At 38.0% G+C, this 72,089-nt stretch overlaps 1 protein-coding gene and 1 long non-coding RNA gene across 2 annotated transcripts; one reads left to right on the top strand and one right to left on the bottom strand.

Annotated features, from left to right (window-relative positions):
* Positions 1-28,511: 28,511 nt before the first annotated feature.
* LOC114287674 (uncharacterized) lies at positions 28,512-59,331 on the bottom strand. The gene is made up of 4 exons (XR_014365843.1): positions 58,969-59,331; positions 58,775-58,856; positions 29,405-29,439; positions 28,512-28,966 (listed from the first exon to the last, which is right to left on the bottom strand). It is a non-coding gene; the product is annotated as an uncharacterized LOC114287674 (long non-coding RNA).
* LOC114287672 (cytosolic sulfotransferase 5) lies at positions 32,136-34,083 on the top strand. Its single transcript, XM_028231103.2, has 2 exons — positions 32,136-32,613; positions 33,207-34,083. The coding sequence occupies exons 1-2, from the start codon at positions 32,211-32,213 to the stop codon at positions 33,797-33,799; spliced, it is 996 nt and encodes a 331-aa protein (XP_028086904.2). The 5' UTR covers positions 32,136-32,210; the 3' UTR covers positions 33,800-34,083.
* Positions 59,332-72,089: the final 12,758 nt, after the last annotated feature.

The following is a 72,089-nucleotide window of genomic DNA, read 5'->3' as shown; positions in this document are numbered from 1 at the left end:
ACTTTTCTGTTTGAAGCTCCCTTTTTGCTCTTTGTGTTTAAACCTCTCTTTAGGCCTTATTTTGCATAGTATTTTAAGCTTGCATGTGCACTGTTTTGGGTTTGGTCACTAATTGTAAAATACCATGTTTTGAGCCCCTCTTCAACTTTGTTGAAGGGCTCTTGGCCATTTAGGGCCAGAAGCTTCAACTTGCTTCATTATCTCTCTTTTGGGGCCCTTTTTGCATGTTAACTTAGCCCTATTTGTGTTCACTTTTTGGCCTTGCTTAAAACTGTAAATATGCTTGTTTTGGGCCTGTCTTGATTCTGTCTTCACACTTCATGTTCGAATAATGCATGCTTTGCATAGCCATAGGTCATTCCATGTACCTAATTTCATGTTTCGGGTCTCATTCCATGTTTCGGGTGCCATGTTTCTATGTTCTGGGGCCGTTTTCCATCATATTTTGCTATTGAAATTTGCATGCTAGTATGCCATATTCCATGCCTTGCCATGTCTTGTTAGAGTGGCATTTTGTACCTTAGGTTCAGTCCTCGGTTTGCGTGCACGTGTGCACGCATCTTGAGTGTCTCATTTTCATCCAATGGCCACTAATGTGAGTGTGGCTGAGGTCCACTCATGTTGGTGTAAGTCCATTGTGCATTGAGTATGCCATTTCATTTTATAGCATTGCGTATGCTAGGTTGTATGTTAGAGCATTGCGTACGCCTTGTTACATCGTGCATTGTGTATGCCATCTCATAGCATTGTGCATGCTAGGTTGTATATTAGTTGCATTCATGCATGTCATGCATATTGCATTATGCTTGGGATAGGAGTTAGCCCGAGCACGGGAAACGAGGGACGTTTCGTACTCTGAGTGACGGAACGTGTCTTAATTCCTCGGTCGCCGGCACTCCGGATTATCCATGATGGAGTCTAGGCCTTGTTGTGTCCATATGTGCATTCATTTCATATTGAGTCGTGCAATTCGACTCCTCGGCCATCATGCATCGAGATGCGTGATTGGTGGCACAAGGATCGAGGACTACACTCCCTGAAGGGTAGTCATGCATACATATGTGAAAATACTTTGTCATGCCCCTTTCTTGCTCTCTGTTACAACAAATCAAGAATCAGCAGCCTTCCGAAGCTTGGCACGCATCCCGAGAATAATTGCAAGCAGAGGTTAATTGGGGCATCGCAGTGGATTTCCGCACAAGGCAACTCAAGCATGCATCATCCATCATCCGGAGCAGAGTTGAGGCAGTCCCTGGCTTGCATACCAATTTATTGCTTTCCTAATTTAATTTGTTAATTAATTAGGGTTTTGTAATTATTTGGACTGTAATTATTCATTTGGGACTGTATATTATTTATTCAGACCCTCTGCGCGAGGGCACAATTATAATAAGTGTGCGTGTGTTTGATGTATGTCTTCCAACCCCACGTCTTTCTCACTTTTATTTACCTACTTATGATGGTTAAATTAGGGCATGTTTCAATTAGCATACAGTATGATAGCATGTTTGCATTCATTCATCTGTTTTGCATGCACCGGGCTCGGCGCATCATACTAACTGCATTGTATTTTCAATTCCAAGTTGAATACATGTTAGCTGTAGCATTTCATATGCCATGTTTAGAATAGCCGAGCCTGCTATAGTTGCATTTTTGCATGTGTTGCATTAGTCATTTCCGTATAATTAGGATCATGCATGGATTTCTAATTAGCTTCTGTTTTGGCTTGGAGTACTCGGTAAGTTTTATGCTTTAGCATCCTTGCATGCGTGTGAGTGACTGCCATGAATAGCATGCTTACCATGAGGCTATATGCTTATGTGATATAACTGCCTGAATGCCTGTGGGTGAAGGTTGGGTTATTTGAATTGGAACAATTCATCAAATGTGTGTTTTAAGCCCACTAGATAGTGGCAAAATCATGTTTTTCTAAGCCCACCCGAAGGTGGCAAATCCACGTCTTAGCCTACTTGCGAGTAGCACCATCAAACCATTTTCAAACAAACAAACATAAAATGTTTTGTTCCAATTCAGGCGATCCAGTCTATACTTGTATGCTGTGCGCATCACATAGTAAATCTAGGCTAATAACCGGAATAAGAACGCATAATGTTTTCAAAAATAGATATCCTGGTTAGTAGAGGCCAATCTTTGATCGGGCGAGCGGGGGTGCTCACGAAGTGACCTTCCCCGATCGTACCCAAGTTCCCGAGCCGAGGCCACTTTGGTGATGACGGACACGTGGCCTTAGGAAAACGAGTCAGGGTTTCCTAAATTTTTCCAAAATAAAATATTTAGGTAGCGACTCTGTATCTGGCAAAGCAGTCCATGTTTGGCACTTCTTTCAAAATCTGTTTTCTCAAAACGATTTGCCGGATTTGGACTCTTTGGTTCAGATTAAGAACCGTGACAAATTTGAGAGTCCGAACTGTAGTGAGCCCAATATCGAATGAAACAGGGGACTCATCCCTCCCGGGGCATTCGGGGACGTCTACAGTTTCTGGCGACTCTGCTGGGGAGTTAGAGAACTTGACTCGAACTCATGATATCTGGTTTTAACTACACTTATGTGTTTCTTTGCATTGCATTTGCATTGGTGCGCCTAGGACACCGTGTTTGCCATCTGCTATTCCTAAACGGTTTGCCGGAGGCTTGTCTTGTCAAGACATGACCATAAGGCTGATCGGTTGTGGGCTCTGCCAGTATGGGAACACAAACCCCGGTTTTACCGGGGCACCTTTTTGACCTTTCGACCTAGTGCATATTCGGAATCCATAGTGACCATTCCAAACTAGGACAGGTTGCTTACCTGATTGTAGGTTGTTTGAAACCGCTGCGTGTGTAGTGAAACCCTAGCTCTTGACAAAATAGGACAGGGAAACCCTACCCCAACATAGGGGTGTTTTGGCTGTCACTTGTCTGCTATGTGCTTTTAGAGTGCGTCTTTATAGGAATGCATGTATCAGTCTACAAGTTTGGGCATCAGGCCTGCGGGCACCAGTTTAGTAGTTTGGGCATCAGGCCTGCGGGCATCAGTATCTGGGAATCAGTTTTACCTGAGGGTATCAGTTCACCGGTAGAATTTTGGGCATAATTTAGTAGAGAGCACACTCATTCAATTATGCTCATATCTGTTCAGGTGAAATCAGGCTGAGATGCTGCGTGTTTTCTCTTTTGCTAGGGGGATAGTCTTGGAACCATAGCTTCAGAAGGCTCCGATATCCCCCAAGGTTCATCGGACTTGTGCTGATAGACTTTGTCAGGTCAGAAATTCAGTTCAAGGACAAATCAGTGTTCCTCCGCCAGAGGCAGGGTAAAAGGGGTCAGTTAGGCACAGATCACCGGTTCAGCAGTTACCAGATCAGTGGTCCTTATCCACCCCACCAATGAATAGCCAGGCTGAGGCCTCAGTTTTTATCAGTTTTTAGTCACCCCACCAGTCGGTCAGCCGAAACAGCAGAACATGGCAGGGATGAAGGAAATGATGCGTCAACTCCAAGAAAGTATGAAACTCATGTAGCAAGACGCTGCTCGGCAGACGGAATTTGCCAAACAGCAGGCTGCGATCATGGCCCAGCAGGCTGAGCTAATCACTAGGCTGCAACAGCAAAATTGAGCATCTGCTTCGCACCAAGCCCCTCCCCCACTAGGAGTTCCAGCACCCGAGGAGGCACCAAATGTCCAGGGAGATATGAACATTCCGACAGGACCGGCTCCGCCCCCAATCTTACCCCAGCTGTCTAAAGCACCGATCAACCTACCGGATTCACCCTTTGAGTTCGAGTTAGACCCTACAGAGCTGAAGGTGAGCAAGCTAGAAAAGATGTTCAAGAAATCTTAGGGAGTAAAATCCATTCCGGACATTGAGGACGGGTATACTGACTCAGCTGTGACACTGCCGGACAGATTTAAGATGCCGCATATCGACCGATTTGATGGATCTGGCGATCCCATAGTGCACCTCCGGTTGTTTTCGGACATACTAAGGCCGATGGGCCTCACCAGGCTGCAGAAACTTTCATTATTCGGCCGGACCCTATCGGGTGTGGCCGCTATCTGGTATGTAAAATTAGAAGACAATGTCAAACGGAACTGAGATGAGATGGCCGAGGCCTTCGTTGCGCAGTACTCCTATAACACGCAAATCGAGATTACGACCCGTGATCTTGAGACGACGAGGCAGGAGCCTAAGGAGAGCTTCTTAGAATTCGTGGCTCGCTGGAGGGCCAAGGCCCCAATGATGACCATTAGGCCAACGGATAAGGATCAAATACGGATGGTTGTGCGCAACCTCCAGCCCAAACTAATGCAGAAAATGATCGTGCTCCCCTTCCCTACCTTTTCAGATTTGCATGAGATGGGAGTACAGATCGAGGATGCTATGAAGCAGGGCCTCATTGACCAGGAGAAGGAGCAGCCCAGGAGGGCGTTTACCCGTAGTTCGAATGCGATCACCACGGTGACGCAGCTGTAAGATCTTCCGAAGTGGGCATGGTCGCCACCACCACACCAAGAGAAGCCACCCCCTTTGTTGGTGCATCCACTTCAAACCCCCGAACTTCAGACTATCTACCCCAAGGCAAGAGGGTTTTCACCCCACTCTATATGTCTTTTTCTAAAGCCCTGGGGGTCCTACTCAAGAAAGGACATCTGAAACCGTTAGAGCAACGGCCTCTACCTGATCCTCTCCCTCCAAAACATGACCCAACTAAGTACTGTGCTTTCCATCAACAAACCAGTCATGACACCGACAGCTGCGTCCGTCTCCGCCACGAGATATAAAATTTGATTGACAACGGGGTCATCCCTGCACCAGGTCCTGTAAAGTCTATCGGCACTTGATCAGTGAACTTGTAGGGGATAATGTGATGTGATCGAGGGATGAACCACCTGCGGGCGGCGTTCAGTTTATTTTAGATATAGTGTATGGCACGCACTGTTTTGAGCATTTGTGAATACTGGTTTTTGTACATTCTGACTTAGGTATTGGGTCAATCTTGTTGTTTTGTTTTTGAGTCTGTCTTTTGTTTTGAGTCAGTCTCTTTTGTTTTGGGTTTGTCTTGTTGTATCGAGTCAGTCCTGTTGTATAGGAGTCGGGTGATTCCGGGGGGTGTTACCTAGGGCGTCATCATTTTATTTTGTGTTTATCTTTTCGTTTTGTTTTGAGTCTGTTTCTGCCAGGGAACCAGTTATGCCGACAGATTTTGAATGAAACAGTAGTGATTTTCACGCTCTCGTATTTGCTTCTGCCTTGTGCCAGTTATGCCGGAAGTTCTGAATGAGATGGCAGTATTTGACTAAGAACTCTGCCTTTTCTGTGCCTTGAAGTCATTGTAATGACCTGAGGTTTTCAAAACTTTTTGAACATTGCGATGAAAACAAAGAGGGAGGAATTCCTCGGGATTTGCAAAACTTTGATCAAACTGAGAGAAAGAGAGGCGTGCTAAGCCTTTAATGAATGAAATCATGCTTGTTAGTGTGAGTACTGAGAAGGACCCTAGCTTTGATCCAGATTGGTTCCACACTATCTTCGACGCGAGCGATTTGTCGCTTTCTTAAAAACTTTCAAAAACAAAATGTTTTGCGCAGTCTTGTGAAGACTTGTGTGGAATCGCTCTTGAGATTGTGCAGCCTAGGATCGCTCTTAGCCTCAAGATTCAATCCATTTGTTTTCGAACCTTGGACCCATTCAGAACGTTCAACGGTCAACCGCCATGTAAGGCCTGTGTGGCCAGATTTGAAGCAGCCCTCGAACAAGAGGCACCCAAAGTCAGGTCAAGAAGATTTGATCTCATCAGAAAAAGCTTGCGAAGCTAGAACAGCAGCCATTCTCCTGGATTCAGATAATTTCAGGATCTCAAAACCATTTGGCATGGACTTGTTATACTTTTACCCCTTGAGAGGCTCGCTGGGCCGAAAACCCGGAAGGGCGACCCAGGCAGAAGTTAGAGCATGAAAAAGAAAAAAAAGAACAAAAAAAGAAAAGAAAAATGCAAAGAATGAAAAAAAAAGAAAATGAAGAAAAATGAAGAAAATGAAAGAAGAAAAAGAAGCAAAAGAAAAAAAAGATGAAAAGAAATGAAAAGAAGAACAAAGCTCGCAAGGTCGAAAACCCGCAACGGGCGCCTTGGCAAAAGTTAGAGCCTAAAAAGTGAAGGTTAAAATACCCGAGTGTACCTTAACCCCGAACTACGTAAGGCTTGATTCCCATCTTTGGGATACGTAGGCAACTTCATTCTGAAGTCCAGCCGTAAAACACTTCAAATTCGATTGTGTCCATGCGATGGTTTTGGTCATCTTTGTCTTCTCTATATCTGAGAGTCTGGTTATGTTCGTCGCTTTGAAGATTGACTACAATGCGCTGCGGTGCTATCCAAACAAGAGGCAACTTTCCGTTGCCATTCAAAACGCCGCAGTGTCATTTCAAACAAGGGGCAACTTTCCGTTGCCATGCAATGTCCTTCAGACAAGGGGCAATTTTCCATTGCTATGGGTCCGAGGTTGTGCATCTCAAGAGTAGGTTCCGTGCTCGTTGAGCAGTGGTCGTTTGCAAAAATAGTTTTTGAGAATTTTTGCTGAGGTTGACTAATCTTCTCGAAAAGTACTCCATTTTTCAAAACTGGACCATTTCTTGGACCCAAACAAGGAAAATTTCCAGTGCTCATAGCCTGACTTGCATGATTTTAAATTAGAAAATTGAACAAGCATGTCAATCTAACTCTCATTTTGGTCAAAATTGTTTTAGTAGAAAGCCAAAAACAAAAATGGTCGAAATGATGAACTAGGGGCATATTTGAGTCAGGTGTTCTGTCTTTTCCCCATTGTCAACATACTTGCCAGAAAGGGCACCATACTTGCCAAGAATGGCACCATACCTGCCAGAAAAGGGCACCACTAAAGCTATCCGCAAAAGGGCAGAAAGCTCTCGCATCCTCCAAGCAACGAGGTGTCAAGACAAGTGCGAAGCACGAACTGGAATAGATCAAGATATTCCACTCCCTCATCTAGACAGATCTGATCACGTCCAAACTCCCCAGCAGGGCATCGTCAACCGATGTCAACTGCAGATTTGCTACACACCCAGTTGTAGCACAGCCCCTCTGTGGGAGAAACTCACTAGCTGCGCACAGAAGAAGAAGAATCTAGCGGAATGCTAGGGGCAAGAGTCCACAACTTTCTGTTTATCCATCAACCGCCCAGGGGAGGGATTTAAAATGAGAGATTGAAGAATAGAGAGGTGTGCGCTGAGAGAAAAAGTGAGAAAAGGGTTTTTTCAGAAAAACAGAGCTTGAGGGCCGAGTGATGTGAGAATCACAAATGAGAAATGGTGGGAAATAATACCTGGAGAAACTGGCTCCTCGCGTATGAGAGGTCTCTCGTCTTTGTAACATGTCTGTGTGTCATGTCTCTCGTTTTGTTTGCCTCGATTCTTGCTTTGAGTCGTTCCGAGCGTGTCTCGATGTGTTTAGGTTGTTTTACCTTGTTTTTCCATTGTTGAGTGGTGTTTAGGTTGTGTGCCTTTTATTTCCGTGTTGAGTTGTCTTACTGTGTTCAGTCGTAGGCTCAATACCTGGTCGAAAACTCATCTCTCAATTTCAAAAATAAAATAGTTTTGTACTCAAAGTGCTGTGCCATTCTTCACGTTTGTGCAAGACAAGATTCGTTCTTTCATAAAACCGCACGGTTCAACCCAGGTCATGTGAGAACAGTAAAACCAGGACCTATCTGAAGCTATATGGGTTCCAGACTGCAAAGCAAAAGAAAAGAGGGAAAATCGAAGCATCTGAGTGTGTTTCACCTTCAGCAAATTCCGTGATTATACTCCGGATGTACCTCCTCAGGCCTTGTCACTACTCTGAAGCATGAGTGTATCTCGGCCGCAAGCTTAAGCCTATTCCAAGTCAGAATGGCAATTAAAGCAGCAGCAGATATTATCTCTCTCTGGTATGAACAGGGTGTGCCCGTTTTTTTGAGCTGAGTGTGTTGCAAACCCCTCCGAAAGGTAAATCAGAGGTCGCGTTTGAATTTGGTCTCGTTAAGGCTTGTATTCCCTTATTCGGCATTTTGTTTTAAATATGCGTCGTCATGCACGTTCCATTTGCATCGTGATGCATGTTCCAATTGTATTGTTATGCACCCACTTCACTTGCATCGTGATGCACGTTCCAATTGCATTGTTATGCACCCACTTCACTTGCATCGTGATGCACGTTCCAATTGCATTGTTATGCACCCACTTCACTAGCATTGTTATACCTATTCATTGCATTGATTATGCACATCTATCTCGCATTGTTATGCTCATTCATTGCATTGTTATGCACCAATTCACTTGCAATTATCATTCTTTCTCCTCGCGCGTGCGACGGCTTAGACCTCCTTTGGTTTAGAGCATTTGGAACACGTTACAATGCTCGCATCTTTTATTCTGAAACACCGGGATACGTCCCTACATTTCTCCTTCCTTTCGAAACAATGGGATACGTCCCTATGTTTTTCCCTTCTTTCTGAAACAACGGGATACGTCCCTACGTTTCTCTCCCTTTCCGAAACACCGGGATACGTCCCTATGTTTCTCCCTTTATTCTGAAACAATGGGATACGTCCCTATGTTTCTCATTCCTTGCGGAACACCGGGATACGTCCCTATGTTTCTCCCTCTTCGGTTAAAAGTGTTCGGAATACGTTCCAATACTCACGCCATTCTGAAACACGGGGATACGTCCCTATGTTTCTCCCTTTTCGGTTAAAAGTGTTCGGAATACGTTCCAATAATCACGTCATTCTGGAACACCGAGATACGTCCCTATGTTTCTCCCTCTTCGGTTAAAAGTGTTCGGAATAGTTCCAATACTCACACTATTCTGAAACACCGGGATACGTCCCTATGTTTCTCCCTCTTCGGTTAAAAGTGTTCGGAATACGTTCCAATGCTCACACCATTCCGAAACACCGGGATACGTCCCTAGGTTTCTCCCTCTTCGGTTAAAAGTGTTCAGAATACGTTCCAATGCTCACACCATTCTGAAACACCGGGATACGTCCCTATATTTCTCCCCCTTCGGTTAAAAGCGTTCGGAATACGTTCCAATGCTTATACCATTCCGAAACACTGGGATAAGTCCCTATGTTTCTCTCTTTGTCCCCTTCCTCACACGATTTCAGCGTGTCTGGAATTTATCTTAGGATGCATGGAGTGCACTCCTGATTAATTTTCTTTATTCTTCCTCCACTCACGAGTCCAACGTGGTTGGAGTATGTCACCATTTTGCATCTATTGTACTCTCTGTTGCATCGCATCTATCAACTATTACATCCATTGCACCATATCTGTTTTATCGTCTGGTCCAAGGAGACCTTAAATCCTGCATCATCATTCACGCTGTTTTGCGCATCGTACTTGCATTTTACTTGCATTTCTTCGCACTCTCTTGTGCACTCCCAGTCTAAGAGACCTTAAATCCTCTAAAGGTGCAATTCCTTTGGTGTTTGTCATGCCTGAACGACTTTCGATGGTCTGGTATAGCCACCAGCCTGTGTTAGTAGTGAGTTCCTAAGAGACCAACTGAGACGGTAGAAACTAGAGTTCGAATGGCTCATGCCTAGAACACAAAGGTTCGGGATTTCCGAGACTAAAGTCTGGTTTAAATACCCAGGGGTATATCCTCGGCTTGAAATCTGTATGGCAGCCCCATAGATTGAGATAGCATATGTATGCGCCTCAATTCTGGATACTGAACCAACCTAGTCTGTCACCCTGTTGGAGAATAGGGAAAGCTGCGACCATAGTCAGGGAGAAAAGTAGTACCTATGGCTCAATCAAGAAGAAGCGAGAGATCCCCAGCAGCGTGAGGCACGATATTGCATGTACGGTTCATTCGAAGCTGGTGCAACCAGACGAATCGCGTAGGTATTGTATCTTCTCCGTGTGAAACGTGGCAAGAATCGAACAATTCTCTGCATTCTTAACTGCATGAATTGTAGTTGTTGCTTTGCATTCTTGTTTAAAACTGTTGCATCTATTGTGAATATGTGCTTCGTTACAGCTTGCTACATTTGTATGATCATTAAGATACCTTCGGCTTCTTGCATTGTCGGTTGCATTTTGCCCCTGCCTGCGGGCATGCCTGTGGGCACATCTCTGTTTGTCTTGCCTGTTTGTTTAAGTCTTCGGCCTTGTCAAAAATGGGTCGTCTCTGGACTTTGACATTCACTCTCGTCACTTATGACTTTCGAGTTCTGTCAAAGAGGGGCAACTGTAGACACCCCATTTTTGACTGACCTTAAGACTCAGACATCACCGATTGAGCGCTCGGTGATGGTGCATATTGTGCTCGTTCAGAAGTTTCAGAGTCTCGGCTGCGAGCCTTGCCTCCGGACTTCCGGGCTCTTTCGTGTCTTGCCTCGGTTTGCGAACCAGGCTCCGTTTTCTCTGTTTTCTCTTCTCGAAGGGAGAGAGAGGTCTCGTAGATCATCTCTCAGTGGCCGTAGGCTACGTTTCATGGTTGTAGGCCATTTTTCCCGTTTGGAGCCCGGTTTCCGATTTTTCGAAGCCGACGGCCGTATGCCTCGGTTCGGGACCGCTTAACCACCTCCGTTTGCTCCGGTTTTTGGCATGCCTCTTATTTACTCCCTTTTGAAGGACACTGCGGTCCGAAAAACCAACTTCGTGGTCGAACACCACTTCTGGTGCCTAACAGTCAGTTTTCGGGGCCTCGGGCGGTGCGTTTCGGCCCCCGAACCTCCATTTTGCATCGGTTTGGGTTCATTTTTAGCAGGGACCTCTATTTCATTGTTAAGAAGGTTGTAGAAGGGTGGGAGGCCAGTAATTGTTCTGAAAACCAGTTTTATTCCTCCATCGCCCTCCGTCGCTCGTTTTTCTCACTCGAAAGCCAATGTTGACCACCCTAAGGCCACTTTTTCCAGCCCTAAACCACATATTTGTGTTGTACACACCTGGGAGGCCACCAATATCACATGGCCGGCCAGTAATTGTGTTTGACCCTTTTGAACCCCTCCTAAAAGTGGCATTTTCTCTCTCCTGGTTCATTCTCTCCAGTTTTTGACCACATGGTTGTGTTGTGCACACATGAAAGACCCTCTTTTTGGCATGGCCGGCCATTAATCTTCATTGACCCTTTTGACCCTTGGCCGACCAGCCATGGGGAAGGCCGACCGGCCACCTAAACCCTAGGAAACCGGCCGGCCATGATCCTCTCTCCAGGTACTTTACAGAAATGCCCTCTGTTTCCCCCCAGATTTTGTATCCGGGGGGGCCAACTTTTGGGGGGAAACTTGAATTCCATTCCCCCCCTTTTTTCCCCCCTCTTTTGCCTATATATCCAGGCCCTCCAGCTCCCATTACAGAGGTTAGAAATTTTGGTTTTGAGCTCCTACATTGTATCTCTCTCTCTCTACACTCCAACCCTCAAAACCTCCCAAACCCTACACCATTTCTACACCACCACCTAGCACCTTACCACCACCATCCATTCCAGCCACTTGGAGCTGTTTTCCAGAGCTAAGGAGCCACCAAACTTGGTCCAAGAGTTGTCAAAGATTTGGTCTTCAAGGGTAAGTCTTCTCCTCCCTCTTTCTTGCCTTATTTTGCTCAATATATTAGCCATACTTGCTTGCATATTTGGGCTCCGACCCTAACTAAAAATAGCATTATTTTGAGGTATTTTTCATGTTTTTTTAGGGTCTTTCCATGTTTAAGGTCTCTAGCTACCACTTGCTTCTTTACCTCTCTTGTATGCCTCTTTCTTGCATAGTATTTTAGGCCTATTTTTAAACTGCTTTGAGTTTGGTTATGAACTGAAAAGTGGCTTATTTTGAGCCCTTTTTCAATATTGTTGAAGGGATCTTCACTGTTTGAGGCTTCCTTTTGTCACTTGCCTCTTTATCCCTCTTTTGGCCTTACTTTTGCATGTTTTGTTAGCCCCATGTTCTTGTGTTTTTGGGCTCTGGTCCGAACTGTAAATAGACTTATTTTGACCCCCTCTTCATGTTTGATCAAGGGACTTTTCTGTTTGAAGCTCCCTTTTTGCTCTTTGTGTTTAAACCTCTCTTTAAGCCTTATTTTGCATAGTATTTTAAGCTTGCATGTGCACTGTTTTGGGTTTGGTCACTAATTGTAAAATACCATGTTTTGAGCCCCTCTTCAACTTTGTTAAAGGGCTCTTGGCCATTTAGGGCCAGCAGCTGCTACTTGCTTCATTATCTCTCTTTTGGGGCCATTTTTGCATGTTAACTTAGCCCTATTTGTGTTCACTTTTTGGCCTTGCTTAAAACTGTAAATATGCTTGTTTTGGGACTGTCTTAATTTTGTCATGACACTTCATGTTTGAATAATGCATGCTTTGCATAGCCATAGGTCATTCCATGTACCTAATTTCATGTTTCGGGTCTCATTCCATGTATCGGGTGCCATGTTTCCATGTTCTGGGGCCATTTTGCATCATGTTTTGCTACTAAAATTTGCATGCTAGTATGCCATATTCCATGCCTTGCCATGTCTTGTTAGAGTGGCATTTTGTGCCTTAGGTTCAGTCCTTGGTTTGCGTGCACGTGTGCACGCATCTCTAGTGTCTCATTTTCATCCAATGGCTACTAATATGAGTGTGGCTGAGGTCCACTCATGTTGGTGTAAGTCCATTGTGCATTGAGTATGCCATTTCATTTTATAGCATTGCGTATGCTAGGTTGTATGTTAGAACATTGCGTATGCCTTGTTACATCGTACATTGTGTATGTCATCTCATAGCATTGTGCATGCTAGGTTGTATATTAGTTGCATTCATTCATGTCATGCATATTGCATTATGCTTGGGATAGGAGTTAGCCCGAGCACGGGAAACGAGGGACGTTTCGTACTCCAAGGGACGGAACGTGTATCAATTCCTCGGTCGCCGACACTCCGGATTATCCATGATGGAGTCTAGGTCTTGTTGTGTCCATATGTGCATTCATTTCATATTGAGTCGTGCAATTCGACTCCTCGGCCATCATGCATCGAGATGCGTGATTGGTGGCACGAGGATCGAGGACTACACTCCCTGAAGGGTAGTCATGCATACATATGTAAAAATACTTTGTCATGCCCCTTTCTTGCTCTCTGTTACAGCAAATCAAGAATCAGCAGCCTTCCGAAGCTTGGCATGCATCCCGAGAATAATTGCAAGCAGAGGCTAATTGGGGCATCGCAGTGGATTTCCGCACAAGGCAACTCAAGCATGCATCATCCATCATCCGGAGCAGAGTTGAGGCAGTCCCTAGCTTGCATGCCAATTTATTGCTTTCCTAATTTAATTTGTTAATTAATTAGGGTTTTGTAATTATTTGGACTGTAATTATTCATTTGGGACTGTATATTATTTATTCGGACCCTCTGCGCGAGGGCACAACTGTAATAAGTGTGCGTGTGTTTGATGTATGTCTTCCAACCCCACGTCTTTCTCACTTTTATTTACCTGCTTATGATGGTTAGATTAGGGCATGTTTCAATTAGCATACAGTATGATAGCATGTTTGCATTCATTCATCTGTTTTGCATGCACCGGGCTCGGCGCATCATACTAACTGCATTGTATTTTCAATTCCAAGTTGAATACATGTTAGCTGTAGCATTTCATATGCCATGTTTAGAATAGCCGAGCCTGCTATAGTTGTATTTTTGCATGTGTTGCATTAGGCATTTCCGTATAATTAGGATCTGTAACAAGCCCGCGGGGGACCTTGCCACAGCTCGGACTCGACTTTTGTTAGTCACGGTTCTAAGTCTGAACCAAAGAGTCCAAATCCGGCAAATCGTTTTGAGAAAAACAGATTTTTTGAAAGAAGTGCCAAACATGGACTGCTTTGCCAGATACAGAGTCGCCACCTAAATATTTTTTAAATGGAAAATTTAGGAAACCCTGACTCGGTGCCAAAAGGCCACGTGTCCGTCATCACCAAAGTTGCCTCGGCTCGGGAACTTGGGTACGATTGGGGAAGGTTACTTCGTGAGCACCCCCGCTCGCCCGATCAAAGATCGGCCTCTACTAACCATGATATCTATTTTTGGAAACATTGTGAGTTCTTATTCCGGTTATTAGCCTAGGTTACTATGTGATGCGCGCAGCATACAAGTATAGACTGAGTCGCCTGAATTGGAACAAAACATTTCATGTTCGCTTTTTTTGAAAATGGTTTGCTACCCGCGGGTAGGCTTAAAATGCAGATTTTGCCACCTGCAGGTGGGCTTAGAAAAACATGATTTTGCCACTATCTAGTGGGCTTAAAACACACATTTGATGAATTGTTCCAATCCAAATAACCCAACCTCCACCCACAGGCATTCAGGCAGTTATATCACATAAGCAAATAGCCTCATGGTAAGCATGCTATTCATGTCAGCACTCACACGCATGCAAGGATGCTAAAGCATAAAGCTCACCAGGTACTCCAAGCCAAAACAAAAACTCATTAGAAATCATGCATGATCCTAAGTATACAAAAATGCCTAATGCAACACATGCAAAATGCAACTATAGCAGGCTCGGCTATTCTAAGATGGCATATGAAATGCTACAACTATCATGTATTCAATTTGGAATTGAAAGCACAATGCAGTTAGTATGATGCGCCGAGCCCGGTGCATGCAAAACTGTTGAATGAATGCGAACATGCCGTCATACTGTATGCTAATTGAAATATGCCCTAATCTAACCATCATAAGCGGATAAATAAAAGGGAGAAAGACGTGGGGTTGGAAGACATACATCACACTCACGCACACTTATTACAGTTGTGCCCTCGCGCAGAGGGTCCGAATAAATAATACAGTCCAAATATTACAGTCCCGAATAAAAGAATATTACAGTCCAAAATATTACAAAATTCTAATTAATTAACAAATTAACTAAGAAAATAAATAAAACTGGCATGCAAGCCAGGGACTGCCTTGCTTCTGATGGATGATGCATGTCCGGGTTGTCTTGCGCGGAAATCCACCGGAATGCCCCAATTAGCCTCTGTTTACACCTGTTCTTGAAATGCGTGCCAAGCCCCAAAAAGTTGCTGATTCTTCGTTTTGCTGCAACAGAGAGCAGGAAAGGGGCATAGCAATGTATTTGCACAAATATATGCATGTCTCGATCCTCGTGCCACCAATCACGCATACCGAGGCATGATGGCCGAGGAGTCGAAATGTACAATTCAATATAGGATGAATGCACATGAAACTACAGCTAAAACCTAACTCCATCATGGATAATCCGGAGTGTCGGTGACTGGGGAATTGAGACACATTCCGTCACTCGGAGTACGAAATGTATCTCGTTTCCCGTGCCCGGGCTAACTCCTATCCCGAACATGATGCAATATGCATGATATGCATGAAATGCAACTAAGATACAATCCTAACATACACAATGCTATGGAACGACATGCCTCGAAATGCGTGCACACAGGCACGCAAACCGAGAAAATGACAGAATGCAATCTAAGATACAACCTAGTATGCACTGCTATGAAAATGGGATGCCTCGAAATGCGTGCACACGGGCGCGCAAACCGAGGCGACGGTATATGCAATGCAAGTGTCCAAAATGGCATGGAAAAGGTAACATGGACTTATACTAACATGAGAGAGCCTCAGCCACACTCACATAAGAAGCCGGTTGATGAAAATAAAGTGCCTCGAAATGCGTGCACACGGGCACGCAAACCGAGGCAATGGCATACGCAATGCAAATGACATGAAAATGTGATATAGAATGCAACATGGACTTATACTAACATGAGAGAGCCTCAGCCGCACTCACATAAGAGGCCGATGGATGAAAATGGAGTGCCTCGAAATGCGTGCACACGGGCACGTAAACTGAGGCGATGGCAGAATGTGATGTAATGACATGGAAACATGATATGGGCTTATACCAACATAAGTGAGCCTCAGCCACACTCACACAGGATGCCGGCGGATGAAAATGGAGTGCCTCGAAATGCGTGCACACGGGCACGCAAACTGAGGCGACGACAGAATGTGATGCAATGACATGGAAACATGATATGGGCTTATACCAACATGAGTGAGCCTCAGCCACACTCACATAGGATGCCGGCGGATGAAAATGGAGTGCTTCGAAATGTGTGCACACGGGCACGCAAACCGAGACGATGGCAGCATGTGATGTAATGATATGGAAACATGATATGGGATTATACCAACATGAGAGAGCCTCAGCCACACTCACATAGGATGCCGGCGGATGAAAATGGAGTGCCTCGAAATGCGTGCACACGGGCACGCAAACCGAGGCGATGGCAAAATGTGATGTAATGACATGGAAACATGATATGGGCTTATACCAACATGAGAGAGCCTCAGCCACACTCACATAGGATGCCGGCGGATGAAAATGGAGTGCCTCGAAATGCGTGCACACGGGCACGCAAACCGAGGCGATGGCAGAATGTGATGTAATGACATGGAAACATGATATGGGCTTATACCAACATGAGAGAGCCTCAGCCACATTCACATAGGATGCCGGCGGATGTAAATGGAGTGCCTCGAAATGCGTGCACAAGGGCACGCAAACCGAGGCGATGGCAGAATGTGATGTAATGACATGGAAACATGATATGGGCTTATACCAACATGAGAGAGCCTCAGCCACACTCACATAGGATGCCGGCGGATGAAAATGGAGTGCCTCGAAATACGTACACACGGGCACGCAAACCGAGGCGATGGCAGAATGTGATGTAATGACATGAAATGGATAGCAATCATTCTAATGGAATTTCAGCAGTAAAATATGGGGGAAAACAGTCCCGAAATGAGGCGAAATGACACCAAATGCAAGGAATTGTCCCGAAATGCAACATTAGGCACCCGAAATGGCCTATAGCTATGCCAAACATGCACAATATGGACATGAAATGCAAATACAGAAGCTAGGAAGTCCCAAAAAAGGCACTTTCACAGTTATAAACATGGCCAAACAGCAAGCATAGGTAGGGTAAAAATGGCATGCAAGAATAGGGGCCAAAAGAGGGGTAATGAAGCAAGTGATATACGCAAAATCCAAACTGAAAAATTCCCTTCTACAACACTGAATAGGGACCAAAAATATGAATATTTACAGTATATGGCAAGTCTCGAATCAATATACAAACATGCTAAAAAAAGGCACAAGATTGAGGCTCAAAAGGTGCTATAACATGAAGTATACAAAATAATCACCAAACAGAAAAAAAATGTTAATGAAACATGAAGTATAGGCCAAAACAAGGCCACTTTCAGTTCTGACCAAGGTCCAAAAACAGAAGCAAAGGGGGCTGCCAATTTATGCAAAAATGGGGCGAAATAAGGGATATAACTACAAGTGACACATGGAGGCACCAAATGGTGAAGGGCCCTTCAACAATGTTGAAGAAGGGCCCAAAATAAGCACATTCACAGATTACATCATGCTCAAAAACAGATTACTCATGGGCCAAAAATAGCATGCAAGATTATGACATATAAGAGGATCAATGAAGCAAGTGCATCATGGAGGGCTCAAACAGGGTTGAGCCCTTAATGAAAGGTGAAGATGAGCTCAAAATAGGGCCACTTTCAGTTAGGGCCGGAGCTTGAAACATAAAGCATGTGGGGCTTACAAATGGATCAAGAAAAGGGGTCAAAGAGGAGAAATGTTACTCACCCTTGAAGACTAAGGCTTTTGTTGCTTCTTGGACCAATTTGCAGCTCCTTTAGCCTTTGAGAAGCCTTCCTTGTTTCTGGAAATGAAGTGGTGATGGTAGAGCTTGGTGGTGTAGAAGAAATGGTGATTAGGGACTTAGAAGTTTTTAAGGAAATGAGAGGGATAAAGATGGAGTTGTGTATGGAAGCTTTAAGACCAATTTTTTTAACCCCAACAAATGATATAGCTTGCTTGTTATAAAGGCCAAAAAGGGGGTGTAAAGGTGGGGGAAAAGGAGAGCAACTTTCCCCCACAAAATATCCCCCGGATAAAGATATTTTCTGGGGGATAAAGCTCCACAACTGTAAAGTGCACAGTGCAAGGAGCTCGGCCGGCCTGTTACTTTTGCTGCAGGTGGCCGGCCGGCCACACCCCCTAGCCGGCCGGCTAGGGGTCAAAAGGGTCAAGCAGATTTTCTGGCCGGCCACCAATTGATGGTGTCCTCCTATGTGTGTACAACACAACCCTGTGGTTAAAAGTCCAAGAAAGTGGGTCTAAGGGGTTCAACATTAGCTCGGAAAAGAGGGGTTCAAAAGGGTCAGGTGGAATTACTGGCCGGCCACCAACTTTTAGGGTCCTCCCAAGTGTGTACATCACAGATATGTGGTTCAAAGTTCAAGAAAATGGGCCCAAGGTGTTCAACATTAGTCCGGAAGGAGGGGGTCAAAAGGGTCAAGTAGCATTAATGGCCGGCCACCAACTTTTAGGGTCCTCCCATGTGTGTACATCACAGATATGTGGTTCAAAGTTCAAGAAAATGGGCCCAAGGTGTTCAACATTAGCCCGGAAGTGCGAAAAACGGGCGCCGGAGGGCGTCGGAGGATGTATAACTGGTTGCTGCAACAACTGCTGGCCTCCCACCCTTCAGTGACCTCCCTGGTGATAAAACAGAGGTACCTGCCAAAAATGAACGGAAACCGTTGCAAAACGAATGTTCGGGGGCCAAAACGCGCAGTTCGGGGTCCCGAAAATGGGCTGTTAAGCACCGAAAGTGGCGTTCGGCCACGAAGTGGGTTTCTCAGCCCCCAGTGTCCCTCAAAAGGGAGAAAATAGGAAGTATGCCAAAAACCGGAGCAAACGGAGATGGTTAGGCGGTCCCGAACCGAGGCACGCGGCCGACGGTCCCGAAAAACTGGAAACCGGACTCCGAAATGGGCAAAATGGCCTACGACCACAAAATGTAGCCTACGGACATTGAGAGATGGTCTACGGGACCTCTCTCTTCCCTCAGGAAAAGAAACCGAGAAAAACGAGCCTGGTTCGCAAACCGAGGCAAAGTACAAAAGAGGATTCGGAATTTCGGAGGCAGGGCTCACGGCCGTGACTCTGAAACTTATGAACAAGCACATTATGCAACATCACCAAGCGCTCAATTGGTGACGTCTGAGTCTTAAGGTCGGTCAAAAATGGGATGTCTACAGGATCATGCATGGATTTCTAATTAGCTTCTGTTTTGGCTTGGAGTACTCGGTAAGTTTTATGCTTTAGCATCCTTGCATGCGTGTGAGTGACTGCCATGAATAGCATGCTTACCATGAGGCTATATGCTTATGTGATATAACTGCCTGAATGCCTGTGGGTGAAGGTTGGGTTATTTGAATTGGAACAATTCATCAAATGTGTGTTTTAAGCCCACTAGATAGTGGCAAAATCATGTTTTTCTAAGCCCACCCAAGGGTGGCAAATCCACGTCTTAGCCTACTTGCGAGTAGCACCATCAAACCATTTTCAAACAAACAAACATGAAATGTTTTGTTCCAATTCAGGCGATCCAGTCTATACTTTATGCTGTGCGCATCACATAGTAAATCTAGGCTAATAACCGGAATAAGAACGCATAATATTTTCAAAAATAGATATCATGGTTAGTAGAGGCCGATCTTTGATCGGGCGAGCGGGGGTGCTCACGAAGTGACCTTCCCCAATCGTACCCAAGTTCCCAAGCCGAGGCAACTTTGGTGATGACGGACACGTGGCCTTAGGCAAACGAGTCAGGGTTTCCTAAATTTCTCCAAAATAAAATATTTAGGTGGCGACTCTGTATTTGGCAAAGCAGTCCATGTTTGGCACTTCTTTCAAAATCTGTTTTCTCAAAACGATTTGCCGGATTTGGACTCTTTGGTTCAGATTAAGAACCGTGACAAATTTGAGAGTCCGAACTGTAGTGAGCCCAATATCGAACGGAACGGGGGACTCATCCCTCCCGGGGCGTTCGGGGACGTCTACAGCAGCACAGTTGAGCAAACTTTTGTAATTCATGATTGATGAAGTCAAGAGAGCTCAGTCAATCCATCTAGACCAATTCAATTCAGATACACCAAGTTTACCAATGGCCAAAGCCACTACTTCTAAGATATTGAAAATGGTTAATGGCCTTCACAGAACTATGGTGGACTTAACGTTTGGGGTTTTGGCCCCATCATTGACCATATCTCATGCTGGGTATTTCGTATCAAAGGGTCCTCCAATCTTGGAGCAAGGTAAAAATGAAATGAGCCAACTCGAAGTTAAGACTATGATGAAGACTGATGGCAATAATAGAAGGGTTTCGAGGGCTTCGATTTAATCTGAACGAATTGAAATTTTGTCACTGGAAAATTTTTATTTTCTTGGAAACTCTTGAATCAAGATAAAGATTTTTCCTACACTTCTTTATACACTTTTACTTGATTATATGGAGCTTAGAGTTGTATATAATTTAATTAGAATTTTTGAAAAAATTGTGATTTATTTGCTTGAAAGAGAAATTTTGAGAAAAATAAAAAGTTGATGCCCAAATTGTGAAAGTGTAAACTTGGAATATGTTTGTAAAGTTATGAAAGAGCTATATTTTAAATTTGAATAAAAACGGACTTCGGCTCGATTGGTTTTGAGATTTTTACCGGTTTGTGACTAAAAGAGCATTTTTAAAGAAAATAAAGGAATTACATTTAAATTTTGGGGCTTTTCATCAAAATAGAATGTCATAGTTGAATAATGCTTGGAGAATGAGGTTGGGAAGAAAATGATGTTTTCTTGGGCAGTAATGGTATTATTTTGCTTAATGTATCTGTTAGAATAAAACTAACACGGTTAGAAATGGACCTTGAGAGGTTACCAGACGTGAGAGGTTACCGGACGTGATTGTGATAAGAAAACTAGTGTAGTTGTTCATATATGATGAGATGTGGAATAGATTGTATTTATCGGAATTTTTGGAATTTAATTGTTTAAATATCTGTTTAGAAATATCTGTTTTGAGCTATCGATGGAGAATAGCCATGATTGTTGTAGAAATGTATGAGACTTAGGTAAATTGAACCACATTCCTCATTTGTTGCGTTGGACATTGCATTACATTCATTTCATTGGAAATGTATCTGTTTTTGAGAAATTTTTGGAAATGTATCTATTTGCGAAAAGATTAATACTTGGTGAATCTAGGTAGGGGGTGTGGAACCGCGCGGTTAGGTGTCGAGCCTTCCTGTTCATTGGTAAAAATGACATTGGTAGTGCATTAGGGCCTACTTGCAGGCACCCACCTAGAGATTCACAGGGCCCGTATTCATGTAACAGATATGGTTTAAAATGGAAATGGTTTTATATTTGTTGTTGCATCTCAACATTGCATGCTTTATAAAAAGAGAGATAAACTGTTTTATCATGAGCATACTCCTCTTTAGTCTTGTCATTGTTCATATGTTGTGTAGTATATCTCTACTGGATTGTGGCTCACCCTATAAGGAAAACTATTTCAAGTACAAGTGCTATGCCTCTGCAAGGCGTTGACTTGGGAGGACTCGGAACTGAGGCTTCATTTTTGTTTTATTGTTATTTGTTGAATGTAAGCTCAGGGCTGTGTTTGTGTTGAGTTGAAACTCCATTTTGTGTAACCAAGAATGTTCTTGGATAAATTTGTAAGCTTGTAGGGCACTTATTATCTGTTTGGCTTCCATTTCATACTTGTTGTAAAATGCCTGTTTGGGATTAGAACTGGGGCATTGAGATGTGAACAATATGTATTTGGCATTTGGGATTTAATGGAAATAGGTGTATGAATTAGTTAGCTATATATATATGTTTGTCTATGAGGTAGGTTTTGTTGCATAAATAGATATATCATGCCCAATTTTCGGGGCGTTACAACTAAAGTGACTTTGGTAAATTTTGAAAGCCCAAATTACCAATGTCATGATCTTTAGACAACAAATCAAATTTACAAATAAACAGATAAAAGACAAGATGTTATAATTTTCGATCTCGTCATCATTGTTTAAGTTTTTGGACAACCAAATTGGATATGATCATGAAAAACACCCAGTTCTTGAATTCTTTCTAGTTGGTCAACAAACTCATATCGAGAATCAAATTCAAACATTACAACAAACAAATGATATAATAAGAGTACTTTCAAGTAGAAACACCTAAAATAAAAATGCTTTAATGTAGGAAAAATAGATAAACAAACTCTAAAGCACATTTGTAGCACAATAATTCCCATTGATATGACATAGGCAAAAAAAAAAAAAAACCAAAAAGCAGCTAAAAATATATTCAAAGAATGATTATATGGCTATTAACACTCTTGTGATTGGTTGTCAAAAAAATGATTGATTGTTCAAAGAAACAATATGATACTTGAATGTGTGAGTTGAGTATAAAAATTACACATTCGGCAAACAAAGCACTCCTAGGCCCATCAATGATGGGCCCAAGTCCAACCGTGTCCATTGCCAACCAAGCCCATTGGATTACAGAGGTTCGATGCTGAGTAACCTCTTCATCAACTAGGTGACACGCCGAGTGAGTAGTGCCGACAAGATCAAAGAGCATTCATGCCAAGTAGCAGAGGAAATTTGGTAGACTATCCCAATCAACGTAGGCCCAAGCTGTCCCTTTCTGGAGGTGTAATAGGGATGTGGGCTTTAACATTATGATGATTATGATGGAAAGATCAAATCATGTGAGAAATATTTACACAAAACCTCTATATGAAAAAGATAACTAAAAGAAGAAAGATATGCATTGCCACCCAAAAACTCATACATTTTCTTGATTCATCAAACTTATTCTCACTCTCGACCAATCTCTAACTTGATTGTTCCGACACTCTTGACCAAAGTATTTCTTGTTTTAAACAACGAAGCGAGGATCCATTAAAGGAATGTTGCAAAATCACCCCTCACATTGAACATTGAATGATATTTGGACACATGCTTTGAGTAAGCCTTTTAGTAAGAGTTGAAGAAGAAAGACCATTGCTAGAAGATCAAATTATACACACCCATATATATACATAGATATTATAATATGAAGAAGGGAATTGGGAAATTATTAACAAAGACAAATTAAAAATAAAAAACAAATAAAGGGGAAAAAATCAAAATTCTTTTTTTTACAGAACAAAGATTAAACAAACAAAATAATGTATAGTTTCTCAAAGGGAGAAATTTTTCTTAATTTTTTTGGGTGAACTCTCATATAACTTTTTTTACAGGATCAATTCCATTGAATCAGTTTTGAAGAAGTTCCAAGCAAACTTTGAAAGACCATTGCTAGAAGATCAACTTCTTTGATTCAATTTTTAAGATAAGTATGCAAATTCCATTCAAAAAAAAAAAAAGAAAAGCAAAAGTTTACAAACTAAAGAAGAAAAAAAATTAAATATTAAAACCCCGGGTTAAAATAGTCAAAAAGCTAAAAAATCAACTCATATCCCAAACGGAAGCTCAATCCACTCACTATTTTCCTAATCCCACCCTCTACCCGCCTAAGCTAATCCCCCTACTGAGAGGATTACTAAGTCTCTTGGACTATCAATTTACCCTCTCATTTCACTACCACACATGCTGTGTGTGGGGCGTACATCCATTGTAATCCAATCTGGCCACTCAAACCGCGAAACAAACATAACCTTAAGGTTTTTTTGTTCCGGTTTTGGTTTTCAATTTTTTGTTTTGTTTTTGTTTTTGTTTTTGTTATTTTTTTTTTTGTTCATTTTCGTTTTGTGCTATTTTGCAATGGTTTGGAAAGATTATTAAAATTGTTCCCCTCCCCTCTCTTTTTTTTACATTCTCGTTTTGTGCTATTTTGCAATCTTTTGGGAAGATTATTAAAATTGTTTTCCCCGAGGGTTTGAATAACATTTTATGGTCTCATTTGGCAACATCATTTTTAATCTAAAAGTCACTAAAAAAATCAGAAAGTTAACAATCTATATTAAAAAGTTAAAAAAATTCTTTTCTTTTTATTTTTTGCACATATTTTCGTAAAAAATAAAAAAAAAATCATCTCAAACATACTAGTTTTTTTATATCATATTTTAGTCAAAAAGTCAAAAAGTTACTAAAAAAACTATTCCCAAACGAGGTAGAAAATTTTTAAATATTTTTTTTCATAAATATTATATTTTTAAGTGTATTTATGTTAGGTGTATCCAAAAATTAAAAAAATTACTTAAAATATTTAAAAAATAATAAAAATACAAAAATACAAAAAATAAAAAAAATTTAATTTTCTGCAAAGTGAAACCAAACAAACTAATTGTTGTTCAAGTCCAAAAATTAGACCTATTTTTGCAAGTTTAATGATGTGACAATCAATTAAGATATTTAAGGCAATAATTTTTTTTTATATCTTTTTTAATCATCAATCATTTATATCATTTATGTATCACTGAATTTAAGAAATAAATTTATATAGTACCATTTATTAAAAAAATATACCATTATCATGTGGTTGTGTTCATCACCATTACCAGTCGTCAGGCATTCAATATTAAATTTTTTTTTATAGGCAAAAGAAAGAAACTTTTATTTGTAAACATCAAGGTTGTGTTTGGTAGAATTTTTTAAATATGATTTGAGAATGGAATTGTATTTTGAGTTTGTGAGTTTTGGAATTATCATTTGAATGTAGAAAATTTGTTTAGTGAATGAGTTTTAAAAAGAGTTTTGAATTGAGTGAGAAATTTTTGATGTAACATAATATTTGATACAAAACTTACAACTCATAACTAAACACACAACTCAAAATTCTATTCAAAACTCATAAAAAAATTTAAAAAATTCAGAAAATATTTTTTATTGAATATATAAAAATTAACATGTGTTAAAAAAAAAATTATGCACAGTTCCGGTCAAGCGGCCGGACGACCGGTGGGACGACGTTAGTCCAAATTTTCAAAATTAGATGGAATTTTCAAAAGTAAATGTGGAATTAATTTTTAAAAACCGTAAACATATATGGTGTGTAAATCAAAACTTAGAACTAACTTTCCAAAATTCTACCGAACAAAATCCAAAATATTATATCAATAAAGGGACGGCCAGTGCAAAACAATATCATAACAAAACAAAATGATTCTAATTAGATTAGCACCGAGATACGGACCTAATTACTTACTATCATCAAAAATGAGTGAGAAACCAAAGAGAAAAAGAACACAGCACAAACAAAACAAACACAGCACCACATTAAACAATAACACAATAAAATGATCACCAAAATTACCAGCAAAACAGCCTTCCACTGAACTACCAAAACTCCCATTGGATACAATCCAGTAAATTAGCTAAGCAGTCATCTGCCCCCTGAACGAAATCTGATTTGCTCCAAATTATACATGAGGTCGTGAACAGAGTATTGCGAGGTATTTTGAAAAATAAATTAAAAGTTAATTTTTTATTTTTTCTGATTATTTTTAAAAAAATTAAAAATAATATAACTTAAAAAATTAAAAAATTAACTTTTAATAACTTACTAAAATAGACCTGCACCCTTTTTGGGAAGTGAGTTAAAAGTTACTTCTTAATTTTTAACTCATTTAAGATTTCATCATTTCTCACATTTTTTACATATTTTTTGAAAAAAAAAGAATAAAAAAAAATCAAAAAATCAGTTTTTAACAAAAAAGATAGTCATGTTAAATTTACATTACTACCCTTAAGAGCCAATGGATAGAAAATAAAGGTGAAGGTTAAAATTGACTTTTCAACAAAGCATAATTACTACCCACATCTGATCCACACTTTGCATATATCATTGAATAAGGTTCGAGATCCAAAAATTTTATTAAAATTTTTGTTAAATATTTCATTTAAATTTAGGAATCACATGACATTTATATAATGCGAATCTCATATTCATATAAGTTATATAATAAAAAAAATTATGATTTTTTAATATTTTTCTGGATATTATCTAATTTGCAACTGCCAAAAAGAAATTAATTGGGGGTATTGGTACCTATGCAGCCTGTACCTGACCAACCACGGGATCATGATGCCCCAAACAAAGATACAAGTAGTGTTTTTTTTTTTTTTTTTTTTTTTTTTTTTGGTTTTCTTTTTATATAGTATATTTTATTTTATTTTATTATTTTAGAAAAATTACATCAGTATATTTTTTTATTTATATATAAAGTTTTATACAAATTTAATTTTAATTATAACAATCAAATTTATATAGACTCTATTTTAGAATTATTTATTTTTCATATTTTTTGTCGTGTTTTTAATTTTTTATTATTAGATTTCTTTTATATAGTTGATATTTTAATTTAATATTATGATATTTGAAAAAAAATTATCTCAATATATAATTGAATAAATAAGACAGAATACGCTTAATTATGTACATTGCAAGGATCAAATTAATCTTATTTTTTATTTTGTATCTATCTTATTGATGTTTTAATATTAATTTATATTTAATTTTTTATTTAACATGAAATTATTTATTACAAAATATTTATATTTAATTTATATTTTATATACCTATATACAATATATATATTTGAATAATTCAAAAAGAATATTAAAGAAAAATTCAATAATCTACATAATTAATTTATGTGTTTTCTTCTTAATCTAATCACAACATATTTATATTTATCTTTTAAATAATTTTTTTGAAATTCTATTTCTACATATTTTTATTTTTTAAATAAATATAAAAATAAAAATAAAAATAAAAAATAAAAATAAAAATAAAAATAAAAATAAATAATTATAATCACTTTTAGTTTTATATTACTAATTCTCTTTCTAATTTAATTATTTTTTTAATATTAAGATAAGTATTTATTTTATAATTTAATATATATCATATAAATTAGTATATGATAATTACACTTTTATAGCATAATAGAACTAAAATTATCAAAATAATTAAATAATTTAGCTAAATTTATTATATATAAGTATTCAAGTAACACTTTTATAGAACGGTAAGGCTAGGATTATTAAAAATAAATAATTAAAATGAAAATTAAAATTAAAATTATTCTTTTATAACACATATCATAATATAAAATATCATTACATTAATTAAATTAATTCCATTGTGATTTTATGTCATATATTCTAGAAATGATTTGCATACACATGTAGCGTCCACTTTGATATTGATTGATTAAAATAATGGAACTCAATACTTTTTTTGTTACGTTTTTAGAAGGTAATTTGATAAATGTCAAATAATAAATAGTGTGGAGTATTATTTTAAAAAATAATGATTTATCGAAAATGATTGTATATATTTAAAATACCTATTGATGTTTCTTTAATGATTTTTAAATAAAAATTTTGAATTTATAGTATTACTAATAAATTGATAATGCACCTTCATGAGCTCTATCAGAAAAGATACACAAAAATAATTTAGCTAGAATAAAAATTTTGCTGTTATTATGGTGTGTCATATAATTAATTAGAACCTTTTAAGAACTGAAATTATTAAAATTATAAATATTTTGTAGCTGATTTCTTTTGAGGACACTATTTATGATTTGAATTTATTATTTTTTATGCATCAATGTAAATAACTCTTACGATCTTACTAATATAAAAATAAATCTTACCGTTGAATCAACTCATCTTAAGCATTTTTTTGAGTAATAAAATACTTAATATTGTCATATAAAAATAATATAATAGATCATAATCAAACACTACTTGAAATATAATTAAAAATCCGATACACAACTTTAGACATAACAAAAGATATAAGAAATTAGTAAAAGCCTTTTCGATTAATAATCAAAATAATACACCATGCGTTATAACCAAGTCATAATTTATATATTATAGAATTTTCCGTTATTTTTTATTTTTTATTAGTTTAAAAATATTTTGATACAAGTGGAATTCATAATTTTTAATAAATTTGATTAACACAAATGAGGATTAGATTTCGAGTTGAGAATACATTTTTTTTAATTTTAAAAAATATATATTTTTATTAGCCTATTTTATATAGGATCTCACAGAGTGACAAAAAAAATTATTAGCCATTAACAAATCTATTTATATTTAACTTTCAATTATTAAAATATATTATACATAAAATATTAAAATTTAAAATTAATTTTTTATTTTAAAAATAAAGTCTCATACACAGCAAGAATCTCCTACTAGTGATATTTACTAAATTCAGACGTATCATAAGATATCATATGCATGATAAAACATAGCAAGAAAAGTTTAGCCATCAATTTTTCTTTATTTTGGCAATTGGACTTGAGGATTTAGCTAACGAGTTGTTGGTCCGAATCTCCTACTAGTGATATTTAATAATTCAGAAGTATCATAAGATATCATATACATAATATAACATAGCAAAAAAACTTTAGCCATCAATTTTTCTTTATTTTGGCAATTGGACTTGAGGATTTAACTAACGAGTTGTTGGCCCACCTCAGCGCAATTCAATGATCAAAATTATTTATTTTTTATTATTCTCTATTTAAATCAATAATGTAAAAATTAAGTTTATTACACATTTGTAGCCAAATAATTGTATTATATTTATTTTTTTAAAATAGACAATAATTGTAATTTTGAGAATAAATTATCTGTCACGACCCAAACTTGCCCCTATAAGTTTAGCGTCGTAACTAACCAGTAATCCAAGATTACCAAAGGCCTTCCTGTACAAATCAAAATAATTAGGGTTAGCGGAAGTTTATAACATAAATATAACAAATAGTCCATTGAGTTGTGCATCTATATGAACAAACGCAAATGCATATAACATTAATTTACCCACTGTACAATACATACATCACATCTTGTACAAAAACATTTATAGACATACACAAATATCAAAATGTCAACATCATGATCAAAAAGTTGACAACGGTCGCCTAGACCTAGCTAGCCCCAACTCGGAGGCACCAAACAAAACTCCATAGGTTTGATCGGTGGCTCAACTAACGGTGTGCATTTGGGCTTGATCTTCACGTCACTTACCTATACATATAAATATACATAATGAGCTAAAACCTAATGAATAACATTAAAGTAAATGGGTTAATGAACGAATTCCATACATGCCATATACATAAAATTTATCATAACAACTCAGTCTTATATCTGAACATAATAATGGTACATCCAACTGCATATATCATATCGTCTTTCGACTATAGTAATCGGTTCCGGATATTGATTAAACATATACCACCAAAATGAAGTGGCTATCGAGATCTCGTAAATAGTCATATGTCATAGACCCGTATTTACATGTCGTCTCCCATGACTTGGGACTATCTGTAGATGCCATAATAGATTCAAAATCGGACATTTGTTCACTTTCACAAAATAACATTTCAGAAAACATAACATATCAAATAGCTAGCATGTCAAATATATTCTATATGAACATATCTTTACAGAAATGTTACTCACAGTGCTTGGTCAGTGATACACCTCAACAGTTCAACCTGCAGACATATAACCAAGCACAACATTTTAAAATTACATGTCATTCGTTTCGTTCATTACTTATTTGTTCGGTTATTCCTATTCTTTCTTTAATCTCTTTCATGCTTATGATATGCATATGGATGTGAATTACATGTGAAAATCATGTAAATGAAGGTCCGAAAGTCAGAAAACGAAAAGAAAATGAAACTGGAAAAACTGCCCTACAGGCCACACATACGGTGGTTAAGCAGTATGTATTTTGAGCCAAAATAAGCTTGGCCGCTCGTGTGGTAGCCTAGGCCGCTCGAGCGGTCTGGGTGAAAACCAGTTCAAAAATTTTGCTCAACTTGGAACTTCCCTTTGCATAAATCCAATGTCAATGTGATGAAAATTAAGACCCAAAACTCATAAAAACATGTTGAATAAACAATTTCTAACTTCAAACAAAACCATAATTTCAAATCAAACTAAATTTTCATATAGAATAAATCAAACCCTTGAAATGAAATGTAAACTCACAAAACTTGCATTCTTCAGTTTCAAAACCTCAACCCCCATAGAGTTTCCTTTCCATTTGAAAACTTATGCAAGAAAACAAATGATTGAATAAGAAGGATGCCATGTAGACACATAACCAATCTCAACCTGCAGACATATAACCAAGCACAATATCTCAAAATTACATGTCTTCGTTTCATTCATTACTTATTCGTTTGGTTATTCATATTCTTTCTTTAATCTCTTTGATGCTTATGATATGCATATAGATGTGAATTACACATGAAAACCATGTAAATGAAGGCTCGGAACTCAAAAAACCAAAAGAAAAAGAAACTGGAAAAATTGCCCTGCAGGCCGCATATGCGGCGGCCTAGCCGCTCGTGCGGTGGCCATGGTTGCACGAGCGGTGGTTAAACAGTATGTATTTTGAGCCAAAATAAGCTTGGTTGCTCATGCGATGGCTCAGGCCGCTCGAGCAGTCTGGCTGAAAACCAGTTCAAAAATTCAACTCAACTTGGAACTTCCCTGTGCACAAATCCAATGTCAATATGTGATGAAAATCAAAGCCCAAAACTCATAAAAACATGTCGAATAAACAATTTCTAACTTCAAACAAAATCATAATTTCAAATCAAACTAAATTTCCATGTAGAACAAATCAAACCCTTGAACTGAAATGTAAACCCACAAAACTTGTATTTCTGAGTTTCAAAACATCAACCCCCATGGAGTTACCTTTCCATTTGAAAACTTATGCAAGAAAACAAATAATTGAACAAGAAGGATGCCATGTATGCCAAATCTTAAACTATGTTTTGCAATTTCTCTCTTTAAACTCATATGAGTTCTAAACAACAATTTACACCACTCAGTTCTTTGATTCAACTTAGATTCAAGAAATTAGAAGAAAATTTCCACCTTAGATGGTTGATTTGATGAAGATTTGGCTTAATTCCCCCTTTGTTCTTCTTCTTTCACTTCTTTTCTTCTTTCTTCTCTGAGTCTCTGGAAGTCTCTCTCTCTCTCTCTCTCTCAGACTTTTATTTGTTGAGTCTAAAGCTCAACTAAAGTTCTTATACATATATATAAATTAAATCCAATTAATTCATTCTGAATCAGATTTTTATAAAACTTCATATTAGGCTCTAAAAATTATGCTGATCACAAATATTTAATCAGTTTTGATTTCTGGTGCCTCTAAGACCTTCAACTTTCAATTTAAAGTTGTAATTGAAACAGATTTTTCTAAAATCAACAGATATAAATATAAATCTTTCTATTTCACATGCAATTTCTCATCAAACACATATTAATTAGCACATAACAATGCAATCGGGGGAATAATTAAGCAAATGCATGTCCGGGTCGTTACATTATCTATTTTTTAGACAAATTTAATTCAATAATGCAACCACTAATATCGAATCAATTTAATTATCATATGTTCATTGACTTGGCAACTCTAAAAATTGAGTAATTTAAATCATCAAGATAAGCTTGAAGTGGGCCCAAATCCCATAAATTGGACTCTAGTCCAATTGTTGATTTCTTAAAAGAGATGGCTTCTCTCCTGTCTATATAGTGGATTGGAGCGTACTGTTGGATCCGTATTGCTCACCACGGGTCCCGTTTCAATAATTAAAACCGTTCAATATGTAGAGCTCATTGAGTACTTTATACCTATACAAAATTACGTTGATCGGATATCGATAATCTCTTAATCAGAATATTTTTTTAACAATTTAGTTTAAAAATATATTAACGTGATTTTTTATAAGCATAAAATATTCGACGAGTTTTACACCTTAATTTAGATTATCAAAACAAAATTTATAATGACTTCCATAAACTCAACAGTGCGTTTGTTTTGGTCCACTGAAGTGAAAAAGAAAATAAAAGATTGGGTAATGCTAGAGACCATTAAAAGTGGTGTTCTAAAGCAACCACTAATGATGTGGCACCACTTTTTCGAAAAAAAAAAAAAAAAAATAGACACAACAAAATTGTGGCAGTGGGTGGGACTCACTGCCATATCATTATTGCTAGCACAAATTAATGCTCTCACTCATTTTCCTAAAAGATTGGTTAATATGTTTATCAAATTATTTATTTATTTATGTTTATTTTTTTAAGAAAGCACCACCCACTAATGATTTTTGGATTTCTTTATTGTTCATCGTCCCCCACAATCCCACTATATATACCTCGATATGCTTGGCTCAACTTAAGCCAACCCAAAGAATCCATCTCTTGTTCAAGTCTAGTGAGTTCTTTGGTTTCACTTGCCATGGAAACTAAGAACTCTCTTGAGCACCACCAACCTTCTGATTCCCCAAAGCCTTCACTAGATCAAGAACCCAGCAGAAGGTTCTGGGACATTCTAGATCTCCACAAGTGGGAAGGTTTCTGGTACTCAACTGGTCACCTAGAAGGTACAAAAGACCTCCAAGCACACCATGAATCCCGGGACGACGATATAGTCTTAGCTTCCTCCATTAAAACAGGCACAACATGGCTCAAAGCTCTTTGTTTTTGCATCATGCAAGGCCAAAAGGGTGCTGACAAGGGCAAAGATGGTGAGAAAGAAGAAGAAGAAGAAGATGACCCTCTTCTCAAGAACCACCCTACTTTCTATGTGCAAACCATTGAAAGCAAAAATTACGCGAAAAACTCAACTGCTGATCTCTCAGGTATGCATCCAAGAGACCTCCCACAAATTTGAATTATTCATTTTCTTTGGTTTCAATTTTCAGAATTCACTTTTCAAAAAATTATACCTTTTTATTCTTTGTATTTTTTTATTTTCACTGAATTTTTTAAATATTTTAAGCAATTTTTTTTTTTAATTTTTAGACAGATATAACATAAATATACTTAAAAAGTTCAATATTTGTGAAAAAATTCTTTAAAAAAATTTACTAAATTCCAAAAATATAAATAAAAAAAATCAACATATTTTTCGTATTTTTGTGTATTTATTAATTTTTTAAAATATTTTTTCACAAATATTTTACTATTTAGATACATTTAAGTAAGGTTTATCTAAAAAAGTAAAAAAATTGCTTACAATTTTAAAAATATTCATTAAAAACAAAAATACAGGAAAATTAAAAATTCAATTTTTAGAAAACTTAATTCAAAAAATTTAAATCAAACACACTGAATGATATTATAGTATACCATGGGAAATTTGATTTGAGAAGTTTTGTAAGATTAAAAATATAACGTAATGACATTGATGATAACTAACTGATTGTCAAAATTTCTGACTACACCATTGCAGGTATGCCATCTCCAAGACTGTTCCATACTCACATCCCTTACAATGCCTTACCGGAATCAATGAAAAAATCGAATTGTAAGATTGTGTACATAACCCGGAACCCTAAAGACACATTGGTTTCAATGTGGCATTTCCTCAACAACGTTAGGACACCAGAGCAAGGCCCATATCCATTCGACAAAGCATTTGAGAGCTTCTGTGATGGAGTTCACCCATACGGTCCCTTCTTTGATCATGTGTTGGAGTATTGGAAAGAGAGCTTGAAGAAGCCTGAGAAGATCCTGTTTTTGAGGTACGAAGAAATGAAAAGAGATCCGAAAGAAGAAGTGAAAAAGTTGGCTTCGTTTCTTGGAAGGCCATTCGCAAATGACAAAGAGCTTGAGAAGGTGTTGTGGAGATGTAGCTTGGATAGGCTTAAGAACTTGGAAGTGAACAAGAATGGATTGACTAGTGTTGGGATTCCCAAGAGTTCTTTTTTCAGGCTTGGTGTCGTTGGTGATTGGAAGAACAATTTGAGCAATGAGATGCAAGAGAAGCTTGACCAAATGACCAAGATGAAGCTAGAGAATACTGGGCTTGAACTTGAGAAATGAAGCAATATGGAACAAGAGAGAAAGTGTTCTTCTAGGCCAAGTGATGAATTTAATTTGATGCTTTGAATAAAAAAATATGCTACCTATGGCATATTATGATGTAGTTTCTATTGTCGTTTGTAGTTTGCATTTGGAATAATCTATGCTCTCATGCTTAGTCAAAACTTTGTCATGGTATGTTCATGTGATGGTGAACTCCAATTACCTTCTCTTTTCAAAAAAAATTATTTTCTTACTTTAATATCACTATTTTGCAAGAGAGAGTTGTTTTGCTCTATTTTTCACTTGAGAATTGTTTGATTATTATTATTTTCTTTTATGTACGTGCACGACGAGATATAATAAGTGGTATGCTTTCTACTTAAAATCCTAAACCAGCACGTAAATTGTTACTTTCAAAAAATTAATGTGATTGAGGTCTTGTTTGGCAAGTTAATATTTTAGTCAAAAAATCTATAACTTATACTAAAAAATTAAAGATTCATTTTTTTTCTCTACTTTTTACACATCTTTTCGTAAAAAGTTAAAAAATCACTCCAAACATATTAGTATTTAATCTCATATTTTAGTCAAAAAAATTAAAAAATTATTAAAATAATTTATTCCTAAACGAGACCCGAGTATAATAAATATTTCTTAAAATCCTATTGTATTTGTGGATATACACTTTACATAATTACTTTGGATTTGATTTTTGGAGTTAGACAGCGAAAAGGTGATTTTTTATGAATTTTTTAACCCCATCATGAATGACTTGTCTTTTTTAAAGATAAATGAATGACCTGTTTTTAATGACAAGGGATTAATCAATGTGTATATAAATTGATTCGGACACTCCAAATTGTTGAACCAAAAAAAAAAAAAAGGCAAAACCATTCTCAATTTTTTTTTTAAATATTTTATGAGCCACTATTAATGGCAACAAAAATAAGCTTAGAGCTTGTTTGGCATGATCTATCATAGTACAATTTTTTATCTTTGTCTTTTTCAAGTTAAATTATCTCTTTATTTTTTTTACATCTTTTTATAAAATTTCAAAAAATATACTTATTTACATTATCTAAAACAACTACTTTAGTGTAATTTATTATACTTTTTAGTGTAATTATTATTCTTTTTAACAAGTAATTTATTGTACTTCTCCAATATTTCCATTTCAATAAAATAAAACAAAGGATGTGTTTGGTGTGCAACTCTAATCAATTTTCTACCTTTATATTTGAATGTTATGTTTGGTTTTAGCTTTCAAACCATAATTTCAAATCAATTTCAAAACACATTTTGAAAATATGTTTGGTAAACTAGACAGTTTTTGAATTTTTGGTCTACCTCCGGACATTCTCCATGTCCGACCAGATCGGTTGATCGGAACAGTACTTCTCTTTTTTTTTTTTTTTGTGCAATTGCCAATGCCACATGTTATTTTGGGAAAAAAAAATTATATTTGTTTTTGATATTTTTTAAATATACAAATTATTTTTATAGACTAAAATGATAAATTATTTTTTGAATTGAATTTTAAAAAGAGTTTGATTATAAGTTTTGAATAGAATTTTCAATAGAGTTTTCAAATGTGTGTTTGGTTATGAGTTATAAGTTTTTCAATTAAGTTTTAAAAACTATTTTCAAAACTTATAACCAAACAGCTTTTCTCATTTCATATGTAGCATCAAAAATTCAAAACTCTTTTCAAAACTCATAACCAAACAAATTTTCTATTTTTAAATTATAATTTCAAAACTCACAAACTCAAAATACAACTCTATTCTTAAATTATAATTCTAAAATTTTACCAATCACTACCAAAAATTCTCTAATATAACTCAAATCTAACACCATAGTATGCCCTCTTTTAGGAACACCAAGTCCTCTAACCTCTCTGGCACCATGGAGAGAATGATGTGATAACTTATAGTGTCTTTTTTTACTAAAATGTATAATTGACAAACGAGACTTAAGAACCCTGCTGAGCACCCTTCTTATGATTCACTAAAGTGACTTTGGTAAATTTTGAAAGCCCAAATTGCCAATGTCATAATTTTTAGATAACAAATCCAATTTGCTATTATAAATATATATATATATATATATATGTGTGTGTGTGTGTGGAAAAACTATTTAGAAAAAAATTAAGAAAATAACAGTACAAGAAAAAAATTCAACAAATAAATAGATAAAAGACAAGATGTTATAATTTTCGATCTTGTCATCATTGTCTAAGTTTTTTGGGCAACCAAATAGAATATGATCATGAAGAAACGCCTAATTCTTGAATTCTTTCTAGTTGGTCAACAAACTCATATCGAGAATCAAATTCAAACATTACAACAAACAAATGATATAATAAGAATACTTTCATGTAGAAACACCTAAAATAAAAATGCTTTCATGTAGGAAAAATAGGTAAACAAACTCTAAAGCACATTTGTAGCACAATAATTGTAACACCCGCCTTCTACTTAGTTGTTAATCTTATGATAAATCGTAATCATGTATTTATCTGTGTATTTGTGCTTATGTATGTATTATGTACATCCTGTTTATTGACATATATGTTCATTTATGAAAATGACTTGTCTGATTCGTTAAATCGTAAGGCTATGAATTAACTAGTGGACTAGGTGGTTAGAGCCTGAGTCACCTTAATTAGATAAGGTAGGGTCCAGATAACGTTTAATGGGTATAATTCTAATTTAAATGAACCAAATTAAGTAAATTAGATATAGATACATACACATCTTTATATATATATATATGTGTGTGTGTGTGTGTGTGTGAGTTGACCTCAAGTAAGAGAGAGAGAGATATATAATCTGAGAGAAAGTATGGAAGGGTTCTAGAGAGCAAGAAGAGAAGAGAGGAAGGTAAAGAAGAAGAGGAGATTCTGAAGCAGCTTTAGTAAATTAACACATTAAGGTCAAAGTTCTTTCTAATTCTTTTTACATGAAAGTGAATTTACCATCTTGAACTCATGGGTTTAAGGGAGAGAGTAAGGAGTTAAGTAGTATAAGATGTGTTATAACCCTAATAAGAGGAATTCTTCCATCTCTTTGCCTAATGTCATTGCTCAAGCTCATTTACTTGGTCTTGCATGAGTTTAACCTTGATTTTCATAATTTTGTTGAAGCATAGAATTAACACATGCATAGATTTTTGTTTTCTCTGTACTTGTGAAGTTGTTGATGAAATTATGGAACACAAGCTTGAATTTAAATTTTATCCCTGATTTGAACTTAGAAATTATTTATATACTATGTTTGCTAGTTTTTGGCCCTTAATTTGATCAAATTTGGGTTTGATTTTGAGGAATATGAAGCTCCTAAAAAGGGTAGAAATTCGATTCTAGAACAACCAGAACTACACGTGCGGCTGGAGAGCCCGCACGTGTGGTGAGCACTGGCGTACGTACGGTGGGTAAGCCCGCACGTGCGGGTAACAGGGGAGATACTGGAAACATTCTACATAAAAAGCACTTGGTGGCGCACGTGCAAAAAGGGTCCCGTACGTGCGGCCAAGGAGCTCCGCATGTGCGGCTGTTTGACAACCTCGGTTTCACTTTTCTGCTTCGTTTACCCCACTTCCGGGTCTCCGTTAGCATGATTTGCATCCATAATTGATGTTCATTTGTATTACATGAGCATTAAACGAAGTGAAAGGCATTTAGATCCATCAATTCCTAAATAATAGAACTAATCAGTTAGATGTTTGGTAAATTAAGTGTGCTACGCTTACATCTGTCTGTGTAGGTCACCTACACCACAGAACCAGCTGTGAGTAACACTATTGTAAAGATATGTTTAATTTACAGTACCTTTTTTCTACTTTAAAATTATGCTTTGTTCTGGTATGTTTTCTTATATTGATGAATGATGATTCTACTTCAGTTTACACTATTTATCATGGCATCCTTAGCATCTATTCTCACAGTTACAGAGATCTCTGTCAGTTTCAATTCATGGGACTCCTGTTTATCTCAGTGATGGCCATCATATATCTGATCTTCAGCTCTTGTAACCGCCTGTTCGGTCTTCTAGACTGCCTGTATTGATTACTTTTAGATGTATCACATATCACATTATGCTTTCTATCTGCAGTAAAACATCTGCTCAGTATGTAATTTGTTTACATTATAATCATCATTCATAACCTGTTTACACAGTTGTTATTCACTAGGCCTTAGCTCACATTTTATTTATATAGGTAGGTAATCCAATTCAGAAGGGGACGTAGTGATGGCGATCTTACCTCTATTTTGGTCAAGCCATCTTTTGTGCCTCTCGTCGAGGTTCCCATCTGTTGGAGCACTGGCAATCCCAGTGATTACCCTTTTGGATCTCACTCGCGTGATAGTCTGTTGTCGTTGGTATTATAATTGTTATTGACGGGAATGACTTTTCTCTTTTGGTTGTGCTGTATTATAAGAAACTTGTAATACCTAAATGTACATGTATATATATATAGCTATGTCTTTTGTCTCATGTAAGGTCACAGCTCGTTGGACGTTTTTTCTTTCTTATGCATTAGTGTAGACACCCCATTTTTGACCGACCTTAAGACTCAGACGTCACCAGTTGAGCACTCGGTGATATTGCATATTGTGCTCGTTCAGAAGTTTTAGAGTACCTACTGCAAGCCTTGCCTCCGGGCTTCCGGACTCTTTCGTGCCTTGCCTCGATTTGCGAACCAGGCTCTATTTTCTCTATTTTCTCTTCCCGAAGGGAGAGAGAGGTCTCGTGGATCATCTCTTAGTAGCCGTAGGCTACGTTTCGTGGTCGTAGGCCATTTTTTCCATTTGGAGCCCGATTTCTGGTTTTTCGAAGCCGACGGCCGTGTGCCTCGGTTTGGGACCGCTTAACCAACTCCGTTTGCTCCGGTTTTTGGCATACACCTTATTTCCTCCCTTTTGAGGAACACTGTGGCTGGAGAGACCAACTTCGTGGTCAAACGCCACCTCCGGTGCTTAACAGCCCATTTTCGGGGCCCCAGGCCACGCGTTTCGGTCCCCGAACCTCCGTTTTGCATCCGTTTTGGTTCATTTTTGGTGGAGACCTTATTTTCATTGTTAGAAAGCTTGTAGGAGGGTGGGAGGCCAGCAATTGTTCTGAAAAGCCAGCTTTATTTCTTCATCACTCTCCGTCGCCCGTTTTCCTCACTAAAAAGCTAATGTTGACCACCCCGGAGCCACTTTCTTTAGCCCTAAACCCCATATTTGTGTTGTACACACCTGGGAGGCCACCAATATGTATAGGCCGGCCAGTAATTGTCCTTGACCCTTTTGAACCCCTCTAAAAAGTTGGCTGTTCTCTCTCCTAGTTCACATTTTCCAGCTTTTGACCACATATTTGTGATGTGCACACATGGGAGGCCACCTTTTTGGGGTGGCCGGCCAACAATTTTGATTGACCCTTTTGACCCCTGGTCGGCCGGCCATGGGGGGTGGCTGGCCGGCCACCTGAACCTTTTGAACCTAGCCGGCCATGATCCTCTCTCCAAGTGTATTCCAGCTGTGCCAGCTGTTTCCCCCCAGATCCTGTATCCGAGGGGCTGCCTTTTGGGGGAAAAATTTGAATAGGTTTTTCCCCCCCTTTTCTTGGCCTCTCTCCCTCTGTTTGAGGTCTCCTCCTCCCCCTTTGTGTTTAAACTCTCTTTTAGGCATATTTTTGCATGATAGTTTAGGCTTATTTGTGAGCTGTTTTGGACTTGGTCATAAACTGTGAAATATCTTGTTTTGAACCCCTCTTCAACTTTGTTGAAGGGCTCTCCTTTGTTTGAGGTCAGCTGCTACCACTTGCCTCTTTATCCCTCTTTTATGGCTATTTCTTGCATGGTATGTTATCCCTGTTTGTAAGCATTTCTGGGCTTCGAGCCAAACTGTAAAGTGCTTTATTTTGAACCCCTCTTCAACTTTGTTGAAGGGTTCTTTACTGTTTGGGGCCAGCTGCTGTCCCTTGTCTCAATCTTCTCTTTTAAGGCCATTTTTGCATGATAGATTAGCCCTATTTGTGTTCACTTTTGAGATCTGTTATAAATTGGAAAAACTCTCATTTTGACATCATCTTCATGTTTGATTAAGGGCATTTTCTTATTTGAGGTCGTATGCTTCCTTGTATGCTTGATTGTCCCTTATTTTGAGCCTTACACCTAAGCTCTTGTTGCATGCTTGGTTTGGCATTCTAGCCACTGAAATCCAATGGATTTTCAGTGGCTAGCACACTATTTTGAACCTCCAAATCAGAGGGGGGTGACCCCCTCTCTCCTTCTCTTGTTTGGTGGCCTTTTTTGGCCTTCCAAAGAGACCCTACCTTGCATGCTTCGAAGTCACTTTCCAGGGTCAATTTGGTGAGTTTTAGGACTACCATATTTGATTTTTATAGTTTTTTATGCCATGTTAAATGTCTACCTTGCATGTGCTTAATAACTCATTGCATGGCCCTCTAAAGGAGCTCATTATTTTTGCATACCATGGTTGTATATCAGTGGTTATTTGGGCCTATTTTCACATGATTTATTCACTGATTTTTTCTGGTTTGGTGAGATTACATTTGCTTCATATACTTGCCATGTAAACCACGTTTGCTAGTCAAGATTGCATGCTATTTTTGTCCACCATGCTAGCATCTTTTGGCCATGCTTTGAACTGGAAATATTCATTTTTTGGGACTGCCTTGGCTCTGTCTTCATGCTTCATGATCAAATAATGCATGCTTTGTATAGCTATAAGTCATTCCATGTGCCTAGTTTCGAGTTTCGGGTTTCATCTCATGCATCGGGTGCCATCTTTCCATGTTTCGGGGCTGTTTAGCATCATATTTCAGTGCTGGAATTACATGCTTGTATGCCATATTTCATGCCTTGTTAGAGTTACATACTATGCCATAGGTTCGGTCCTCGATTTGCGTGCATACGTGCACGCATTTCGAGAGTCTCATTTTCACCTAATGGCTACTGATGTCAGTGTGGTTGAGGTCCACTCATGTTAGTGTAAGTCTATTATGCATTGCGTATGCCATTTTATTTCATAGCATTGTGTATGCTAGGTTGTATGTTATAGCATTGTGTATGCATCGTTACATCGTGCATTGTGTATGCTATTTCATAGCATTGTGTATGCTAGGTTGCATGTTAGGGTTGCATTCATGCATATCATGCATATTGCATTGTGCTTGGGATGGGAGTTAGCCCAAGCACGGGAAACGAGGGACGTTTCGTACTCTGAGTGACGGAACGTGTCTCAATTCCTGGTCGCCGACACTCCGGATTATCCATGATGGAGTCTAGGCCTTGTTGTGTCCATATGTGCATTCATTTCATATTGAGTCATGCAATTTGACTTCTCGGCCATCATACATCGAGATGCGTGATTGATGGCACGAGGATCGAGGACTACACTCCCCGAAGAGTAGTCATGCATACATATGTGAAAATACTTTGTCATGCCCTTTTGTTGCTCTCTGTTGCAGCAAATCAAAAATCAGCAGCCTTCCGGAGCTTGGCACGCATTCCAAGAAAAATTACAAACAGAGGCAAACCGGGGCATCGCAAGGGATTTCCGCGCAAGGCAAATTCAAGCATGCATCATTCATCATCCGGAACAGAGCTGAGGCGGTCCACGGATTTGCGTGCAATTTATTGCTTTCCTAGATTAATGTGTTAATTAATTAGGATTTTGTATTTATTCGGGACTGTATTATTTATTCATTTGGGACTGTATTATTCTTTCGGATCCTCTGCGCGAGGGCACAACTGTAATAAGTGTGCGTGTGTGTGATGTATGTCTTCCAACCCCACGTCTTTCTCCCTTTTATTTACCCGCTTATGATGGTTAGATTAGGGCATGTTTCAATTAGCATATAGTATGATAGCATGTTTGCATTCATTCATCAGTCTTGGATGCACTGGGCTCGGCGCATCATACTAACTGCATTTGTATTTCAATTCCGAGTTGAATACTTGTTAGTTGTAGCATTTCACATGCCATTTTTAGAATAGCCGAGCCTATCTTAGTTGCATTTTGTGTGTGTTGCATTAGGCATTTCTGTATAGTTAGGATCATGCATGGATTTCTAATTAGCTTCTGTTTTGGCTTGGAGTACTCGGTAAGTTTTATGCTTTAGCATCCTTGTATGCGTGTGAGTGACTGCCATGATAGCATGCTTACCATGAGGTTATATGCTTATGTGATATAACTGCCTGAATGCCTGTGGGTGAAGGTTGGATTATTTGAATTAGAATAAATGCATTGACTGTGAGTTTTAAGCCCACTAGATAGTGGCAAAATCATGTTTTTCTAAGCCCACCCGAGGGTGGCAAACCCATGTCTTAGCCTACTTGCGGGTAGCACCATCAAACCATTTTCAAAAATAAACATGAAATGTTTTGTTCCAATTCAGACGATCCAGTCTATACTTGTATGTTATGCACATCACATAGTAAATCTAGGCTAATAACCGGAATAAGAACGCATAAAGTTTTCAAAACTAGATATCATGGTTAGTAGAGGCCGATCTTTGATCGGGCGAGCAGGGGTGCTCACGAAGTGACCTTCCCCAATCGTACCCAAGTTCCCGAGCCGAGGCAACCTTGGTGATGACGGATACGTGGCCTTAGGCAAACGAGTCAGGGTTTCCTAAATTTCCCCAAAATAAAACATTTAGGTGGCGACTCTGTATCTGGAAAAGCAGTCCATGTTTGGCACTTCTTTCAAAAAAACTTTTTTCTCAAAACGATTTGCCGGATTTGGACTCTTTGGTTCAGATTAAGAACCGTGACAATTTGAGAGTCCGAACTGTAGTGAGCCCAAATGAACAGAACAGGACTCATCCTCACAGGGCGTTCGGGGACGTCTACAGTTTCTGGTGACTCCGCTGGGGAACTTAGAGAACTTGACTCGAACTCATGATATCTTGTTTTGACTACACTTATGTGTTTCTTTGCATTGCATTTGCATTGGTACGCGTAGGACACTGTGTTTGCCATCTACTATTCCTGAACGGTTTGCCGAAGGCTTGTCTTGTCAAGGCATGACCATAAGGCTGACCGGTTATGGGCTCTGCCAGTATGGGGCATCAGGCCTGTGGGCATCAGTTAGTGTTTGAAAATCAATTATCTGCGGGTATCAGATTCAGTCTTTGGGGACAGTGATTCAGGGAAAATGATCAGTGATTGAGGACAGTGTGTGTTCAGCTTATCGACCATGTGTTGATTATGCCCAGCTGTGTGTTGTGCATTTACTTTAAGTTGATATGCTGTCCGTTTATCTGTTTATTTATTTCCTTATCACTTTATTTATCTTTTTACTAGGGCAGTTTTAGCACAATTGCTTCCGACCAAGTAGATATTCCCCAAGCACTCTGGACAAGAGGTCGCCGACTCAACCGATCCGAGGATCTGGTTGACGGACAGCCAGTGTTTCACTCTCTACCCCTGCTTATCAGGCAAAGACCAAGGAAACGCAGTGTATCCGAGCAAAGGTTGCCAGAGCAGTGGATTACCCCATCAGTGGACAGTCAGATTGAGATCCCAATTGTTGCTATAGAAGTAGACTTGCCAATAGTTCAGACAAATTAAGGCAGTATGGCAGCACCGACAGGAGTTGAGGAAATGATGCGTCAGATGCAAGAGACCATGAGAGCCATGCAGCAGGACGCTGTTCGCCGGGATGAGTTTGCCAAACAACAGGCCGAGATCATGGCCCAGCAAGCAGAATTAATTGCCAGGCTACAACAACAAACCGAAGCATCTGCTTCACACCCGGTTCCTCCCCCACCGGGAATCCCAGCACCCGAAGAGGCACCAAATGTCCAGGCAGACACAGACATACCAACGGGGCCAGCTCCACCTCCAATTCTGCCCCAGCTATCTAAGGCACCTACGCCTGTCAATCAACCGGACTCTCCCTTCGAGTTCGAGGTAGACCATACAGCACTGAAATTGAGCAAGCTCGAGAAGCTATTCAAAAAATCCCAGGAGGTAAAGGCTATCCCCGATATCGAGGACGGATATATCGACGTGGCTGTAACGTTGCCGGATAGATTCAAAATGCCGCAGATCGATCGCTTCGACAGATCTGGTGATCCCATGGTCCACCTCCGACTATTCTCAGATATATTACGGCCAATGGGTCTCACCAGACCCCAGAAGCTTTCGCTATTCGGCCGGACCCTGTCAGGCGTGGCCGCTATCTGGTATGCGAAGTTGGAGGATGATGTCAAACGGAGTTGGGATGAAATGGCCGAGGCCTTTGTTGCGCAATACTCTTACAACACCCAAATTGAGATTACAACTTGTGATCTCGAAACAACAAGGTAGGAGCATAAAGAGAGTTTCTCGGATTTTGTACCCGATAGAGGGCGAAGGCTTCAATGATGACCCTGAGGCCTACTGACAAGGACCAGATCAGGATGATTGTGCACAGTCTCCAGCCAAAACTGATGCAAAAGATGATTGTTCTCCCCTTCCCTACCTTTTCTGATCTGCATGAGATGGGGGTACAAATTGAAGATGCAATGAAACAGGGTCTGATTGACCAGGATAAGGAACAACCCAGAAGAACCTTTAACCGCAACAACAATGCAGGCCCGAGTGGCGCTGCAACTACAAGGACTTCGGAAGTCAGCATGGCCACCACCATTCCCCCTCCTCTTCCAAGACCCATGGCAGCCACACCTTTCTCCGGTGCATCCGGAAGTAACACCCAAACCATCAAGTACCCACCCAGAGGCCAAAGAAACTTCACCCCATTGTATATGCCTCTGTCTAAGGCTCTAGGGGTATTAATCAGGAAAGGGCATCTAAAACCCCTGGAGCCGAGGCCACTACCAAACCCACTTCCCCCCTCTCACAACCCAGCCAAATACTGCGCGTATCACCAACAACATGGTCACGACACTGACCAATGTTTCCGACTGCGTCATGAGATTCAAGATCTCATTGATAAACAGGTGATCCTACCTCCAGAAAAACCCAATGTCACAACTAACCCACTCCCTACACACAACCAAGCTCCACCTCCCAAAAGAGTCAATTTTATCCAAACTGGGGTCGTGTCTTACGATCCTAGTATCTATATCACTCCCTCCCATCTACCTAAGCCGGAGGTGCTCCTTCCTGACTGCACTGACTTTTTGTGCATGTTAGACATCTCTAGAACCCAACCCGAGCCAATGATGGCAACTATTGAAGACGGTACGAGAGAGATTGCAGAGGGGGATGGAGCTGTTGAATCAGGGTTTGAGTAGTCTGGGAACTTTGCTGGGGAAGCCTATGATCCGAGTGATTACATCCTGTCAGCAGCCCAATCAAAACCATGTGTAGAATTGCCAAAGAAAGCAGAACTGTGTGCGATCCGAGGGGACGGATTTGAGCAGGGAACAGATGACGTGGCGGCTGTAGAAGAGGACTTTGCTAACCTCCAATTTTTCAATGACCAAGAATCAGGGGACGCGGCAGTCAGCTGGTTTGATTATGAGGAATCGGCAGAGGTCACTGGGTGGCTTGACAACCTACCAGACGTCGTCGAAGAATCTCAGTTGAAGTAGGGCCCGGCAGAGGCGAGAGTATCAATTGTGGCCGAAAGGGCCGGAAGTCAGAATACATTGCCGAAGAGCGTCGTTATGAAGAATTTCGCTTGGGACTTGAGCATTGTGGATGCAGAGAAAGTTGAACCACAAATTGCACTGATGCAGTCAGAACAAGAAAAGTTTTGGGATTCTGAGAGAATCAGGAAGGCAAAAGCCTGTGAAAGGGCCGAAAGTGCTGTGGGCACAGGAATAGAAGACGCTGCGGGCATGTGGGCTGAAGGTACTGCGAGTACGATCATACCGGGGCCGGACAGGTGTCTGTCAGCCGCCGACGAAATGTGGTGGGAAGACGATGATTTATGTCTTGCCCATACAGACGAGGATTAGGGGAGCAATCAGCCATACGACACCTGGTATATCGGCGAGGTCGATCATATGACAAGAAGTGGGCGGTATTTCAAGCCCCCGCACCTAGACCAACTAGAAGCATCCGGAAAGGATAAGGAAGCCGAGAGACAAAAAGAAAAGCAAATCGAAGAAGAGGCTATACTGAAGCAGTTAAAGAAGATACAAGCAGACATCTCCATTTGGGGACTGCTTATGGCATCACGAGTACACAGGCAGGCTGTCCTTTCAGCCATGGACAAGGCCAAGCTTTCTATAGACACCACACCAGAGCAGCTAATTGGATTGGTTTTTTCGGGAGGAGGTTCCCCGATGTTGACCTTTTCTAACAAAGAACTACCGCCTGAGGGCGCAAATCACAATAAACCTCTCTACATCTCGGTCGAATGTAAAGGCAAATGGGTACCGGTGGTTCTTGTCGATACGGGATCCGCTATTAATGTGTGCCCGTCAAGGACGACATATGCAATCGGGTTAAAGCCCGCGGGCTTCGTGCCAACTACTCAAGTGATCAGAGCCTATGATAACACAAGCAGGGAGGTGATAGGGACTGTCAAAATTCAGACCCAGGTTGGTCCAGGACAACACAACATTGAATTCCATGTCTTGGACGTTCTCGCAACCTTTAACCTACTTTTGGGGCGACCGTGGTTGCACCAGGTCAAGGCAGTCTCTTCCACCTTGCATCAGATGTTGAAGTACTCTCACGGGAAAGGGATAGCTATTGTTTTTGGGAATTCGTCAATCCATCCGCCGCCGGAAGTGTCTACACCAGTCTTGGAAATCGAACATGGCACAGAGGATTTGTTCTTATCAAGGTTTACTTTGGCTGAGGCCCGAATTGTGCAGAATTTTCAACAAGTGTGTGCTGCGTGTTCACCTTCAACTTGGGCTGCATGTTCAGAAATTTAGAGTTTGGGCTGTGTGTTCTACTCTCAACAAGGGTGTGCTGCGTGTTCACCTTCAACTTGGGCTGCGTGTTCAGAAAGTCAAGTGTTTGGGCTGTGTGTTCAAATTTCAAAATCAGTGGGCTGCGTGTTCACTTTAATCTGGGCTGTGTGTTCAGAAATTCAAAGTTTGGGCTGCGTGTTCAACCTTCTGTCAAGAGTGTGCTGTGTGTGCACCCTCCATTCAGGCTGTGTGTTCGGAAATTCAAAGTTTGGGCTGCGTGTTCAACTTTCTAACAAGTGTGTGTGCTGTGTGTTCACCTTCAACTCATGGACTGTGTGTTCAGAAATTCAAGTGATTGAACTATGTGTTCAAGATGCAAACAGAATACGGTGTCATAGACTAAAGCATTCTAAACAAGCGGTGCACTCAAATGAGCGGATAAACATAACATGGAATGCATGGAAAATGCAGGTTACATCGCAGAAAATATGAAAGCGAGGAACATACCTCCTGCGCCTGATGGGAGAGGTGGGACTACGGCTCCCGCAATAAAAGATCCCCGGGTGCTCGATCATCGAAATTGGTAAAATGGTAGAAAACTGCCAAGGGGAGCACATGTGTCGGAGGGTCGTACCTCTTGGGTATGAAGGGTCGAACTCTCGGAGGCAGAGCCATGATATCGGGATCATCCTCGGCGCCCGGAGGACCTCCACCATTAGGAAAATGACCAGCCATTTCAGAAAATCTGCAAAAATGAGCAAAAATGAGCCAAAATTGGGAAAAGTCAACAAAGGTCAACTCTCGGGAAATGAAAAAATCAAAAAAAGTCAACTCCCAAGAAAATCTTCCAAATGTTGAGACAAACTTACCTCAAGTGGTGAAAATGAGAAAAGAAGCACCGAAATCAAAATTTAATCGGTCCAAAGTGACGAAAACTGAAAGATTTCGCAAAAACAACTTGCGTGGGGCATTGGAAAACGCGTATAGAGCACAGATCTGAGAGAGAAAATGCTCTAGGAAGGTAGAGGAGCTAATTTCGGAGCTGGAGTTGTGAGGAAAAAGTGTTTGGCCGAATGGATTTAAAGAAATGAGGGAAAAAAGACCAAATTGCCCACGGTTTTGGAAAAGTGGCCGGCCAGCCACCTTTTCGGGCAGGCCAGCCACCCCTCTCCCTCAACCCTGGCCGGTGGCCTCCCCTTGGAAATAAAGCTGACCGATGGTGTTCCCCAGGTGCCCACCAAGCTCTCTGCAAATTTTGGGGAGGATTGGAGTCCCGGGACCTGAAAAAGTACAGGAGAAGTGCACATTCCGTCGCAAAATCGCTCTACCGGAACTTCATCTTCAACTTTCGATGCGTTTCTCATCGTTACTCGTCAAAAGTGAGATGTATCCTTTTTGAACATGTTGCAACCCCTCCGGGAGGTAAACCGGAGGTCGCGATCGAGTCGCCCTCATCAAAAACTTGCATTTCTTTGCTCGTCGTTTTACGACAAATTCGCATTTGAGTCCACATTTATTCTGCATTGTTATGCACATCACTTGCATTCTCATGCACACCACTCATACTATTGTGCACGTTTCACGGGTGTTGTCATACCCTCATGCTTAACCCGCGTTGTCACGCGCGTTACTCCTTGCATTGCGATGCACTTTTCTATCGACGTCGCGATTGTCTGCATTCAATATCGTCTCGAAAATATGTTGTTAACAATGTTGTGCTTGTTGAGTCTCTCTCTTTTCAGGGCACGATATTGTATGTACGGTTCATTTGAGGCTGGTATGACCAGACGAACAGCGCAGGTATTGTATCTTCTCCGTGTGAGACGTGGCGAGAATTGAATAATTCTCTGCATTCTTAACTGCATGAAATGTAGTTGTTGCTTTGCATTCTTGCTTAAAACTGTTGCATCTATTGTGAATATGTGCTTCATTACAGCTTGCTGCATTTGCATGATCATTGAGATACCTTCGGCATCTTGCATTTGTCGGTTGCATTTTGCCCCTGCCTGCGGGCACGCCTGCGGGCGCATCTCTGTTTATCTCGCCTGTTTGTCTAAGTCTTCGGCCTTGTCAAAAATGGGTCGTCTCTGGGCTTTGACATTCACTCCCGTCACTTATGGCTTCCAAGTTTTGTCAAAGAGGGGCAACTGTAGACACCCCATTTTGACCGACCTTAAGACTCAGACGTCACCAGTTGAGCACTCGGTGATATTGCATATTGTGCTCATTCAGAAGTTTCAGAGTCCCGGCTGCAAGCCTTGTCTCCAGGCTTCCGGACTCTTTCATGCCTTGCCTCGGTTTACGAACCAGGCTCTATTTTCTCTTCCCGAAGGGAGAGAGAGGTCTCGTGGATCATCTCTCAGTAGCCGTAGGCTATGTTTCGTGGTCGTAGGCCATTTTTCCCATTTGGAGCCCAGTTTCCGATTTTTCGGAGCCGACGGCTGTGTGCCTCGGTTCGGGACCGCCTAACCAACTCCGTTTGCTCCAATTTTTGGCATACACCTTATTTTCTCCCTTTCGAGGAACACTGTGGCTCAAGAGACCAACTTCGTGGTCAAATGCCACCTCCGGTGCTTAACAGCCCATTTTCGGGGCCCCGGGCCGCGTGTTTCGGTCCCCGAACCTCCGTTTTGCATCCGTTTTGGTTCATTTTTGGTGGAGACCTTATTTTCATTGTTATAAAGCTTATAGGAGGGTGGGAGGCCAGCAATTGTTCTGAAAAGCTAGCTTTATTTCTTCATCGCTCTCCGTCGCCCGTTTTCCTCACTAAAAAGCTAATGTTGACCACACCGGGGCCACTTTCTTTAGCCCTAAACCCCATACTTGTGTTGTACACACCTGGGAGGCCACCAATATGTATAGGCCGGCTAGTAATTATCCTTGACCCTTTTGAATCCCTCTAAAAAGTTGGATTTTCTCTCTCCTGGTTCACATTTTCTGAGTTTTGACCACATATTTGTGTTGTGCACACATGGGAGGCCACCTTTTTGGGGTGGCCGACCAGCAATTTTGATTGACCCTTTTGACCCCTGGCCGGCCGGCCACCTGAACCTTTTGAACTTGGCCAGTCATGATCCTCTCTCCAAGTGTATTCCAGTTGTGCCAGCTGTTTCCCCCCAGATCCTGTATCCGAGGGGCTGCCTTTTGGGAGGGAAATTTGAATTAGTTTTCCCCCCCTTTCCTTGGCCTCTCTCCCTCTTTATAACCAGCACCCTACCTCATTTCTAAGGGTTAGAAAAACCAGCTGGGATTCATATATACACCCTTCCATATATCTCCCTCATTCAAGCCTCCAAATATCCTTGTTCTTGACCTTTACACTACACCTCCAAGCCTACTACCTCCACACCCCATTCCAGCACCTTGGAGGCCATTTGCAAAGGTTAAAAGCTCAGAAATTTGGACCAAAAGCTGCTAGAAAGCTTCTCTTCAAGGGTGAGTCCCTATTTCCCCTTTTCTTGCCTTATTTTACATGATTGGTTAGCCTTATTTTCTTACATTTTTGGGCTCCAACATGAACTGTAAATAGTCATATTTTGAGCTCCTTTTCATGTTTGATCAAGGGTCTTTCTCTGTTTGAGGTCTCCTCCTCCCCCTTTGTGTTTAAACTCTCTTTTAGGCCTATTTTTGCATGATAGTTTAGGCTTATTTGTGGACTGTTTTGGACTTGGTCATAAACTGTGAAATGTCTTTTTTTGATCCCCTCTTCAACTTTGTTGAAGGTCTCTCCTCTGTTTGAGGTCAGCTGCTACCACTTGCCTCTTTATCCCTCTTTTATGGCTATTTCTTGCATGATACGTTAGCCCTGTTTGTAAGCATTTCTGGGCTTCGAGCCAAACTGTAAAGTGCTTTATTTTGAGCCCCTCTTCAACTTTGTTAAATGGCTCTTCACTTTTTGGGGCCAGCTTCTGTCCCTTGTCTCTATCCTCTCTTTTAGGGCCATTTTTGCATGATAGATTAGCCCTATTTGTGTTCACTTTTGAGATCTGTTATAAACTGGAAAAAGTCTCATTTTGACATCATCTTCATGTTTGATTAAGGGCATTTTCTTGTTTGAGGTCATATGATTCCTTGTATGCTTGATTGTCCCTTATTTTGAGCCTTACACCTAAGCTCTTGTTGCATGCTTGGTTTGGCCTTCTAGCCACTGAAATCCAGTGAATTTTCAGTGGCTAGCACACTATTTTGAGCCTCCAAATCAGAGGGGGGTGACCCCCTCTCTCCTTCTCTTGTTTGGCGGCCTTTTTTGGCCTTCCAAAGAGACCCTACCTTGCATGCTTCGAAGTCACTTTCCAGGGTCAATTTGGTGAGTTTTAGAACTACCATATTTGATTTTTATAGTTTTTTATGCCCTGCTAAATGTCTACCTTGCATGTGCTTAATAACTCCTTGCATGGCCCTCTAAAGGAGCTCATTATTTTTGCATACCATGGTTGCATATCAGTGGTTATTTAGGCCTATTTTCACATGACTTATTCACTGAATTTTTCTGGTTTGGTGAGATTACATTTGTTTCATATACTTGCCATGTAAACCATGTTTGCTAATCAAGATTGCATGCTATTTTTGTCCACTATGCTAGCATCTTTTGGCCATGCTTTGAACTAGAAATGTTCATGTTTTAGGACTGCCTTGGCTCTGTCTTCATGCTTCATGATCAAATAATGCATGCTTTGTATAGCTATAAGTCATTTCATGTGCCTAGTTTCGAGTTTCAGGTTTCATCTCATGCATCGGGTGCCATCTTTCCATGTTTCGGGGCTGTTTAGCATCATATTTCAGTGCTGGAATTACATTCTTGTATGCCATATTTCATGCCTTGCCATGACTTGTTAGAGTTGCATACTATGCCTTAGGTTCGGTCCTCGGTTTGCGTGCATGCGTGCACGCATTTCGAGAGTCTCATTTTCACCTAATGGCTGCTAATGTGAGTGTGGCTGAGGTCCACTCATGTTAGTGTAAGTCCATTATGCATTGCGTATGCCATTTCATTTCATAGCATTGTGTATGCTAGGTTGTATGTTAGAGCATTGTGTGTGCCTCGTTACATTGTGCATTGTGTATGCCATTTCATAGCATTGTGTATGCTAGGTTGCATGTTAGGGTTGCATTCATGCATATCATGCATATTGCATTGTGCTTGGGATGGGAGTTAGCCCAAGCATGGGAAACGAGGGACGTTTCGTACTCCGAGTGACGGAACGTGTCTTAATTTCCAGTCGCCGACACTCCGGATTATCCATGATGGAGTCTAGGCCTTGTTGTGTCCATATGTGCATTCATTTCATATTGAGTCATGCAATTCGACTTCTCGGCCATCATGCATCGAGATGCGTGATTGGTGGCACGAGGATCGAGGACTACACTCCCCGAAGAGTAGTCATGCATACATATGTGAAAATACTTTGCCATGCCCCTTTGTTGCTCTCTGTTGCAGCAAATCAAAAATTAGCAGCCTTCCGGAGCTTGGCACGCATTCCAAGAAAAATTGTAAACAGAGGCAAACCGGGGCATCGCAAGGGATTTCCGCGCAAGGCAAATTCAAGCATGCATCATTCATCATCCGGAACAGAGCTGAGGCGGTTCACGAATTTGCGTGCAATTTATTGCTTTCCTAGATTAATGTGTTAATTACTTAGGATTTTGTATTTATTCGGGACTGTATTATTTATTCATTTGGGACTGTATTATTCTTTCGGACCCTCTGCGCGAGGGCACAACTATAATAAGTGTGCGTGTGTGTGATGTATGTCTTCCAACCCCACGTCTTTCTCCCTTTTATTTACCCGCTTATGATGGTTGGATTAAGGCATGTTTCAATTAGCATACAGTATGATAGCATGTTTGCATTCATTCATCTGTCTTGCATGCACCGGGCTCGGCGCATCATACTAACTGCATTTGTATTTCAATTCTGAGTTGAATACTTGTTAGTTGTAGTATTTCACATGCCATCTTTAGAATAGCCGAGCCTATCTTAGTTGCATTTTGCGTGTCTTGCATTAGGCATTTCTGTATAGTTAGGATCATGCATGGATTTCTAATTAGCTTCTATTTTGGCTTGGAGTACTCGGTAAGTTTTATGCTTTAGCATCCTTGCATGCGTGTGAGTGACTGCCATGATAGCATGCTTACCATGAGGCTATATGCTTATGTGATATAACTGCCTGAATGCCTGTAGGTGAAGGTTGGATTATTGGAATTGGAATAAATGCATTGACTGTGAGTTTTAAGCCCACTAGATAGTGGCAAAATCATGTTTTTCTAAGCCCACCCGAGGGTGGCAAACCCATGTCTTAGCCTATTTGCGGGTAGCACCATCAAACCATTTTCAAAAATAAACATGAAATATTTTGTTCCAATTCAAACGATCCAGTCTATACTTGTATGTTGTGCACATTACATAGTAAATCTAGGCTAATAACCAGAATAAGAACGCATAAAGTTTTCAAAACTAGATATCATGGTTAGTAGAGGCCGATCTTTGATCGGGCGAGCGGGGGTGCTCACGAAGTGACCTTCCCTAATCGTACCCAAGTTCCCGAGCCGAGGCAACCTTGGTGATGACAGACACGTGGCCTTAGGCAAACGAGTCAGGGTTTCCTAAATTTCTCCAAAATAAAACATTTAGGTGGCGACTCTGTATCTGGCAAAGCAGTCCATGTTTGGCACTTCTTTCAAAAAAATCTGTTTTCTCAAAACGATTTGTCGGATTTGGACTCTTTGGTTCAGATTAAGAACCGTGACAATTTGAGTGTCTGAACTGTAGTGAGCCCAAATGAACAGAACGGGACTCATCCTCCCGGGCGTTCGGGGACGTCTATAATTAGCTTCCACTAGCCTGTTCTTTTGATTTGTTCAGTTAGGCCTTCGGTAATCGCAGATTACTGGCCAGTCATGATACTAAACCTATAAAGGCGGGTTTGGGTCGTGACAATAATTTTCATTGCACACTATTGAGATAGGCACAAAAAAATAAAAAGTAGCTAAAAATATATTCAAAGAATAATTCTATGGATACTGACACTCTTGTGATTGGTTGTCAAAAAAAATGATTGACTGTTCAAAGAAACAAGATACTTGTATGCAGTAGCAACTCCAAGAATATTTGTCAGTGGTGTCAATCAAAAATTTAAATACCATATATCTTACAGAAAATTCACATTAATCATTATATCATCTATGGAGAAAAAATCAACAAATTAATATAAATTTTGAAATCATACAAAAATATTTCAATATATTGATATTATTATTTAAACAAAAAGACATGCTAGTACACAAGCTTCTACAATTGACCACGACGAGATTTCATATTTTGAAATTGTTGCATAATAAGGTCATTATCAACACTGTCAAATACATCTTTCTCAATATATGTAACCAAATAATCATTCAACCATTGATCTCCCATTCAGTTACAAACTATCACTTTACAAATAAAATATTTTAAACAAAAAGTAAACAAAAGAAAAAAATGTCAAGAATTGTCAGGTATCCAAAACAAGAATACAAACCATCACTTTACAAATGAAATATTTTAAACAAAAAGTAGACAAAAGAAAGAGATAGATTTACAAATAAAATATTTCAAACAAAAAGTAGGCAAAAGTCAAAAAGTAAGCTTTTTTCATTGGTGGGTTCAAAGTTGTATTCCAGTGGGTTCAGTTGCTAATTTTTTTTCTAAAATCTAATACTTACATAAAAAAATATAAAAAATCATCCAGAGGGTTCGGGCGACACCCCTAGCCATGTGTTGGAGCCGCTCCTGCTTGAATGTGTAGGTTGAGTATAAGAATTACACATTCGGCAAACAAAACACTCCCAGACCCATCAGTGATAAGACCAAGTCCAACTGTGTCTGTTGCCAACTAGACCTATTGAATTACAGAGGTTCGATACCGAGTAACCTCTTCATCAACTAGGTGACATGCTAAGTGAGTAATGCTGACAAGATCAAAGAGCATGCATGCCGAGTAGTAGAGGAAATTCAGCAGACTATCCCAATCAACGTGAGCCCAAACTATCCCTTTCCGGAGGTGTAATAATGATGTGAACTTTGACATTATGATGATTATGATGGAAAGATCAAATCACGTGAGAAATATCTACACAAAACCTCTATATAAAAAAGATAACTAAAAGAAGAAAGGTATGTTTGGGACAAAGGAGTATTGCAAAATCACCCCTTACATTGAACATCAAATGAAATTTAGACGCATGCTTTGAGTAAGCCTTTTAATAAGAGTTAAATAAGAAAGAACATTGCTAGAAGATCAAATTATATATATATATATATATCATATTTATAACGATCTCAGTTTTGGCCAGACTATCATTACATCCCGGACTCGGGTTTCATGGTTTAATATTGTTATCGATGTCTTTTTCTCTCTTCCACTCTTTGAGTTTGAGTATTGGGATGTCTCAGGCGTGTTTGGAATAGGTTGGTTACTAGTTGGTCTACATTGTTGTTGCTCAGATTTTGGCTTCTTCGCTTGAGTGAACCTTTTTGCGCTCAAGCGAGCTTTGTGATCTTCTTGTATTTTCTCAAGCTTGCAAAGATTCTGGGAGGGTGTTGTTGTTTGCTCGAGCGAGAACTCTTGCACTCGAGCGAAGGCCTTTTGTCCGCAAAATTTCTGGGAATTTGTATTCTGCGCTCAAGCGACGCTTCTTGCGCTCGAACGAGGACACTTATTATGTCTGGTCGCTCAAGCGACAACTCCTTCGCTCGAGCCAGCCTCGCGTATATCAATTCACAACAACTCATTTTTACATCACTTTTTGGTACCTTTTCACCAAAAAACCCTAGATCAGCTCCTTCTCTCTCTAAAATTCGATTTCTTTCTACAAATACACCTAGATCTAAGGATTTCTCTACCCTACTCTCATTGATAAAAAGATAGAGCATCCCGTAGGCTTCCATTTGATCCAAATAAAATCAAGTTTGGGCGTCTTTGAGGTTTCTCCACTTCTCTTTTAGGCTTCTACATTTGAGATAGGGATATTCTACACCTTGATATGATTTTTAATCTAATTATTTGTTGTTATGTACAAGAGGTGGGATTTTTGGGAGTATTTGAGTAAGTCTAGGGTTTATATTCAAATTGAAAAGAGGGGTTTCTATGTTGTGCTACATAAATGACTATGAGGTTTTGGATATGGGGTTATCTTGTGTTAGGATGGTGGATTTTAGCCTTTGGGTTAATATTTGAAAAGGAAGAAATTTGCCCTAATATGTCGTGAATAATTTTTTGTATAAATAAGGGATTAGTACGAGAAATGTGAAATTTAGAGGATGTATGAATGAATGATGTGGATGGATTTGTTTAAATCACTCACCTATAGAAATTCGATGAATTATCTGTTATAAAGATTGTGGGGCAGTTTGGGAAGTGGTTTGGGCGGCTATTATAGCCTAAAATAGCCTTATAGCCAAAAAGCCCACTGTTGCTTGTTTTTCAAAAAAAAAAAAAAAAGAGGCTGCACAGCCGGCAGTGTAGACTGTGCCTACACTGTCAGCTACAAAATTTGTTCCATCAATGGTAAATTACGGTTTTATCCCTTGACAACAATTTAAAAAAATATATTTTTAGGGACAAATTTGTCATTCTAATTTCAAACATCATTTCAACACATTTTTCAATACAACAACTCAAATAAAATTCATCTCAACTTCCCAAACACAAAAACTAAAATAGCCTACTAAAATAGCCAAAAAGCCAAATAGCCTATTAAAATAGCCACTTCCCAAACGAGGCCTGTATATCTATTTAGAAATATCTGTATTGGGCTATCGGTAGAGGATAGCTATGATTGTTGTAGAAATTGTATGAGGATTAGGTGAATTAAAACTAATCATTTAATTGTGTCATTGAATATGACGGTATGTTAAAGCATTGAATATGTATCATTGATAGTCATTGAATATGACGGTGCTTTTAAATATATTGTATATGTATATTATTTTGGGAGGAGGAAGAGGATGCACTCCATGTTTTGAGAGGAGATAGGGGATGGACTCCATTGAAATTAAGTTAGTCGAAGTGTCCAGGGTGAAAGTCCCGAAATCATATGTATACATGGGTGCCAATCCCGCGGACGAAATTTCCGTAAAATGGAAAGATTGAAGTGCTTGTATGATGGTTATGTTGATTGAGAACCACTGAGTTGTAGTCTCAGTTGGGTTATTTGGAAAATTGTAAACTTGGCTTATGAATTGAAATAAAATGAATTAACTTGAAATGAATAAATGGAAATGGATTGAGATGTGAATATCAGTACCGTGTGGTCATGTGAAAGATATGCGTTTGTCACAAATATTGATATATCTCTGACACTCATATCTTAGTTAAACCTCATATATTGCGATAGACGGCCTCTACGGGGATTTGGCTCACCCCACTTGGGAAACCATTTTCAGGTACCGGTGACATACTTCTTCCAAGGACGTAGCTTGGGAGGACCTAGGAGCTGGAGGCTCTATTTTGTGTTTTGTGTTTAAACGTTTATTCAAGCCAAGCGCTTTATATATGTACAGAGCTTATGACTCTCTTTTGTTGTAACTAAGTAATGTCTTGGAAAAATGTAAGCATGTAGGACATTTATTTTGTTGTTATTAACTGGTGTTACATGCTATAGATTCAGGATGAACATTTATGAATGTATATTGCATGTATTATCTTCTGTAATATGAACTTTGATGAATGAAAGTATACCAATTCTATTATGCTCACTTCTTTTATGAGTTGGATTATTTGTATTATTTCGAGGGCATTACAATATTATAATATGAAGAAGGAAATTGGGAAATTATTAACAAAGACAAATTAAAAATCAAAAAAAAAATAAGGGGAAAAAAATCAAAATTCTTTTTTTTACAAAACAAAGATGAAACAAACAAAATAATGTATAGTATCTCAAAGGGAGAAATCTTAATTTTGTTGGGTGAACTCTCATATAACTTTTTTTTACAGGATCAATTCCATTGAATCAGTTTTGAAAAAGTTCCAAGCAAACTTTGAAAAGCCATTGCTAGAAGGTCAACTTCTTTGATTCAATTTTTAAGATAAGTATGCAAATTTCGTTCAAAAAAATTGAGAAAAGTTTGAAGAAAAAAGAAAAGCAAAAGTTCACATATTGAAGAAATTTTTTTTTAAAATATTACTCAATATCATAGATCTCCATAAAATATTATTCAAACTCGGCCGCAGCGCTCGTAGCACAAAATAAAAAAACAAAAAAACAAAAAAACAAAAAGACAAAAAACAAATATATATATATATATATATTGAAAATCAAAAGCGGAGCAAGAAAACCTTAAGTTTATGTTTGTTTTGTGATTTGAGTGGCTGGATTGGACTATTATGGATGTGGATCCCACCCATATCATGTTTGGTAGTGAAATAAGAGGGCAAATTGATAGTTCAAGGGATTTAGTAATCCACTCAGCAGGGAGATTAGCTTGGCTGGGTGGGGGGTGGAATTAAGAAAATAGTGAGCCGATTGAGTCTATTTGATCATCCGTTCGGATGTTCGAAACAGTGCATTTTTTTATTTTTTTATACAAAACTACTAGCCAACCAAAAAAAAGAGTTGCCCAACCAATTTTTTTTTCTTTTACCAATTGCACCTGTTTGTTTTAATATTTATTTTAATTTTAATTTTTTTAATATAGAAATAATTTATTTATTTATTTATTTATTTTATATAAAAATAATTTAACAACCCCAGCACTATCTATATCCCACACTATCATCAAAACAAACACACTTTCACTTAATCTCCTCAGTAACAATCTCCACATTAACAATCTTTTCACTAACAATCCCATCCAACCTAATCCGCCAAAGACACGTGGCCTAAACAAAATGAACGGGGAAGAAACCAAATTGCAACAGAAATGAAAAGAGAAAACCTTACAAAACCAGATAAACCAAAAAAAAAAAAAAAGGAAATAAAAAAGTAGAACAAACAAAGAGAGAAAGAAAGAGGTCAGATTAAACCATAATCACAGAGAAAGTAAACCCTAACAATAGGGAAAGAAACAACAAACAACAAATAAATAATAAAGATAAAGAGGATGAAGAAACCCTAATTTTGTTTGGCATGATCCCAATAAAATTTTGCACAAATTAGTTCTGCAGAATTAATTTTGTACATCAAAATGCAAAATGCAAGTTGCCAAAGACTCTTTCTAGAAGATCAAATGCCTTTTCGATTCAAACTCCATATCCAATCTACTAAAAACACAGAACAAAGAAAACAAATGGAGATGATATGCAACAAAAAGAAAGAAAAACCTAGAAGAAAAATGAATATAAAGTGAGAAAAACTTTAAACAACTGCCTTCACCTTCTCCTTCTTCTTCTACATTTTTCCAGATCTAGAAATCTCCAGATCTAGTTCGTGATTGGATTGCATGACGGCGATGTGGCAATGATAGCATGGCTGGTGAGCGGCGACCGTAGGAGGGGCTCCCTAAGATGGGAAATGTATTGAATTTTTGTACTCTTGTCACAAAATATTAAGAGTGGTGCTATTTGCACTCCATCTATTATTTTGGACCCCCCATTTCTTTGGACACCCACTTATAAATTTTGAAACTCTTAAAATCTCTTTTCTCCCCCAAATAATACCAAAATTATCATTGTGAAAATATTCTATCCATTCAATTGAATGCACACCCTCCACATCCCCAAAAAATATCTCTTCCAAAAATCCAAACAAAACTCACAAAGAAGAAGAAGAGTCAAGTGTGATTATTGTCTCTGTTCTCTTTCTCTCTCTCTCTCTCTTTCTGCCGCCTCATCCTTTTCTTCAGTAATTAATGTTCGGTTACCGGTTTCCGAATAAATAATAAATGTTCGGTTACCGATTCCCGAACAAATAAACAATGTTCAGGCCTTCGAATTTCGATCATATGTTCGGGAGTTCAGTTTCGAAAAAATGACGAACAAATTTTATTATTTTTGCCATTTTTTTAAAGAAATTTACCCTTACAAAACCAATCCCCTCTAAGCTAAGAATACTATCAAAGTTATGAACTTCCTTTGAACTTTTATTGTTGTACTCCTCTCGTTTCATGGAGTTGTGGTTACCGAAAAAATTGCCACTCATTATCACTACTGAAGAAGTGTAGGTAATCAAATGGTTGCTACCGTTATTGCCAAAATATTGCCGCCAAAGGAATTTCAAGGTTTTGGTGGTGGGTAAGGTTTGAAGGTGAGATTTGGGACAAATGGATGGGCGGTGATGAATGTGGGTGTTCTCATAAACCCTAATTCATGATGTAGTGATCTGTGAGTTTAATTGTAAGATGGGGTGTCCCAAAATTAATGATGCCCTTTTTAATAATTTTATTTGAGGATATTATTGTAATAAAAGAAAGCTAAAAATTAAAGGGTCCAAAATAATTTATGGGGTGCTAATAGCAGCACTTAATATTAATTCTTTATTTCATTTTTTATTATCCCAAACTATTAGTCCTTTTTAACAAATCAATGAATAAAATAATATGAATTTACTATTGTATCCTTCTTTTAAATTCATTAATAACACAAAAAATATAATGATGACAATTTATATATTTTTTTTAAATGTACGATCAAAGGGTAATTTTACAAAATTAATATTTTTAAAATATAATAATTGTACTATCAAAAAAAATTGAATTCCCCAAAAAGGACCATTATTTTGGGACGGAGGGAGTATTTTTTTTTTCTTTTTTTTTGTATTTTTGGTATTTAGTGAATTTTTAAAGATTTTTTTCATAAATATTCTATTTTTTAAGTGTATTTATGGTAGGTGTATCTAAAAATTAAAAAAAAAAAATGGTTAAAATATTAAAAAAATCAGTGAAAATAAAAAAATACAGAAAATAAAAAAATTTAATTTTCTGAAAAATGAATCCAAAAAAGTGAAACCAAACGAGCTAATCGGTGTTCAAGTCCAAAAATTAGACTTATTTTTCAAGTTTAGGCCTTGTTTGGCATAATCTACGATAGTACAAAAAAATAAAAAGTTACTAAAACAATCAAAAAATCCTTACTATTTGGGGGAAGCCTAGAGGCCCTTGGAATTTAACAACCCAACAATGCATATCAGTGATGTAGATTACTTTGCATCTACATTTCTCTAAATGTAATAACGTGGCATAATGTAACCCACGAATTCCCATTAAAAAAAATTGAAATGCATGAAATGAAAACAGTGTTGCTGCATGTGTCAAGAAGTGTAGAACGGTAATTTTGATATTTGCTATAATATTTTATGACACTTTTTTCGTAAAAAGTTGAAAAAGTTATCCCAAACATAAATCCTTTTTTCCTCGATTTTTTTAGTCAAAAAATGCACTTAGCACATCCCAAATAAGCCCTTAATAATCTGATAATCAATTAGGATATCTAAAATATATATTTTTAATTATCAATTAATCATATCACTTATATATTACTAAATTTAAAAAATATTATAAAATAATAGATTTGTATACTATTTATTAAAAAAAATATAATTATTGTTCATCATCATTACCAATTGTCAGGCATTTAATATTATTTATTTTTATTTTTTTTATGGCAAAAAAAGAAACTTTTACGTATAAACATCAAAATATTATATTAATAAAGAGGCGATGAGAACAAAAAAAAATGTCATAAGAGCATCTCCAACGGTGAACCTTTTTTTTCATCAAATCTGATGAAAAAAAGGGTGATTTTCTCAATTTGGTATTACCTCCTCCAACGGTTGCATCAAAATAATACTGCCTGGGGACAACCGGTGGGACGACCGGCCGGTCGACCGGTAAGGTGAAGAATTTTTTTTTTAACCTGTTTGAACCTTTTGGACCCTGTTTGAACCTACTTATTTAAAAAGAGTCGATCGACCAGTGGGTCAACCGGCCGGTTGACCGGTGGCCCCACCTCCAACGTTCCTGCACAGTAAAATGGTGAAACCTTACGTGTATTCTCAGTTTGATGAAATTTTTACTTCATTCTCAGTTTGATATCAGTTTGGTGAAACCATTAGAGAGGAAAAATGTGACTTTTTTCATCAAATTCAAATTTGATGCTGAGTCTGATGTAATGTTGGAGATGGTCTAACAAAATAAAATCATTTCAATTAAATTAGCTTGAAGATACACACCTAATTAATTATTAGCACATCATCAAGAATGAGTGAGAAACCGACACAAGAGAAAGAACACAGCACAAACAATACAACACCAAATTAAACAGTAACACAATAAAATGATCACCAAAATGAGCAGCATAACAGCCTTCCACTGAACTACCAAAACTCCCATTGGATACAATTCAGTGAATTAACTAAGCAGTCATCTACCTGCTGAACCAAATCTGATTTGCTCCAAATTATACATGAGGTCATGAACAGAAGTATTGCGAGGTATTTTAAAAAATAAGTTAAAAATTAAATTTTTTATTTTTTAAAAAAAATATAAAAATAATATGACTCAAAAAATTAAAAAATTAACTTTTAATAACTTAATAAAATAAACCTTCCTATCAATAAAGGAGGCTTTTAACTATAAGGACAAAAAAGATAAGGACAAAAAAAGGTAGATATGTTAAATTTAAAATATTTAAAAAAAAATTTAAGGCTCCGTTTGGTGGAGTTTTCAAAATCTAGTTCCACACTCACTTTTGAGTGTGGTGTTTGTTTAGGGTTTTTAAATCATAATTCTACACTCATTTCTCAAAACTCAATTCAAAACATAATCATTACTTTTCAAAACTCATAACCAAACACATAATTCAAAACTCTTTTCAAAACTCCATTCAAATCAATATTTTAAAAATATTTTAATTTTGTTAAGATTTTAAATATTTTAATATTTAAATATGTTACGATTTTTTTAATTTTTTAATTTTTTTAATTTTTTGAATATTTTTAAATATTACGATTTTAATTTTTTAAATTTTAAAATATTTTATAAAAATAAATTCAAACTCTATTTTATAAAAATATTTTTAAATATTTTAATTTTTTTGTTATGTATTTAGTTACGATTTGAGTGTAGAGTTGTGAAAGTAGTATGGAGTTTCGAGTTATGTGTTTGGTTATGAGTTTTAAAAATAATTTTTTAATTGAGTTTTGTTTTATGTGTTTAGTTACGATTTAAGTGTAGAGTTGTTTTTAAATTTAAAATATTAAAATTTTAAATTATTTTAATTTTTTAAATATTTAAATTATTTAAATTTTTACGATTTAAAATTTTTGAATATTTATTTTAATTTTTTACTTATTAAATTTTTTAGATTATTTAAATTATTTAAATATTTATGATTTAAATTTTTTGAATATTTATTTTGAAAAAAAATTATTTCCTTTGTAGTATTTTCAATTAAAAAATTGATTAATGTTATTTTTTGTTAATAATAAATTTTTTAATTGAATTTTAAAAAGAGTTTGGTTATGAGTGTTGATCAAAATTTTCAATAATGTGAAAGTAATGTGTTTTATTATGAGTTATAACAATTTGAATTAAGTTTTGAAAACTCTTTTCAAAACTCATAACCAAATAAATTTTCTTACTTCACATGTCAAATCAAACTTTCAAAACTCAATTCTACACTCAATTCCACACTCAATTCAACACTTTATTCAAAAACCATAACCAAACAAATTTTCTACACTCAAATCATAATTCTAAAACACACAAATTCAAAATACAACTCATATTCTCAAATCATAGTTACAAAGCTCTACCAAACGGAGCCTAAGATTCTCTCAAATTTTTCTAGCTAAATTACAAATACACCTTCTGAGATTTGCTTAAAATACAGATTACTTCCTGTAATTTAAAAAATTACAAATATCACTTTATTAGAATTTTTTATTTAACAGAATCAACTAAAAAAATAAAATTTATAATTACTCTCTTATACAATAATAAAATTACCTAAATTATTAATTGAAATATATTTTTAATATCATTAAAACTGTTAATTAACTTGATTATTTATTAATAAAATAGACAATTTATTATGAAATTAAAAACTTCAAGAGATGGAATATAATTTTCAAAACGATAGAAACAATTCATATTTTAACCAAATCTGAGAGATATATTTGTAATTTACTCAATTTTTCTGGGTATTATCCAATTTGCAACATCAAAAAGAATTGGGGGCAGCCTATATACCTGACGTTGACATCCACGTGGCCACGCCAACCACGCGATCACGATGCCCCCAAACAATGATATGAGTAGTGTTTTCTTCTTTCTTTTTTTCTTTTTTTTTAATTTTAATTTGGCATATTTTAATTTTTTTAAAGAAAAAATACATTAATTATTTTTTACATTTAAATAAACTCTATTTGAGAATTATATATTTTTTTATCGTATATTTAATTTTTTTATCATCAAATTCCTTTTATATAATTGATATTTTAATTTGATATTATGATATTTGAAAATAAAAATAAAAATAAATAATTATAATCACTTTTAGTTTTATAGTATTAATTCTTTTTCTAATTTAATTATTATTTTTAATATTAAAATAAGTGTTTAAATTATTATCTTATAATTTAACATATATCATATAAAATTAGTATAGGATAATTACACTTTTATATAGCACTATAGAACTAAAATTATTAAAATAAATAAATAATTTAACTAAAATTATTATATATAAGTATTCAAATAACACTCTTATAGAGCAGTAATACTAAGATCATTAAAATAAATAATTAAAATTAAAATTATTCTTTTGTAACATATATCGTCACACCCCAAAAATAATACAATAAAAATAAATCATATACGGAATAAATATGAGAAATAACATACTTTGATACATCAGAGTTTACTGTTTAACAACCAGTTAAATGCCATGTAGGCTTACATCTTTCCAAGTCATTGCTTGGTTACACAAATTGAGTCTCGCTCATTACATCTTAAGTCATTGGCTTTACAAATACTAACATACATACAACAAAACATAATTAAGAAGCTCTTGCTTCCCGAAAGTCCATCCATGCTATTGCCTCGCACTCGGCCAAACGACAAGTGAAGTAGTACAATCCATCACAACATTACATTTATAAAATGGTAAAACCCATGGTTTGATTTTCAAATCCGAAAAGCATTTCCTGTACATATGTACAGGCAGGGGGTGAGCAAAGCCTACCGAACAATCTCATATTAAAACATTAAAAGATATGTGGGGACAAAGATACTTATGCATATACATGAAATCATATTATGTCAAAACTATATGATTTTATTACATAATCTCTTAAATCCAAGGCCTGCATATTCATATGTCACTAAGACTAATCATATTCCATTTTCCTTCAATTCATATTCAGTTCATATATGCTACTCAATACATGAGTTAAATTTATTATCTTTCAACAACCAAAATGAGAGTACAACTCAATGGTTTTCCAATTATGCACAATACACATAAACACTTCAAACTGTGTCATTTTACGGATATTTCGTCCGAAGGAACCGGCACCCATTTATATATAAATTTTCGAGTCTTTCACCCAAGACACTCCGGCCAACTTGTTTTAAATAGAGTCCATCCCCTTTCTCCTCCCAAATAAATATACAAATGCAATGTATTTATAAACATAATCATATATGGAGTACATTCTCTTTCTCCTCCCAATAAATATACATATACAATGTATTTATAACCTCATCAATTATGGAGTACATCCCCTTTCTCCTCCCAATAAACATACATATATAATGTATTTATAACATGGTCATATTCAATAACATCAACAATAGATTAGCATTAAATTTCCTAATCTTCATGTAATTTCTACAACAATCATAGCTAACCTCCACCAATAGTCAAATGTAATTATTTCCAAGATATATTCAATATCGGATTTAATAGTTTACTCAAAACTTCCATAGGTGAGATAATACATATCCAATATCACCATCTATATCAATAACCATCCAATTTAACATATTCAATGTTAATTTCAATTATTTATACAAAATAATCATTTTATCAAATTAGGGCAAAATCCCCCATTTTTCAATATTGACCCAAATACACAAAATCAACTATTTTGGTACACCAAGATCTTATATTCAAACTCCATACTCATTTATCTCTTATACATCAAAAACTCATCTTTTCATTTTACACCCAAATCTTAGATTTGTCCAAACCACAATCAAATCTCATCATCTATACACAATAACAAATAACTAAGTTAAAAACCATACTAGAGTGTAGAAAATCCCTACTTATTAAATATTACAATTTTGATCAAAATTCTCATTTCTTATTTCAATATAATTTCTAATTCAATTCTAAGAGATAATACAACCATATCCATATTTATATAGTCTCCACATGTTAATCAACATTCTCAATTTAGTCATTTCAAGACAAATTTATAACATATTATGTATCAAACTTCCAAAGTTCCATCATTTCTCATCCTTTCAAGAAATCCCTCATTTAAATGCAACATGGTAAATTTTCACCGATAGCCAAAATAGTTATCTCTAACATATTAATTAAAAGATAACAATATGGACATACAATCCAACATATAACTATAACTTGGAATCTCCCGTGATTCCCAACGTTTAGAAACAAATCATATTCCACATTTTATCAAACATGAACAACTACACTAGTTTTCATATCACAATCACGTCCGATAACCTCTCAAGGTCCATTTTTAACTGTGCCGATTTTATTCCAACAAATACATTAGGTAAAATAATACCGTTGATGCCCAAGAAAACATCATTTTCTTTCCAAACTCATTCTCCAAGCATCATTCAACTATGACATCCTATTTTGATCGAAAGCCCAAAAAGTTAAACGTAATTCCTTTGTTTTCTTTAAAAATGCTCTTTTGGCCACAAACCGGTAAAAAATTCAAAGCCAATCGAATCGAAGTCCGTTTTTGTTCAAATTTAAAACATAACTCTTTCATAACCTTACAAACATATTTCAAGTTTACACTTTCGCAATTTGAGCATCAACTTTTTATTTTTCTCAAAATTTCTCTTTTAAGCAAATAAAACACAAATTTTCCAAAATATCTAATTAAGTTATATACAACTCTAAACTCCATATAATCAAGCGAAAGTGCATAAAGAAGTGTAGGAAAAATCTCTACTTAAGAATTTACACAATATTCCTCAATATCAATTTATTTTTCTCAAAAATAAATTCCAAAACTCAAGGATGAGATAAATATTTCAACATTAATTTCTCCAAATAAATTATCTAACCATAATATGATGTAGATATAATCTATACAACTATTAAATTCTATTTTCGGATTTCTTTTACAAAATTAACAACACAAAATGTTTTTTCTAAAATCAATCTCAAAATACCAACATTCTTAACATTTCAACGTAAGTTTTCATCCAAAAATTACCAAACAAAAATTTGAAAATATATCTATATGCAATACCTCTTATAATGATACATTTTCTCAAAGTAACCCTAACATAGCTTTAATGTAAAAATATGAAGAAAGTCCCTACCTCAAATATGAAGAAAAACAATCCGAAAATGGAAACATCACCTGATCATGAATCCGAGAACACCATTGCGAAGATTACGACGAGCTCTCCAACTTTTATTTACAACACTTTTGCAAAATCTCACTCTAACCAACCAAAACACTGATATGAAATGATGATGGATGGAAAATGATAGTAGGGATAAAAAGAGGAAACAACCCCATGTTGGTTTACTTTTTGAAAAGTAGGTTTTTTTAAATAAAAAAATTAAATAAAAAATAATAATAATAATTTTTTTGTAATAATAACTTAAAATTTTATAATATAAATTATAAAATGATATAATTTTTCTCACCACAAAATATAATATTTTTATACACCACAAAATATATACTCATTTTATTCACTACAAAAATATATAATTTTTCACCATGTGGTACATACCATAAATCAACTATCAAATATTTATTATAATCCAATATAATAAATAATAACAACTCTCAATGTGGTTATTACCAATCACATAATTAAAAATGACCAAATAATTAAACATGAATTATAAACAAATTCAAATTAAATTGAATCTAAATCATGGGTCTTATCCATAAGTCAAACATGGTTCAATTATATACTAAAATAGACTCAACTAATTTATCTCAAGTCATGGTCTAAACATTAATAATTAAATAATAAAATTCTGCTATAAATTAAACTGAACACCAATCAGTCCATGAATTTTCATAAAATAAATACTCATAATTTAATTATGAAAATTTTATCCAACATGCTAGCCTCATATGGGAACAACATGAGATCAGTAACTATTTTTAAAAAAAAAACAAAACCGAACTATTTTCGCACAGAATTTACACAGCACTCAAATTCAAAAATTTGTCCAATTAAATTATGCACTAGCTATTTTTTTTTAAAAAAAATTATGGGTCACTACATATATCATAATATAAAATATCATTACATTAACTGAAATTAATTTCATTGTAATTTTATGTCAGACATCATATTTCTAGAAGTGATTTGCATACATATGTAGCGTCCACTTTGATATTGATTGATTAAAATAATGGAAGTCAATACTTTTTTTGTTAAGTTTTTAGAAGGTAATTTAACAAATGTCAAATTATAAATAGTGTGGAGTATTATTTTAAAAAATAATGATTCATCGAAAATGATTGCGTATATTTAAGGTACCTATTGATGTTTCTTTAATGATTTTTAAATAAAAATCTTAAATTTATAATATTACTAATTGTAGGGATATATTTTTTAGTACCGACACGTGGCAGGTGACACCGACGTGTCAGCCGAGGTGCCACGTGTTAGGGTCATGACGCCGAGGTTATCTCGGTCAAGCCGAGGTTATCTCCAAAGATATCGGAATCCGAGATAAGCGGATAAGAGATCAGGGACAAGAGTCCTAGAATGAAGAGGAGACTTAGCCAAGACAAGGATAAAACTCTTAGAGAGTTTATCTTTATCTCTTGAGGAGTCCAAAGTAAGTACTAAAAAAGAATCCATAGAAGTTAGGCTTCTACTGGGATTAGGATTAAGGTAACTATAAAAGAGAGGCACCCCCGTGGGTTTATGGTACGCAATTTTGTGCTTTGAGCATTGAGTTTAGCATTCTTGATTATCTTTGAGAGATATACTGACATGATCGTCGGAGTGCCCCCGGGTGGCGAACCACCCTCAGAGTCTTCTCTTTCTGTTACAGGTCAGCCAGGTGCCATCTATTTTGCCGGTGCTCTCCAGCTGGTTACTAAGCAGGCAGTGTGGTCAGAAAATCACCCACACAATTTGGCACCGTCTGTGGGAACGAAAGTAGAATAGATGGTCAGTAACGGACATAAGGAAAAGATTGGGGACGACACTCCTACTGGGAGTGGGAGACCTATTGACCTTGATAGCGAAAGAGAAAGGTCGAACGCAGAAACTCATGAACAAAATCACGAAGCCAAAGACGTCGGCCAGACTGGCGACGCACCAAAGAAACCTGATCAAAGCAGGTACTACAACGAAGACGGCCTCCAGGTTTGGAAGGATAGGTGCCCACGGAGGGACAAAGAGATAAAAAAGATGGCAAGCAAATTGGCAGACCTGCAGTCGATCATCAATTTCATGATGCAAAATAACGTCATGCAGCCACCATGCCTGCTGCACGACACGCCGATTCCAGCGGCCAATACCCATAAGGGAAGACAGAAAACAATCCCCGTAGCCCCTCAGCACAACGGAGATGAAAGATACTCTCACCGACCTTCTAGGGAGGACGGGCGAAGAGAATCAAGAAGAGAAGAATCACGGAGGACGCATCGCACAAAGGAGGCAGACCCCAAAGGACATCAGCATGTTCAGGGGCAGGCACTGTGCTTCGACACAACTCATGGAGAAGGATCAAAAAGGGCTCACCACGAGGCCGAGAGTAGTATACCGAAAAGACTGAAGTCAAAAGATAGCCGAGCTCCTGGGCAGAGCAAAGCAGACTTAAGAGATTACCTCAAAAGGAAGCAACAGAATGCCTATGCCGAGGTAACCTTCCCAGATAAGCCGAGGACACCATTCTCGGTGAAATTAGACAGGTTTGAGGCGCCGAAGAGATTCAGCATGCCGAGGTTTCAAATATACGATGGTAAGTCAGACCCCAACTTCCACGTTGGACTCTATGTGAACTCAATGGCATTGTATAGTGGGAACGAGCCGTTGTTCTGCAAAGTGTTCCCCTCATCCTTCAGGGAGATTGCATCAGATTAGTTCCACAAACTACCGAAGGGAAGCGTGAAGATTTGGGAAGGCCTGGCTGAGATGTTTGTGGCCAGGTTTGTAACAAACAAGCTGCAGCCACTAAGGGTGGACGCATTGATGGCTCTGAAGATCAGTAAGGATGAAGGCCTTAGGGCCTATGCAAAGAGATACTATGAGGTATTTAATCGAATACCTGAATGTAATCAAGAGGTGACAGTCGTATCTTTCAAGAACAACTTAAAAGACAACTATCCACTACGAAAGTCTTTGGCAAAGACATTGCCAAAAAGTATGGAGGAGCTCATGGCGAGAATCGAGAAGTATGCCAGAGCCGAAGAAGACATGTCGGGAACCAAGGAGATAAAACAAGAGAAAGAACAAGGCTCGTCGAAGCGAGGCCGAGGTAACAATGGAACGAATAGGCAAGAGGCAGAACTGAGGGCCACACAAGCGGTAACAACTGTGTTCCGAATCCCAATTCCTAAAGTCCTAGATCAAATTCGGAACCAACCCTATTTCAGAATGCCAGAGAGGACTTCAGGAGAGTTCATGGGAAGAAACATTGACAGGCATTGTGCCTACCACAACGAAGATAGGCATACAACTCAGGGTTGTAGAGCCCTGAAAACATATTTGGAAGATCTAGTAAGACAAGGACATCTGAGAGACCTTGTCGATGAGACCAGGACAAGGAAAGAACGGGCAAGATTGCCGCAGGCACCAGCAGCCCCACCTCCTCCAGTACAACAGCCACAGGCAGGAGGACCTCGGATAATCAACGTCATCCACTCAAAAGTCAACGAAAACGAAATCCGAGGAGAGACCCAGAAGGTAAAACACCTACAACATGTCTACCAAGTCAAGGACAAAAGACATCGGGCAGAAGAACGCCAAGGACCAATGATAACCTTTACTGAAGCCGACCTAGAGATGGTCCAGCATCCGCATAATGATGCCTTGGTAATATCCCTCCAGGTTGGGGAGTGCCAAGTGAAACGCATCCTGATTGATCAAGGCAGCTCTTGCGACATCATGTACGTCCGATGTTACAAAGAGCTCGGCCTTCACCCAGATGATATGGAACAATCCAATGGCCCAATGGTTAGGTTCAATGGAACGCCCACATGGCCTCTGGGAGCAGTAAGCTTGGAGGTGCAGGCTGGCACCAGGAAGATCAAGACAGAATTCACCATCATCGACACACCCTCCCCTTACAACATCATCTTGGGAAGACCATGGTTGCATGCAATGGGGGCAGTTCCCTCAATATTGCATCAACTATTGTGATTCCTAACAGAGCATGGGATAGAGGAAGTCAGAGGCGATCAGCTACAGGCGAAGAATTGCTCCATGGCAGCAATAAAATCTACCTGCAGCGTACGAGAACCAGAGAAGGCATAAATTGAAGATGAGGACGTGGAAGTCCTAGAAGACATCGGCAAGGAGCCAGCCGAGAAGAGCGAAGAGACACTGAAGAAAATCCTCGTCCAGGACGGGGATGAAGAACGCTTCTTTCTTCTCGGCTCGGGCTTAGCCGAAGAAGAGAAAAAAGAGTTGGAAACTTTTTTGAGAGCAAATATTGAGGTGTTCGCTTGGACACCTTACGAAATGCCTGGCATTGACCCCGAGGTCACTTGCCACAAACTAAATGTTGATAGGTCGGCCAAACCTGTAATTCAGCGAGCCAGAAGACCGACGTTGATGCACGTCGAAGCAGTATAGGAAGAAGTAGACAGACTTCTAGAGGCTAGGGCCATTAGAGAAGTACACTACCCGACATGGCTATCCAATACAGTGGTAGTAAAAAAGAAGAACGGTAAATGGAGGGTCTGTGTGGACTTCACCAGCCTCAACAAAGCCTGTCCCAAAGACAGCTTTCCTCTACCAAAGATTGACCAGCTAGTAGATGCCACTTCAAGGCATGGAAGAATGAGCTTCCTAGATGCCTACAAGGGATACCACCAGATAGACATGTACCCCCCAGACAAAGAGAAGACAGCGTTCATCACCCCAAAAGGCCTGTACTGTTACAGAGTAATGCCTTTCGGGTTGAAAAACGCAGGAGCAACTTACCAAAGGTTGGTAACCAAAATGTTCAAACACCTGATTGGCCGAACAGTAGAAGTCTACATCGACGACATGGTCATTAAGACCAAGGAGCCTGAGGGTCATCTTGCCGATCTAAAAGCAGTCTTTGAAATCCTTAAAACATATCAGCTCC

Source organism: Camellia sinensis, chromosome 1 (genome assembly GCF_055761805.1).
Source record: "Camellia sinensis isolate YWXY chromosome 1, ASM5576180v1, whole genome shotgun sequence".
NCBI lineage: Eukaryota > Viridiplantae > Streptophyta > Magnoliopsida > Ericales > Theaceae > Camellia > Camellia sinensis.
Note: the sequence above shows the minus strand (reverse complement) of the source record. Positions and strands in the feature narration are given on the sequence as shown.

Coding starts and splice junctions, on each gene's coding strand:
- LOC114287672 (XM_028231103.2), top strand. CDS start 32,211: ATGGAAACTAAGAACTCTCTTGAGCACCACCAACCTTCTGATTCCCCA. Junction 32,614..33,206: donor CTCAACTGCTGATCTCTCAG/GTATGCATCCAA, acceptor ACACCATTGCAG/GTATGCCATCTCCAAGACTG.